The sequence below is a fragment of the Dermacentor variabilis genome, chromosome 9 (assembly GCF_050947875.1).
Source record: "Dermacentor variabilis isolate Ectoservices chromosome 9, ASM5094787v1, whole genome shotgun sequence".
In the NCBI taxonomy this organism is placed as follows: Eukaryota; Metazoa; Arthropoda; class Arachnida; order Ixodida; family Ixodidae; genus Dermacentor; species Dermacentor variabilis.
In genome coordinates, this window is record NC_134576.1 from 135,991,478 (window position 1) to 136,062,299 (window position 70,822).

Here is a 70,822-nt window from a genome sequence, read left to right on the forward strand (position 1 = left end):
TAACGTCACAATACGAGTAAATACGAGTTAGAGCGTGCCGAAAAATAAACAATAAAAAAAGTCTGCAGATTTCGGCGATTCCTCTCGCGCTCAACTCATTTACCGCGACAACAGCACAGTGGACGACGCCACATTCTCAAAAACAACTCAAAGGTGTTTACTACATCGTTCTCGGATGCCACAGGCACAACACTTGCCCTTCGGAGCATGTGGCAACGGAGAGCCAGCAAACTTCGAAGCGTCTGCGCTGCGAGAACACAATGTGGCGGCCACGAAACCAGCTCCCTCCCCCCAAAAATCTGCAATGGCGTAATGGCGGGAAACCTCTCTTACTACTTACAGTCTTCACTTCCGATATCGCGGCCGAGCGCGCCCTGCGCGCTTCGTTAAACGAACAAGATTTTTCTTCACTACAAGTCATCGAGAGTTTCAAAAATCAAGAAAAGCCACGATGCCACTCGGCTGCTTCTTTCTGAGATGCAAGCGCGCACGTAGCGACGCCAGAGTTCGGACAGACGATCGACAACAGTGATAACGGTTTTGTCCTTCAGTACTCACATTTAAGAGCCCTCCCGTACATGCACAGCAGATAGTCCTGGAACCAGTCATTTGTGGCATACCGACGCGTAATCCGCCAAGTTTGAAAACTGAGGCACAAACGTAATCAGAGTTTGCCAGTCCAGGTAACAAAGCGGCATAGAGCCTCGCAAATCGCACCGAAATCAGAAAGCTCACCGACCCACCGCGCCAGCACATGTTTCGGATGTCGGTTGGGTCAGCTTCGTTTATCGTCTGGCGATTCAGTCTGACCAATTAGAGCATACGGATGCACACGGCACCCGGGAGAAGCCGCTCGAATGGACCAATGGCCAACTATTGAGGTTCGTCCCTAGGCCTAGGGTTTCTGAAACCAACTTAGGGATTTGGTGTCCTTTTGGCAATGTCTAAGGATTTTCGAAAGGAGCAGAGCGTCTTTTTTAAAATGAAAAAAAAAAATGCGGGTTGCCTTACCGGCATAGTGTATTTAAATACATGCGAGCAGTTCTTCGTGAAGCTCGATAAGTGGCCTGTGGTACATATGTAGGGTGTCCCAATTAACTGTTACGTACCAAGATTTAAAAAAATGCAAATGCCACGTAGCTGGAAAGAACCAAGGTAGTTGTTTGCCGCCGCTTAGGGATACTCCGATTATTGTTTGCATTTCGCCTAATTGAATAATTAGTTATACTTAATGAACTTCTCAAATATTATAATTAGATGAGAAATGTCTACCGATACAGCTTTCTCTTGATCAATACGTGCTACACAAGTGTTTTTCAAGCGAGAAAGAAGCCCACCAATACACGCAAAATTGTCGCGCGATTGGCCCCTCGAGACACTTTAAAGTGAGCTTATCTTATTACTGATAAGCATGTCTTCTCCAACTGGACAAATTATTTGGAGGTTCATCAGAATGAAGCCCCCTAGGCAACATTATTCAATGTTCATCCCTGCTGATCCTACTGCCCACACCGATTATTATATGTTTCGTTTTATTCCCTAAAGATATTAATAAGTGGAATTTCCTCGCCTATCTTAATTGCTGTACTTGTACACGAGTCGATGCTTTCATAAACAACAATTAGTGCCAGTCCTGAATGAAACAATTAAATATCATTACAAATTATTGGTTGGTACACCTGTCCGTTTCTCCTGGTATTTGGTGTCCTAGTGTTACTTTCACTGCATTGCTTTGTTTTGTTTTTCTGACACAAACTATTTTGATTTGATCGTTGGCCCTGCTGTCATGCTAGTACAGTAAACTTTCGTTAGTTCGACTCTGGTTCATTCGAACCAGACCAAAGGTCCCGGCTGACGTTCATGCATTTCTATGGGCCCAAACTTTCATTATTTCTATCCTAAAATTGGCCTTCACCGGATAATTCGAACTTGGCCAGTCAGCAAGCACGCGCCTCACCCCTCTGGTCACTCCTTCCGTGGCAGTGTCCGTCTCGGCAGAGCTTAGGAGACAGTGAATGCGTTGCGTCATCACCCGTTGAAAACGCCCATTTTCAGCCAGCCGTAGGGTGATTTTCAAGCAATAACCGTAGCTCACAATGTCCGGTTATGGTATTTACTCTATTCTAATGCGTGGATGTCTTTATAATTAGAACATTTTGCCGGAAATTGCCTGCGCAGAGCAATCAGATACGAAACCAAAACCGCCTTCACGGCGTTTGTACGCTCTACTGCTTAACACAAGTGTGCTGCGGCGAAGCTGACTTTAAAAAACCAGCCGTCATCGCGCAACACGTATTTTGCTTGATAAAAACTCAGGTGCGCGTTAAATTTATACTTCTTTTAGGGGCTTTAATGTAACTTCTACGTGTTCTTTAATTTGTAAACACAGAAATTTGGCGAGCATGTTATTTGCAGGGCGCGTTACACTGGCAAATACTGCCAAATGGATCGGTGGTGTGTTTTAGAATTTTTTATACATCTTACTCAATTATACCCGCCGGATAATTCGATCAACTTCGTCGGTCCAGTCAGGGTCGAACAAACGTTATCAACAGTATACATGCATTCTTATGAACTCCGCTAAAAACCCTGTAAAGGGCCGACAGTATTAGTGAAGTAAGTAAACAGATAAATTCGCACAGTTGATTCACGCATGCAGAAAACCACTAGGCAAGAGCAAGTTGGCAAGTTTTATTGCACACCAAGAGCAAACATGAACTTGTCCTCTTAACATCTACAAGGTTGCTGACACGCAACCCGTACGCTAGCCCTCCTCGTGCTTTTGAGAGGAGCAGAGCGGGAACAAAGGAATAGTCACTGATTGTCACAACTCTTTTGTGGCTTGTCACACTGTACGCACACATGGCCCTTGTGTCGCATATAGGAAGTCGTTGAACCAGCAGGTTGGCTTGACTGGTAGCCTTCCTGTCAAACAAGTCGGCAGTGGCAGTTGGAGTAGCCAGTGGCCTCACAGGGCAACGTCAGTGCGCCGCAGAACGTAGATGGCCGCTGCCAAGCCGCCCACGTTGACACCGTGCACACGCAACTGCCTCCACAGCCGGCCCAGCCGCCCCACGGCCTGTACACATGCGCCATTGTGTGTGAACGAGGATGCAGGTGGACTAATAACACAGAATATCGCTTAACCCGTGGTAGGTTCTGTATTCTCATGCTCAACCTCTGTGTGATACAGAAAGTCAAGCACAGAGAATGCAGATACACTCACCAGACGGACTCTGCAGTAGCAACTCGATAACAAATGAACCTCATTATAGCAAAGCCTAATTCAACACCAAATTTCATCGTATTCGATATTCACTCTAAGCATATATTCCTTACACGTTGATGTTGACAAGAAGCATTTCTATAAGAGATAAGCATGGGTTGATGGCTATTCCAGCAATTCATTCTTCTACTCCCTCCTTCCTTTTTTTTTCCCTCCCAGTTGATCCTTCATCATCTGCTGTGCAGCGATTCTAGTCTTCTTGCGGTCACTTCACAATTTTACATTTACTTTGTTAAAACTATGTTCATTATATTGACATTTGACTGCACCACAAAGACTTGGGGCAGAGGACATGAAACCAACAGATAATGAAGACAAGGATAGCAGAGAGACAATGAACTGCTCCTTTTAGTTTAAATGCAGCCGTAATAAAGAAATTGGATGTGAGGACGGCTATTATTGTACCTTAATGCTGGAGCACTGCAAGCTAAAGCTGAAGTTGTGAGCTTGGCTCCTACTCATGGCAACTTGTTTTCTCATACACTTTAATTCATGTTTACCTTGCTACTGCTACACTTCAATCAAAAAGAACCGTTATAATTTACCCTGTCTTTCCTTGTCTGTTGGCTTCATGTGGCTGTGACTAACAATAATCGAGCCATTTGGTTCCCCTTAATCTTCCTGTTATTAGCCCAGCGGACACACTACCAGCGAATACAAGTTGGCCTGGAGAGGCTGCAGTTGCATTCAGCATGACTCTTATGCAAGGTCATGTTATGGAAGCTGACTGCACTGGGAAAATGAAGGTGGAGAACAGTTAAAAGAAGCAGGAAATGCCAGAACGGGGAAGAACAAAAGAGGGTATAAGGCCATAGGCCATTAAAAGAAAATGTATTCATGCAACCACATAAAAAACAAAAAAAAAATCAACACAGAAATGCTGCAACTTTTACCATGGCTGTGCTGTCTTGTGTGCTTGACGTGTGCAGCGTGTTGCATCCACCCATTGAAGGCACTTACATTCAATTTCGTACGCTTGTTACTCTACACATGGGGGTGAAGAGCACTTGTGAAACAAATGTGCTTGCAGACATACATGTCAACTAACAGTAGCAGCTATTACTCAGCGCAGCAAGTGAACTTGCCAAGCAGCTGTATCTCTACAAACTGAACATGGTCACCCGCACATGGGCTGAGAAACTGCTACCTCATAGTATAATTGATTGATTTGCACAATTTAAAATCCCATCACACATCTGGGGACCATGACAGACATGCATCGTGGCATGGTGGCGCCAACCTCTGGATTCACAAAGGATTTAAAAAAGAAATTATGGGGTTTTACGTGCCAAAACCACTTTCTGATTATCAGGCCCGCCGTAGTGAAGGACTTCGGAAATTTCAACCACCTGGGGTCCTTTAACGTGCACCTAAACCTAAGTACACAGGTGCTTTCGCATTTTGCCCCCACTGAAATGCGGCTGCCGTAGCCGGGATTCGATCCCGCGACCTCGTGCTTAGCAGTCCAACACCATAGCCACGTAGCAACCACAGCGGGTAACACAAAAGATTTCAAAACAATGCATGTTATGCTTTCACACTTACACTTCTGGCACTCATAAACGATGTGACATCACGATGATGCAGTGCCACTACTGTAGATTTAGTGCAAGCAAATGGGAGAGAAATTTCAAGCTTTATTCACTTGAATTTTCTTAGAAGGAGTTCAGCACAAGTGGCCAAGTTTACCTGAAAAGTTACCTTAGAGATTACTGTGGCAAAGCAAGCAGCAATGAAGAAGAGTGTCAATGTAGTCTTCTCTTTTTGCCTGCATTAGGCAGACTTCCTAACTTTGACAGTTGAAAATACTATGGTTGAAGCCAAGAAATGATAAAGCTTGGTGAAAAAATACTGAAAAGTGTTTAATTACTCAAGTTGTTGACTGCATATTTATAGAACTTGGAGATTGTTCAGTAGAGACGCTACGAACAGGCACCCTGCTCTACAGTCGCAAGAAGAACGGTCTACGCCACACACTAATGGAAATATTCATTACATTTATTCTTGAGACTTACTAAAAGCCATCAGAAAATCAGTTATCTTTGTGCATTGGTTCAATGGGTGAGTGGCACTGATGTGGGTAGGTCTGAATAATTCACGAGTTATGAAAAAACAGCTTGAGGAGTCAGTTGGGGACTGTGTTCTGTGGTCTTTCAAAAACAATTATACCCTAAACTGGACGCTAAAACGATAAAATCATAAATGCTCACAGGTATGGCTATACAGTGCCATGGTCTTTCATTTAAACACATGCAGGTAGTTTATATGCATGTTCACAACCGGAAATTTTGCGCCTGCAAGTTTACGTTCATATTGAGGCATGTATCCAGCGACTGAACTGACTGGGCATTTGTGCACCTAATAGCAGGAGCACGTGTACTTCTTGGAATGCTCATGGACACGCACAGAGCTTTGCTGGACACGTCGCACATTGGCAGTCTTGCTGAGGCACGAGTCTGTTATTGCTAAAAATGTTCTGTGCTTTTCGTGGGTCTCAAACGAACACCATCGGCATATTTTAGTCGCACACTCAGATTGCCGTAGCGCCACCTGGCCAGCGCCGATTCCCTTTACTGCAGTGAACCTATTGAACCTTCCAAGGACGCTCCCAATGCACTGCAGTGAGAAAGCACGCAGATGTTTACCAGGGACAGGCTCTTCTTGTCCTGAGTGAGCAGCACTGCTCGCCCAGTGCGAGGACGGGCAGCTCTAGCCAGCTCCTGCAGCAGCCTGGGGTACAGCATACGGTTGTCTGGTCGAGAGCCCATTCGCTTGCCGAAAGGCTGCACGAAAGACACAGGCAGGAATGCCCAGCAGGTCTAGCAATGTCCACTAGCAAAGCACAATAAAGAAAATGGAAGACCCCGATGATGATGCTGTGCTTGGGGCAGCGCTTGGTGATATCGGCATATACAACAATTGTAAGCAAGCTATAAATATTGGGCATTCTTACGATACAATCACAAAAACCCACAGGTATGGCTATGCATCGTCACACTTCCTCGCTCGCAATCGGTCTCCCAATCCCACCGTTGTTCAGTAACATGCCTGTCATTTGCTTTCTGCCCTTTCATTCTTCAACATTTGCAGCATTGCTATCACTGCAAAACATGTAGTAGTGGGAGTTAGCCAAGCCTTTTTTTGAGTAACGTCTCTTTGTCAACATCGCTGGTAGCTCAGAGTGTCATGGCACCTCATCTAACGTCTTTCATTCATCAGTAAAGCTTTTCAATGTTGTGCAAGCACCATCATCAGCAGTAACATCATCATTTGTCTCACTTTTGTTTTCTGCTCTCTCCCAATTTTATCGTGCCTACACATTACATGGCTGGCCTGTGCACATGCCCCTTCAAACAAGAACAGCACTAGTGAGTGTGGAGTTGCTAATAATGATGATGATGATGATGATGATGATGTTGATAAAACAGTGAATAGAAAACTGGGCCTGCAGAAGCCATGTGGGGGCTTGAGCAACCCTGCCTAACAGCTGGAAAAATGAGAGCAAAAATTACAGCAAATTGACAGAGGAGCACAGCATTACAAGGATGAGAGCATCAAATGGTTATTTTTCTTTAGGTTTTCTTTTGCTAGTTTTCTGGGCATTCCAAGTAAAAATACGGTCACGGAAGGCACAGAAAAGGTCTTGTCGCCAACGGTTGCAGTAAATGCCATACCACTGACTCCATAACTATCTCATTCGAAGCAAGTGGTCGAACAATCTTGTTTCAGAAAGGTAGCTGCCATTACTCGTTCCCAAGTGGTCTCCATCACAGGGACTGACCGTGTCAAATGCTGCTTCACTTCGATCATCTAACATGAAGCAGTGTATACAGCTTGACATGGCCAATGAGCAGCACACTGGAGAGCAATTGTGCCCATGTCTACTTCCATCAACACGAGATGAATCTTTTCTATCTTCTCAATCAAGGCTAAATCTTGCATGTACATCTCGCTTGTCCATAAAGTACACTGCTGTCGAATGTTGAAGGGAACACTCTGATGTGCAGCTTTTAACTTTGCTGGTGCTTTAACTACACAGGCTGGCTGAAGTTATGCCAGTTTGCTGCAAAGGGGTGCTGAAAAGTGCCAGCGCCAGAAATCACAAATCATCCGCTGCAAAGCTTGGCAACTGTAGACTTGCAAGAGAAAAAAATCTGCCCACGCTCTACACAGGAAGGGAGAATTCTCATCTGCCAGAGAGAAGCCACAGAAGAAATCCATATCAGTTTCAACTGCAAAGCTTTTTCTCAGAATGATATATTGTGTTTCCTCTGCAGCCTCGATGTTACTGTCAGCTGCATCACTGAGAAAATCTAGCCTTACAAAAAACCGCGACGATCTCATAAAGTAATGAGTGGCATAAAAAAGCACAGTGCTGTGCTATGACAAACAAAGCACGGATTTCAAGTACAAAGCTTTCTTTTCTTAAAAAGCTGTATTGGGTTTACTTAGCAGCTTTGTGCTACCCTCTGGTGGATGACAATTTTCCTTTTCATGCTACTGCCACCTTGTGTATTTCTGCGCAAGTGACCTGCCGTGCTCTACACTTGTGCATAACTCAAGACTTCACAGTACAAGGGTTGTCCAGAAAATAAATTCCAAAAAAATTTTAAATAACACTCACAAATAAAAAAAAAGTCTATATGTCAGACAGTGATGCACAGGCTGCTTTTCCTAGTATGAACCATAGTTTCGTTACAAAATTAGCTGTAGCATAGCACAAAGATATGTTTGACAATGTCATGCTGGCCTCCCGACAATGAGTGAAACCAGGATATCACTTCTGTGCCAACAGCAATCTGCTGTCAAAATGTTGCCCTGCCAGAAACTGTAACGATTTCGCACAGCAGGAAGTGGCACAAGAAGGCTCACTGCAGTGCTGTGACAATTTCCTAAGCAATGCTGCTTCACATGTCACTAAAGAGCCCACGCACTACTCAATCTGACATTATAAACACTGTTGTTTTTTCCCTCAATGTTTATGAGTATTGAAATACTAATTGGAAGTTATTTTCTCGAAGCTCCTCGTACTAAGTTTGGCCTTACAAGGCTTCCTTGTCTAAGCGAAACAATGAGGCCGAGAGTCATCGAGAGCCAATTACCAGGTCAGTAATGAAGACATCAACAGAAGCAGTCTTGAACGGCAGGGAGCACGCATCCCACTGGCACACGTCCAAGCACAGCTGGCCGCTGCAGCAACACCATGAGATAAACAGCCACCATCAGTAATTTTTGTAGCATTGTTACAGCACATAGAAACGTAAGGAAAACTGAGAAGGGACAACACAGAGTGCTGACCACAACTCAGAACTTGTCTAAGGTCCCCAAGAATTGTGGTCAGTACTTTGTCCTGTTCCTTCTTGGTTTTTTTTCTATGTTTATATGTGCTGTAACACTGCGACATAGAATGTGTCACCAACTAGCCTGAAAGCAAACATTACTGAAGTTTACCATCAGTAAAATGTTTCCAGCGCTTAGTGGAAAAGAGGAAGGCAAAAGGACAGAAAGCAACCAGAGCATTCTTTCTGTCCTGCTGCTTTCTATCGATACTTCTGCCTTCCTTTATTCCACTAAGTGGTGGAATTTTTTTATTAATGATGCAATTCCAACTAGCCCAGTTTTCTGTATTTATTACAGACACCATCAGGTACTGCAGCCAATACAGCTGCTATTTGCAAAAGGTGTGAGCCCATAATGTGTGGCATGTGCCTCTTGAAGTTCAAAGAGCAGATGCTGCCGTATGAGGACTGCAATATTTTAGAGTCAATTATGGAAAACATTACTTTCTACATAACAAAGTGGAAAGAAAAAATCATGTAGATTCCACACACTGTGGGAACGAATGTTAGGCATCAGTGATTGGGACACAGAGCCGTGCTATCCAACAGGTGACCATATCCTGCCACTTACCAAGCCCTGCTGCGAACTGTTTTGAGCATTGTAATGACATTCTGAGCGATCACTTTCGCGAGATTTCAAATGACTTGACACAGGGTGTGTTGGTGTTACAGCCGACAACATTCCTGGCACTATGACAAGTTAGCTATCTTCCAACATAGCCAAAAATGTGGTTTCCTGCATACTTCAAAGTACTATATGATGCTGAGTCGTGAAATCTCTCGAAGCTGATATAGTACCCAAAAGCTGATTGCTCAAGAATACTGCCAGTGGGCCATTAAAGGGAGCCAGGTGGCTAGGTTCAGTAAAGCAGGTGCGCCTACATATACAGTAGACTTCCGTTACTTTGACCCTGGTTAATTAGATTATTCAGTTGATTTGATTCCCACTCAAAGGTCCCAGACAGCACCAACGCATTTCTATGGGCCTAAACTTTCGTTGTTTCGATCCTAAAATTCGCCTTCACCGGATAATTTGAGCTTGACCAGTCAGTCAGCCCATTAGAGATTTCTTTGGTGGCAGCGTCTGCATTGCGCAGCTTGGGAGACAACGAACGCATTGAACACATGTCAACTTCCTGACAAAAACGGCTATTTTCAGCCTGTCCTAGGAAGATTTTTAAGCAATAACCATACCTCACTATGTCTGATTACATTATCCACCTGATTCTAACACGAGCCTTTTCTTTTGTTTATTTCAGGAGCACTGGGCCGAAAATCACCTACGAGGTACAATCGGACAGGATATCAAAACCACTTTCGCGGTGTTTGTATGCTTTATCACATAAAAGCTACCTCCATGGACTTTTGCAACGAATTTTGTGTGGCTGAAAATCCAACGCAAAGCACTGCTGTATATTCGTCACCCCACACTCCATGCAAGCAACAGCAAGCAAACGCCACCAAGTATGCCAACGACACAGCCCGCAAGGAGTCATCATCACCAGACGAGCTCGGCTTAGGCAACTGATGAGCCAATGACTGCTACGATCTCATTCGTCCACGCTCTATGCTGCACACGATTACTTCCGGTGGCAGTGTAAGCTGGGTGCCAAATACCTGGAGAAAGTTGGTAGGTGGCGAACAGCTAGTTTTTGGACGTCGGGTGGCGGACGCTGAAAATGTGCTGCTTTTTCACGAAATATATGTAATGCAGCAAAGCTGAGTTTATAAAACCATGTGGCGAAGCTCTAGTTAGGAAACCGGCCTCATTTGTGCAATGCACATTTGATACCTGCCCATTTTTCTAAATAAGAAACCGGGTGTGTGTTAGATTCTTACTTTGTTTAGGAGCTTTAATGTCGTTCTACGCTAGTTTTCTACTTTGTATACATAGGAAGTGGGTGCACATTTGATTTGGGGGTGTGTTAGAAATGTGAATATACTGCCAAATGAACCAATTTGGGTGTTTTTTCTGCACCTTGTTCCACCTTCTGGTTAATTCAATCAATTTTGTCGGTCTCAACAGGGTCGATTAACGGAAGTATATTATACCATGTTCATGACAGCTGTTGCTAGTAACGCCATATTATACATGTTACGGCAACCGTGATATCATAACCGCAAACTACATACAACACAGTGTGTCAGAGTGCATTGCAAGATCTGGCAGTGCCACTGAGCCACACTGGATTGCACAACCCATAGTCATCGCTGACAGTGCATCTGTTCGCCCTCCGGACTTGCTAGTAGTACAGGGAATCATGTTCCTTTCGATACTCTTCTGCGCATATCCAGCATGCTGTGTATTATGAGAAATGTAGAACTGCCTGGGTTTACAGTACCTCGTCAAGCTGTGAAAAATCCAGAAAATCTTCCTCTCTCAGGAAAGTGAAATTAACTTGAATTGAACTGAAAATGACTGGCATGAGTATACCATATTGCCCTCATTTGTGCAACTGAACAAATATGCAACTTTGCAACTGCACAAATAGAGTGTACCGTTAAATTCATTTATCACCTGATAAATGAACGTCTTGACAACAGCTAGGCTAGTGTTTTGATATTATGTGGTATCTGCAATCAGTATGTGTTACACAACGAACATTCAGGGGCAGCGCACTTTAGCAAGGCTAATAGCAGAAATTTGTGCATCAGTCAGAGCGTGCATTCAAAGATGCATAGCATTTCTCGATTGCTTACTCCCGAAAACAGAGGAGGCTGCGGACGAAAAATATCACCACCATGATAAGGCCAAGTAGTCTTGATAAAAATTGTTTTTTGCTGGTAGTCCTCAGATAATTCCATCGATGTTCCTTGCGAGGTTTGTGTTTATGTGTGAAGTCAATCATGCCAACAGAAATGTGCTAACCAGCTCACCAAGATGTCCTAGTGCAATACGCACCTGCCCTCGGGACTTGCCTTGGCCCGCTTTTCGTTGAGTGCAGATAGGTTGTCATATGTGCGCTGCACAGCTAAAGGGTGGTTGTCGCCGCACACAAAAACAGTCTGGGGCCAATTCACACAACCCTGCAAGAGTACACACAATGTGCTCATTACAAACAATAATTATGCAAAAAGACAGTGAACCCTAACGTTGAGACTGCGCGCAATGCTGTATGCAGGAATATATGCTAGAGAGCCTGGCGGCAACACTCCCAAATGTGTGTCACCTTGATACTTCTTGACTTGAATGAGACTCCAGTGCTGGCCCTTGACTGAACTAGGCACTCCACTTCCATAACAACTCCCATAAGCTTAATCCATGTTTGCCCTGTCCTTTATCTAAACTTTGAATTTCCACAATAGTGAGCAAAGAACTGGAATAGATCAGCCTGCTAAAAGAGCTGTATGTTAATACAGCTTTTGATACAGTTCCTGGAGAGTGCAATTATACGTCCAGTTGCCATTACTGGCTGATGCACAATGGTTGGCTAACGCTGTCCTCTGTAGCTCATCCATAAATTAGAACATAGGTGTTTCTAATTGAAATAAAGGCAGTGGTAAAATGTGGATAGGAAAGAGGAGGAAGAAGCTATGTTTTTGCCATTTCACCATTACTGAGAAGAGTCACTTCCACAAACTCAGACAACTCAGACAAATGTTTTCTTCTCAAAAGGAGATTGCTTGCGTGCATCTGAAAATTTTTACTATGACTGAAAAAGCACAGAACTATGCAAGATTAATACTGTACCAGCTATTACTTCACTGCTTTGTATTATTGGCAAAACAAACATTTTTGTTCCTATTATTCCACTGATATTGTTTACACTCATAATCCTGGGCCACAATTTTGTAGCGATGCCTTCCACTCAATTTTATGCCACTCTTATGCACCGTTTACTGCTGCTGATACCACTGGTAAAGTAGGCAGAGCATCTGACCACTGACAAAGTGCGAAAAAGAGTAAAAACAGAAGAGGCATCACTACAAAACTGCAATCCTGTACATCATTTTAGGCCATGGAAAGACCGAGTAAAAACTCATGGTGAAAGGAAATGACAGACTCAAGGTAGGCGGCCAAGTGAAACGCGGCTGCATTGAAAAGCTACAGTGAAAAGCAGCTACGGCGTTATAGAATTTTTTAATCTTTCATGCAAACTACAATGAAGTTGCACAGAGGTAGCACACACAGCCCTAGCTTCAATGTTATGAGAGTACTGATAAAAAGAGGCATCCATAATAGCTGAAGAAATGGCAAGTAAACTTTCCTGTTGTGAAAACGAAATTGGCAAGCAATAATCTGAGAGTGGCAAACACTCGCCTCCAGTGGAATGGACCCTCCGCCAACCATGGGGTCGCACACTATGTCACTCGGCTTCAGATCACATAACCTGCAGCGGGGCACACACAAGTGAAAGCACTGGAGTCCAAATGGCACTGAAAGGCACACCACGTGTAAGCAAACTTCTTTCACTTTGTCACAGGAAACATCTGCATTGGGCAGATGTGTATCGATGATAGTGAGTCAAGTTTTTTCATAGGTATCTGGTCTGTGCTGCACATGCTAAATATACCTCTGTCCCCCCCCACACACACAGGGTGTTTCACGTAACATGAACCAAGAGTTTAAAAAAAGTGGTCAACCGCATGGTTTGCCATCATGTGGGGTGCTCCTTACAGTATTTCTTATATTCTGCTTAATTAGTTAAGTAAGATAAATTATGCAAAATTATTAATATTTACTTCAGGGCAAAGTGCATTTTGTTACATTGTAGAGGGGATTCAGAAACGACCGCTCCAATTTTCTATGGAAACGTACATGCTGTGTGGTGATTTTTTTGCAGTGTTTAAAGAAAGCCTGTGAAATATAAAATAAAACCAAGTGATTGCGCTCATGCACTATCATATTGCAGCTCTCTCTGCAGTTCAGTTGATTCTCAGTTAAAAGACAGCACTTGTCTTTTTTATGCGCTTCGATTTATATTTTTGTCCCAAGTCATGCTGTTACAGTTTGGAACATGCACCATCACAAGCAACAGTTTAGAGACCATTGCAGCAGCCAAAAATTTTTAATTTTCTTTCTGGCATGGCCATGCAGCCTGTAGTTGTGACGTGCATTGATTGGACGCACACTTTCATTGCACTAACTAAATTTAAGGACACATGTTTAGGCTGGAAAACAATTTCTTTCACGGCATTTATGGTCTCTGAAATTTCACTTGCAACAATACAGTCCTTGACAAAAATTTTGAAGAGATTGTGTGCATGACCGAACCTGTTGTTAAACCATGTGCTGGGGCCCTTAAAAACTCTGGACCAGGAAATTCGAACTCTTTTCCGCTTAGGCAATGGTCGAAACGGCACTCTGCTTACATTAGCATGAGGATCAGCCAATCATGACGGATTAATGATAAGAAATCAACAGGGGCAAAACCAAGTAAAAAGGTATCCTTGTATTATAACAATCCTGATGTCCTCAGAGAATGCAAAGCATTCCTCAATCTTCTAAGCTTTTAAACACTGTTTGTACAATACAAGACCCCTCCTACACAACCCAACAATACACATGTGTTGTGGCATGCAAGGTGTCTTCAGTGTATCTAACAAAGGGCCCTAGCAAAGACTGTATAGAGTTAGGCTAAATGTATACTACTTGTGTCAAGGGAATTACCTATCAGCTTTAACAACACTTGAAGACAACTGCCGATTTCAATGCTGAATGCAATGTTAAAGAGACTGATTTTCATGTTGGATGAGACGTTTTTAAATAAATTTTACTGTATAAACAAGCACTGATGTTCCACTTTGCTGGTTTGACACAGTCACGGTTTAACAGCACAAATTAGACAACAAGGGACTTGTGCCCTTCCTGTCCATTCTTTTCTTGTTTACACTACAAAGCTTGTGACCCACAATTAAGCTACAATTTATTACATGACAGACAATTGTTATGGCTAACATTTCTTAAAGCAGATAGATAAAGTGTAGAACCTTTAATAGGCACATTTTCTACAGTAAGGTGGGCATTAATAAGAGCATGTCTATATTACCCATGTACAAGCACCCACATTTTCATTCTAACAAGTTAAAAAAAAAGGTATGGGACTTTACAATGCTTCTATTTTTTTGCAGGGAGGTTGTATTTTCCGGTCTGCATCATGCATCACATGGTGTGTCTGATCAAATGCCCTGCATCAATTTGCCTGATTGGCCTGAGCTTTTGTTGCTGAGAACTAGTAAAGCTAATTCATGTTTTGCAGCAGCCCGCTCTTATGATAACAAGGTACACATACAATTGTGGTTTTTAAGCATGGAATGCTTTTTAGCTACTGTTGTACGCGACCTCCAAGAGACCTTCAGCCAATATCCTGAGCCGTTATCCAGGCACTTAAGACGAGAATGGGGGCAAGAATGAAACGAGAACATTTGGGCATCATTGCAAAAGCAAAACGAGATCATCTGGGCAACCAGTCAAAACTTAAGAAAATGCAGTCTCTGGCCCTCAACCCCTTGTACAGGACTGCATTAGATATGCTAGTTACTGTCCAAACAAGTCGGAAAAGAAAAAAATAAGAAAGCAGATTTCTTTTTATTGTTTGTTCACAATATCACTTAAGCTGTAACCTCTTGTATGCTGAAGTTTAGTTCGTCATTTCCAATAGCGACATTCAAAAGGCTGATACACTGTACCATACACTTGATTGTAATCTTTTGGTGCTTAGACAGGGTTGTCTGTGCTCTTTTCAATACCAGCAGTCCGCGAATTCCGCGGTGAAGGATTTTGCGTCGCCTCCTTCGAGAGATGGCGCCATGCTGCAACCAGTTCGATAGCGTCCCGTGCACTGTAGATGGCTGAGAGATGGTTATGTGTAATATGCGTAATTACTCCAGCCAATCTGGTTTGCCAATAGCCATTTCATGCTTACATCTACTCTTGATTACAGGAGGGCCAGCATTTTTGTCATTTTGTTTCCTTCAAGAGAAACTGGGCAAGCGAAAAATGCCAAGTATATTACTGGACAATGCTTACCAAAAAGTGATATCATGTTGCAAAATTTAAGCAACAACTTTGCAGCAAGAAGCCCAAAATCATATCGCAAAGCTGTTGGAATAAGTTATTGAATCACAGGGTTTAGTCCCAAAGCAACACTGGAACTATGAGAAGGGCTGTAGAGGTTGGCTCTGGATTAATTTTGACCAACATGGCGTACTATAATGGGCATCTATCTTTATGTGTGTCAGCTGCAGTGAGAAACACGCTGAAGACACAGTGGGTGTGCCCGTTGCCTGCCGTTTGCTCGATCACCATGTTTAGCGGTGATGGACTACAAGCGGCTACTGACGAGTTTTCATTAAGTGATGCACACCCGTGAACAAGATTATACTGAGTACAGGATTGGCAAAAAAAAAAATATTTATAATTAACACGCGTAAACTGAAATTGATAAGTGCACTAGAAAGTTTGCAATGCCAAGTTTGGACTGCAGTCCTCAATTTCAAGTTGCATTTACAGGCAGAGGAGAAAATCTGCTTTATCTCACAATCCCTGGTCTGTATAGTTTTTGCTCACAGCCGTAAATTTTTGAAAATATATTTTATTTATGCATGGTGACGAAATTCATTGCTCCATTCTCTACAGTACATTTGACTGATTTGTGCTGCCCTCTGACTTGGTTTGCAACGATGCGAAGTCATCTCAAGATTGGAGCCAGAGAAAGCCTGCTTGACGCAAACGTTCAGCAGCTCCCAGAGCAATCGGAGGAACCACATGACCGGAATTCTGTTTTGGTCATGCTCTCAGCTCACAAGGTGAGAGCACATCTGTGTGCTTTGAGCTGGAGTGCAGTGCTCGGAATGAACCATGGACACGTGTCCCGAGAACACGATTTCCACCCGCCAAATGTAAACTGTGCCATCAAAGCCATCTAGAGCCTTGAAAAGCAACCAGTCAAGTGTACCATATGTATACGAGTGCTTTTACATTTTGTCTTCATAAAAACTTAGCCCTCTTGGTCAGGAACTGAACCCCCCAACCTCGTGCTCAGTGGCAGAATGCCGTTGTCACACTGAGCTACCACAACGGGTCTGTTAGAATAAATATGCAGGTTGCTGTAGTACTATGCATTTGAATAGCAAAGCTTGAGTTGGGTCCAAGGTAAGTAAAGCTACTTCTAAAAAGTGAAAGCATGACAAGCACAACACTTGCCTGAGCATGTTGTACGCAATAGTGCAGCGAAGGCTGGTGGGTCCAAAGTGCTCCAAGTGCCGGTGGTGCAGACTGGCCTGGGTCAATGTCAGACAGACGTACACGCAGCCAGGGTCCACGTGCAGTACCACTTCCAGATCATAGTTGCGCATGTCCACGCCCCAGCCGAAGAAGTCATTCACCGCACCCCCGAACACGGCCGCCGCCTCCATCGAGGTGAACTTGTGATTCTCGCCCGACCGATGGCAGGTCACCCGAAACTTGGGGCCTTCTTTCTTGTCAGTCTCTTTCTGTTTCAATAGCAAAGTGACATGGCGGATTCAAGTGTGAGAAATGGTGCATCTGCAGTCTGTGAGCCGTTGAACTGGATACATACGACGAACTGAAGTATGATTTGAGCTTATGGATTGCACATCACGGGATTATTTATCACACATTCCCACACTGCTCACTTGGTTCATACAAGGAGACTCACAATATATAGCAGCAAGCCAAATCACCTTTGAAATTTTCAGCTAGAAATGCCAAAATACCCAATTCTAGAAACAACTATTTTCAATCCCATTCAAGTAACTCGTTTAATTGAAATGTGCTAAACAGAAATGTGTGGCTGTGGTTGCTCGCTCGATGACTGCAAGTGAGAGAGCACGGCACACTTGCACTTGCATTCATTCGTGCCTTTGCCTTAAGGAGCAAGACTACAGTTAGTTTGCAGTCTCTGTGGTGTGTGTCCCATTCTGTATTGAAGTACTAATTCTTGGCTTTGCACAAAACAGAATGTCTATTATGAAATGAAAAGGATTAGGTAGTTCATTGGTGTAATCACCAGTTTTTCTCCTCTGTCATGTGAATGCTAGGTGCAAAGTGATCTGGCATATGTCGTGTCATGTGATTATTTTCATCCACAATAACATCTGGCATGTGAATCCAGCTTTACACGAGGGCAGAGCAATAAATTTCACTTGTTGCTTGGCTAGTTGTTTATTTTTGACTTGATACATGTTAGTGCAATAAAAGACAACAGACATGTAAAAAGACAGACCATTCACTTTTCTTTCTCACGACTGCTGGCAAACCTTGTAGCATGGCCGCTTCTGTTCTTTGCCTCACTGAAAACAGCATTGCCGAGAACCTTGTATTCAATGCCTGAATGTCATAGGTTCTCAGCTACCTCCTAATTGCTAATGAATGGTACTGTTGCATTACTGGCCCAACAAATTCGCGTTGAGTTAAAGGCTGTTCTTCTGATCAGGAAGAGGGGGTTGGGTAGCAAATGAAAGTATAACTCAAAGTAACAGGGGTGCAGCGCAGCAATGCTGAAACAGCAAGTTAACTGCAGCAATCAATAGTGATGTGATCAGAGCCATTACGAGATGTTTCAGATGATGAGTGCATTTTAGTTTAAATAACAACTGGATGTACCTTTGCAGCTGTCATTTACACTTTCACTATTGACCAGTACAAATTCACAATGGCATGCACAGTGACAAGTGATCAACAGAGAACAAAATAAGGGAAACCTCAGGCTGGAGCCATCATTCCGACAATGGGACTTTTCATTAAGGCCACATCGTTTCTTGGCAGCATTGGTGTATGTATTGCATACCTGCTAACTCTCCTGCTTTGTTTGGGAGCATTTTTGATTTTGCCCAATTGAACAGACAAGGCCATAAATCCTCTAAAAAACTGCCCCAACTTCACCACAACAAAAGGAAGGAAGAAGAGTAAACACGTTGCACAGCACAGTTGGCATCGTAACTGCCTTTATGCGCTATATAGCTAGCTGAAGCCAGATTTAAATCCAAACCATGTGTATAGGCAGTGCAGGCATACCTCTGTTTGCTTCAGATCAAGACATGCATTGAGGAGTGTGTGCGAGGCAAAGCTCTAATATGCGTAGCATAACGGTCCGTACTCTCAAGTTTGCGTCACCGGTATATCACCGTGTCATGCGGTGAAGCATATTAAGTGTTCAAAGGGGCCATTGTTAAGGAACATAATATGCGTTCCTTAGTTATACATGTGCATATGTGCACTCTCTGATCACAGTACGAGCACTGCGATGTCTAATAAATGCACTGGAAGCCATTCAGAGCTGTTAGATGTTTCTAATATTGCCTTCACAAAAAAGAACAATGTTTTTTGTTTGCTTTTTTCATCTCCCTTTGGACAAGCATGCATACACTGATATGCCATAGGAAAATGATAAGCTTTCATGCAAAAAAGAGTATGGAAGCATTCCACACAAGAAATCCAGGGATGATTGTGTACATGCGCCTTCTCTGGAAGAAGAAGAGATAGCCTTTGTGCATGAAAACTGCTAATTATTGTGCTGCACCAGTGTACCCATGCTTCATCTAGGCAGACTACAAAAGGCTGGCAATATTCTGTGTAACCTCATTTCGGCTGCACTGTTTCAGCTTATGTTGAAAGTGGCATCAATGCACAGAGACATATCCTGAATTCATTAGTATACTTGGTCTCAAACCTCTCCTTTAACCCATCAGTAGACTGGCTTCAATGCTTGCCATAATTAGAACACAACCAATCTAAATGTAGAAATGGCAAAACTTTGTCACCTCATCACCAGCACCACTGTCAGGCTCTTTCTGGCGTTGGTGGAAGAAATCGGCCAGTTCAAACTTGGCATTTGGGTGCATCCGCCTCCAGACCTCCAAGCCTGTCTCCCAGCGCATCTTCTCCACTAGTGGAACAAGTGCTGCCTCCATTTCCTCCTTGGATGAGGGCACCTCCATGCTCGAAAAGGTTGCGATCACCACATAGAGGTTGTCCACGCCTTGAAGGTGCCACACCTGTCAATTTACCACCACCACCACTCTGTCAAGCGACAAATAAAAGATGATTAAAGGTACACTGAATTACTTTAAAAGCATTAGTTTGGACCAGAGATGTATGCTTTCAAGATCGGTTTCCTTTCAAGACTGGACTTTCATTTGTAGAGTTGATGCATAGCCCAAATAATCCAACAGTGGTCGTTTTTATGGCACACACAGTTTATCACTTGTTTGAACATCACCTTCAATATTGTTACACATGATGAATTTATATCTATTTATCTATTATTATGATGTCTATTTCATACTAGAGTCGAACCCGGATATATCGAACCCACATATAACAAATTACTGTATACATCGTACATCTGTAAAATACCCTTGAAAATTTTTGTATAAAATTTTTATTTGATATAATGAATTACCTATATGTCGAGCTCTTTTGTGATCCCTTTCAGATTCACTATATCCGGGTTCGACTGTACAGTGAACCTGCACAAAGTACAAACCGTACACATTTCTTTTTGTGTTGACAAAGAGCTCATGTTGTTATGACAGATTTCTTAGCCCTGTTTTACATGAAGGGATTCAGAGCCCGCCAAGCTCATTGAGACCGTTAGCCTCAACGTCCTCATTCTTCCAATAAAGAATAAATCTTCAAAAAGAGTAATTTAGAAATGCAGCAAAGTTCATATTTCTCTTCAAAGGCTGCTTAATGAAGCGATTCTAGGCAAGCTATTTACAGATTACGTGATGCAATGGCAGAAAAGTGGTACAGTCTATTTTACCTTTGTTGAGTTCCTGTATCTACAAGCATAGTTTCCTGATCAATGTACTTTCTACTTCATTAGACTGTGTTGATACTGGAATCACAAAATGCCTTTTGTTTTGTTTCACTGCTACTGAATGAGAATTTGTACTGTTAGAATAAGGACACTCTACAATAAATACCCTCCAGGCAAATAAAGCAGTGTACCTATATGCATAAATATACGCACAGATATCTGCTGTAGTGGTTCAGTGATGGTAATCAGCTGCTGAGTACAAGGCCGCAGATTTCAATTTCTGGCTGTGGTGGCTGCATACTGACGGGGCCAAAATGCAAAAACACTCGTATCCTTAGATTTAGGCACAGGTTAAAGAACCCCATATGGTCAAAACTGATCCGGAGCTATTCACTAAAGCATCTTTCATGGCCCCAGAGTTGCTTTGGGACATTAAAATCCGTGAATGAATGAATCAACCTATCAATACCCATTACAAAACTGACAAGCACTTTAGGCAGACTATGATCATTTTAATGTGATTAGCATTTTCAGGATACATACTTTCCAGCAGCCATCTATCGATGTCTCTATTACCAACTTGGGTCTCTAGGTGCTCTATCGTCTAATGAGTAAAGCATCGGGCTCCTGTGCTGAGGGAACCAAATTCGAAACCAATTGTTGAACCAACTTGGGTCAGTGGGTATGTGCCACTTTTCTATGACAAAAAGATCCTACAGAACTTCTCCAGTCGTGGGCAGAATGGAATGTGCATCATATATATTCGGACAATCTTGTCTGACTATACATTCGGCATTGCTTTAAGGCTAATTGCATTAACGTCGACATTCAACGTGAGATAGGTTATGCCAGAATTTTTTATTATTTCGCCATAACCGCAGTCATTGCATATTTATAATTCTTTGATGCGGCTTAACCAAGGAGGCTAAAAAAATTGCTGGAGGGGAGAGCAAAAATGAAGCCGGACACAGTGAAGTGCTGGCGGACCAACTCAGGGCTGTCCAGAGGGCCCGTGTGCTGGCAGAGGGGCTCGGCCTCTCTGTACCGACGTGGGAGCGGCCCGCATCAGTCCCAGACTGATCCCTCAGGACCTAAATAAAGTTCTTCATACCATACCATACCAACATCTTACCACCACAGCCACGAAAAAAATGTTAGCAAACAGTGGAAAATATAGGAAGCGCTTTCTTCCGTGTAGGTTTAAGATTGCCTTGTAAGTACTGCTCGAGGTCAGTTCTAGAAGGAAGTCTAAATGTCTTGGCAAATTTCGTGGCATATCATGGTACCAGTACACAGATAAAAGCAATATTTTAGCCAGAAACAGCAAGGCTATACTTTCCATTAACCTAGCATTTACACTGGTATAGCAAAAGCACTTGAACTGTGAGTGCACTCCCGGTGTCCTGGCCCCCTGTCAGTTTAGTATGGGCAAGCTCTGGCTCTACCTCTGCTGGTAACAAGTTGTGTAGACTGCCACTCTAGTACTCTCATATATTTTTTTAAACCTCTATTAATTTAACGCCCAAAAAGAACTATGGGGCTATTAGAACTGCCATAATGGAGGACCTCGGGCAAGTTTTGACAAGAGATTCTTTAATGTGCACCCAAAGCTGTTGCAGGACTCCGCCTCCATTGGAACGAGAACGCTGTGGACTGAACCTCCGACCTAGTGCTCAACAGGAGGACGCCACACCAAAGACATTAGACGACTTTGGTCATATCTACTGGGCCAATGAGGCCTCTAAGATATCGAATAGGAATTGAGTAAAAATGCTTAATTTTCAGATATCTGCACAACCTGAGAGGGACTACACCGCGTCCGCACTTGCATAACTTCATTTTAGTAAGAATAAAATCGTTTGCGTCACACCAAAGTGACAGCCTGGTTTGCTTCTTATATCCAAAGGAGAAATCAGCACTTCCAAAAGTTGTTTTGATTAGCACCGCATTTTTCCCGTACTAAACACCACAATTCTGAATCCTTCGAAGGCGTATGGAGTTGCGTTCAAAATTGTCGTAGCTGCCGTAAATGACGCGCCGAATGCAGAACGCCATCAAGCGCTGTTGGCGTCCGTCCCTCTTCCGACAGACGAATTTTAATAAGCATAACGTTAAGGATAATCGTACGCAACAAAGAAAGTTCCTTGAAATCAACGTATACCCTCCTTCAAATTATTTTTACGTTTCTCTTCTTTTGGGTTCACAGTGACGCCGAACGCGTCCCACTGAATGGTCAACAAGCGGGTACGCGTGTTGTTTCCAAACGCGCACGCGACCATAGAATAGACGTGCTCCTTATTTCGTACGCGCCCACTTCTCTGCAAATCTACAGGCCACACCGTGACGATAAGACCGGCGTTGTTCTACGCTAGTTAAACCCACCTCAGTGACTCGGTCGACAGGCAGGTCGAAGAATACACGGCCGCGCGCCGTCTCTGGACGGACGCCTAGCTTGTCGGTACATTCGTCGCGTGCAATGTGCTCCAGCCCTGTAACCACGGTCGCCTCGATCCGGCAGACTGCGTCGAACGCGTGCTCGCCCGCCGGCGCGGTCGACGCACCGTCGCAGCTGGTTTCGCATACTTCGGTTTCCATGCCGTCGGGAACTTTGCTATCCAAGTTGCTGTCAGACGTGGCGGCCATTTTCAAACCAATGCGGTTTCGAATCTCTGGATTGACCTCGGCCTGGCACATGCTGGCACGACAACGGTTTGAGATGCTAACATGATCGATGGTAATGATGCTCGCGGGAAGAAGTTAAGAATCTGAGTAAATGTCAACGCATATGCTTATAACCAACCAAATAATTTAACAGCTAGCACATTAATATGTACTGCAACGTGAACGAATCCGAGCCCATTTATCTGAGCGCTTTGCTGAACGTGTTCGAAGCAAGTATGCACTATATAATGTTTTTAAAAGCAAGAAGGTATAACCCCCATAACAGTATAGCAAGTTTGTGTAGGTGTTCTGCGGTATAGCCCCCTTGATTCAGTCAGCTGTCCACAAAAACATATTTTTTTTAATGTTTAGGAAGTTAGGCACCGCGTCACAAAGGCAGCGCCATGGATATTTCTGTGGCTACTCGCGTTCGCTTGTTCTACGCATCCTCCTTGGTTCTACGTAGGTCGTGGTTCTACGGTTCTACCTGTGGTTCTACCATTTACGATCATGACCGCGGATCGTGACGAATACGGTCGATTCCAATGTCGTTTGGTGAGCATGGTAGTAATAGTAGCATGTTGGTACGTTCTTGTGCGCACAGGTGCGCGGGCTCGATTTGAATAACTAGTTGTATGCGAAAGTCGTTTCGTTTATTGAACATGTGTCCTTAATATGTGTGCCCGAAGCAGCGCTGTGGATATAAAACTTGGACCTGTCATTTAATGCAAAGCCACTGCAGTGAGGCTGTTAAGTATGAATCCTTCAGTATCAACCTCTCCCTCATCCGTGCTAAGAACGTCGCGTAATGTTGTCATTTCGCAGTGAGCTTTGTTTAGTACCGCGTTTGGACGCAATACTTGCTTTTTTATGTCTGAGGAAACCATAAATACGCGTCGTCTATGGAGATGCGAAGCCGCAATATCAACTGTCTCAGGAAAGCCCACAGCTTTGCAAACGATGAGCATTTATTTTCGACGAAGCAGGCAAGTACTTCACCAGGATGTTGTGTTAGAAATGGGGTGAAAACAAATTTACAGTGAAGAGAATTAATTGCACGTGAAGAGAATATGATGAATTTTCTCGGCCGAGAAAAAATCACTAGTAGAGCTCGCAAAACGTTTTTGCCCGTGCAGAATACGATGGTAAAGCTGCCGCTTTCATGACGGGATGGTCCACAGCTTGTTTGTTAATGTGGTTATGAGGAGTCGTTATTGGCTTTCAGGATCAACATCACACATGTAGTGATAAATGCATTATTACTCATTGAGCTACCTTGCATTGTAATGTGGTTTGGCAGTGGAGCCTTTTATTAGTGAACTCGTATTTAGGGTTTCGTTAGCTGTTGTTGCTAAATTATTTTCCTGCATAAGAAGGAAGAATAGGAACAACATGAATAGGAAGCAGGAAAGACCTAAGCAGGACAAACATTAATTGAAACATTGATTGCTAACAGCAGTGGTAAAGTATCGAATGGTTAAGAGAAATGAAGTGAACTAACAAAGCTTCCACTGTGAATACTCTTGTGTCGCAATTACTTCTTTACAGGATCGAGGATAGAAGACAACTGGCAGGAACACTGTTGGACAGTTGCTTCTGTGACAGACAAGTTGCTTGGGACTGGGGTTCTAGAAGACCTTCACTGTCACATTGCTTTACATTTATTTTACACAGCTCAGCTTGGTAAGGCCTGGAGTGGCATTCTCGGTCAATCACTTTCAGTGATATGATCACCTCCACAAGATTTCGTGTGGCTCGGTACTGGATGTGCTTATGACTGCTTGTGAAACCATTCCCGACACTGCATCAAGACAGTGTGTTTGACACTGTTTGTGGAATTCTGTTGTCCATGACCTGTGCCTAGTCACGCAAGATATCTTGTAACTGATTTTATCCCTGAAAGTGCCCGAATGAGAATACATTCCCTGGATGCCAGCTTGGCATACAGGATTGATGCATGTAGATCGTGTATATGACGCATAACATGTAGGGACCCAGCCTCTGCCCTTGCTCCACACAGAGTCATGTGGCAGAACAGGGTGCTGATGTTACACTGCCAGGTAAGGCATCATAAAAGCCTTCGCGAAATATTTTCGGGGCCCCTTCAACAACTCCTAAGCAGCAGTCCCACTGTTGAAATTGTGTATGCACTTAGGGCAGGCTGATAGGGTCTTGTGTTTTTGTTGATGTACTAATAGTTGCTATGGTTACAGGATGTAAGTTAGTGCAGCCGTTTTAGTGCGTGTGCATATTCTCACAAGTCTTACCGTGCTTTTAAAGCACTACGTACACATTTTGCATACCTCTTGCTACTAAGTTGTACCAAAGCAACCACTCTTAAGGTGTTGTAACACATATTCGTGCACTCATATCTATGCCTACAGCTCATGCTTTTTCTTTTTTATTATTATTTTCTTTTGCTCTTCCCACTGTTCCCACACTAGATAGGGTCACGTGTCACTAGTGTAAATATGTGTGGCGTAGTTTAGTGTATGCAGCATTGGTAATGAATGTACTGCATGACTTCTGCAGCAAGAGAGAATTAACACCTTCAGTTAATACTTGTTCTGGAGCCTTATAGATTGGGTGATGCTGATATGGGACGTCAAGGAAGGTTTCAGTGGGGGCACGAGAGGGAGTGAGCCAACTCCGTAGAGATGTAGGGCAATAGCTGCAAGGTACTTTTTTCAAAGAAACTTTAATAAAGGGAACCCATGTTACTTTCCTCTGTAGCTTGGATGACAACTTTTTCTATCTTCAAGTTTCCTCCTCCTTGGTTCATTTCTACGAACTCATTTTCATGGTAACGCGCTATGTACAGTCAGATGCCCTTGTGATGAAGTGCTTTGGACCTCTGAATTCCATCATTGTGCAGGTCACTTTGTTGTCAAGATTGCACACCATACTGGTTGCAGTTTAGCGGGCTAAGCCTGTTCAGCAAAACAACGCCATTATTTACCATGAATTCTGTATTTACTTAGTGAAAGAAGCCGCTAATTTTCTTGTGCCCACTTTATCCAACAAAATGTGTGACTATAGCCGATCTTATGACATTGAGGTTCACAAATTGCTAGTGCCACTTCATCAAAGTGTTCAGTTCGTTAAGACAGCTACCACTGCTACTGTGGAATTCGGACTCAACCGATTCGTTTTGGCTATGGTGTCAACTAGTGCTCCTTAGGCACGCTCCAGCTCAGTCGTGTCTGTGAACTGCAGTGACAGTGCTGCTATTTGTGTTCTCTCTAAGGCAACAAATAAGCCACCAGGGGTGCGTAAATTTCTTCATTGCATGGACAGATTCATCGTGGCGTTCTTAGCTATAGAATCATTCACAATACATATGAAAGACAGGAATTTGGCTTGGGCATGTGGGATCCTTCGTTAGATTGGTCATTTCATTGAAGAGGCTTTATTGGCTGAGGCATTCTAGCGTACATCTGAAAATGTACCCTTTTCATTTTCATTTGCACCCGTCCCAGTGGCTCAGTGGCAATGTTGTTTCGCTGCTGATCATGGTTCCAGGTTTAACTCCTGGGCCTGGCGGCCACATTTTGATGGAGGCATATTGCAAGGACACTTGTGTAATTAGATGGTGCACACTAAAGAACCCCATGTGGTGAAAATTATTCCAGAGCCCCCCACTGTGGCATCTCTCATAGACCCGCTGTTGCTTTGAGATGTTAAGCCCTGTGATTCCATTCGTAAATTATTTTCTTATTTACTCGCATCCTGTCTGGTCCTAAAGGCATTACAGAGAGGAATGATTAACAGGCGATAGTTTAAGCCCTGTGTGTGCATATCATCTTCCTCATCTGTACATACTCATCATCACAACACTGGGTTGTAATAGTGGGTGGCTTGCTCACTGAAATAAAAGGACGACCTGCGGCCTAACCGTTGTCTCGCAAGTGATGGAGGTGCTGGGTACGTAGCGATGATGTCGGCTACAGTAGTGGGGTTCTTCACAAGGGCATTAAATGCAACAGACCGAATTCCTTTGAGTAAATGACGCACACAGTCATTATCTGGCATGGAGCTGTTGACAAGGAGGCAAAGGGTGAGTACGTCTTCTATACACGAAGTGTACGATGCGCCGGTGTGCTGAACATGCTCGGCAAGCTTCTTTTTTGCAACCTCTGAACAAACAGGCACTGGGGATAGCAAAAATCTGTCGCAGCTGCTGTTAAAAGAGGCCCAGTCTATGAAGTCACATTCATGGTTGAGAAACCAAGTCTTCTCAACGTTGGTTAGATAGAAGGCTACATTAGTGAGCTTTGCGAAATCATCCCAATGATTAAATGCACTCACAGTCTTAATTTTCCAACCAATCCTCGACATCATCGCCGTTGAGACCAGTAAACATCTGTGAGTCCTTCTGGGTGCTATTAATGGTCCAAGAAGCTGTCCCCGCAGGAGCAGGCATAGTGGAAGCTGCCGTGTTGGGCTGCTGACCTTGTTACTTGGCCGGGGATAGTGGATAGGAGTGGCAATCCAAGCGGAGCTCCAGGGATGTACCCGAGGGGAAGCTCTGCAGAGGAGAGGACTGCAGGACTGGAGAGCAAACCTCCCCTGCAGACTACTGTGTCACTCCTGTTAGAAGTTCCTTCTGACCGTCATTGCCGTGGTTCTGACATTGTTCACGTTTCATGTCTTAAACTATTCGATGTTTCTTTCCAGCCTAAGTTGTGACCGGTCTGCCCGCTTCAGCACGCAGGTAAAATTAATGTGAGCGCTGCATGTGCATTTAATCTTCCTCATCTGTACACACTCATCATCACCGCTTGAGGCCACATAGTGGATGGCTTGCTCGCTGAAATAATAGAAAGACCAGCTGCCGTTTTCTCACAATATCACGGCGAAGCTGTTTAGGGCTAGCCAATTCATCTGTCCATCTGCTTGTCGCCTGTACGTCAAAAACTCCTCCGGTGCAACCCCACGCACGTGCATGAAAAAAAAAGGGGGGGAAGAGGCACGCGATTGGCTATGCCAGTAGTGATGTCGTTGCTCTCCATCATAGCTGAGCGTGCACGCAGCGGTTTCTTTCCAGCTCTGAAATAGGTAGTAGGTAGGCCATGCCTCATACGTACTCTTGAGGAGCAGGCAGCTTTGAATCAGCAACGCCGCGAGCAGAACCGGCAACGAGCCTGTCTACGCCATGCCGATGCTGCAGCCCGAGCAGAAGAGCAGGCTCATGCAGCTGAGTGCAAGCAGCAACCGCGTACCAAGGATCTAGCAGCCTACCAAGCCATTGTTAAATGAACCATCAGGATTAACCCAGTGATAAGCACCAGGACTGCACGTTTCAACTTCGCTGGTTAACAATCTGTACGGAGTGCTTGGGCGCTGATTTTTTACTTCTTGAATGTGGCAGAGACCTAGGCTTGCAGTGACAGAGACCAAAAGGTGGTTCCATTTGCTCTAGTTCGTGGCAAAAAAATAAAAATAAATAAACGTGGTTGATGTTAGATAGGGACATTTTAGTTTGTCTGGCAACTTCTTACCATTTGCAGATAACCAGGTTACTGAAGGCGTAAACTTGAGTGGCCATGTTGACAAAGCTCTCTGGCAGTGCACTGCTCACCCAGACGAAAAGAGCTATTGCAGTAATCAAGTGTAGCCTACTTCACTGCTTGTGTAAATTTGTGAATGCATTGCCTTTTCAAATGTCTTTTTGACACGAACACTCATGGACCACAAAAACGTGTCCATAAGGCATTGTGGCTAGATGAGACATCACAAGGTGTCAGAAGCAGCATTGTTGCTGCCATGCACCTTTCTGGTAACACTGCAAGCCGTTAATGGCAAGAAATTTGCAGACAAGCTAAAGCTCTCCATTAATGTGGCATGATGGAATATAAATCTTTACATGAATTGTTCAGTGATAGCGGGGCTGGTGGGAAAGACAAGTTCATATATAAGGGTTCTTTTTTTTTTTTTTTTTTTTGTATGGGAAATCTTGTGGATGAGGCTTGAGTACAAGCATTCGCAGTGCAGTCATCGTGTTGGCAGATCTAAGTTGAATTTGATTGACTATGTGCTGGTGTAATTGCAATATATAGAAATTATTCAAGAAGCAGTGGCATATTGAACCAATTAAAGAACATTAGTTAATGCTATTCTGAAAGAATCCCAGATAGATGAAGCACATAACATCTTTGATATTACTGAAGATTTGCACGTCAAATTGGGAACGGCGAAAGAAAGTTTTAGAACTGATGTGCAAGTGTGCGATTAGCATTGTTGGATTGATGTTCAAAATGTATATTTCATCAGAGGTTGCGAGTTGCATGTAATTCCAAAGTGCCTGTGTGAAGTGACAGGGATTATAGTAAAGTTGTTATGGATCTGAAGCAGCAGAAGTTTGATGTGGGGGAGCTGGTTTAACATACTTGAAGAAAAGAAAAGAGCGCTACGAAGACGTGAACTAAAACAGGAGCATGTACGACGGACAAGGCGCTACTTCCAACTCAATGTTTTTTTTTAAAGAAACATGATTTTAAATAGATACAACCTATAATGGCCCATTGTGACATCACATCCTCCCTATCTCATTAGAAAAGCAATCTCTTTTTCGATAAGTGCCACTGGCGGACAGCTAATGCACGTGCCCTCGGCCTTTGCAATGTAGAAAGCTTCTAATATCTCTCGTTCCAGTCTATCTCTAGAATGTGCCACAAACCTGCTGTCACGAAGATACGGACAGCATTTGTGACATTTACAATGTTCAGCCAGATAGCCCCCCGCATTGTTATTTACAGCCCAATTGTGCTCACGCGCCCTTTCATTGTAACATCGTCTGGTTTGACCGATACAAACCTGGTTGCAGCTTAAGGCTATCTCATATACGACATTTCTAGTGCATTCCATATACTGCGCTGCATGTTTCTTAGAGCATAGTTCGGGTTTTGCCTTTGTCAGCATAGGACATATCTTGGCCAATTTACATGGTGCGCTGAACAGAAGATTAACATTGTGCCTTTGTGTAACTTTCTTGAGGTTGTGGGACACCCTGTGCCAATGTGGAATCGCAATAACAATGGGGGAGGGGGGGTCAATCTGGCTGAACATTCTAAACGTCACAAATGCCGTCCGTATCTTCGTGCGACAGGATACTGGTACGTTCTCGAGATCGACTAGAACGAGAGATATTAGACGCTTTCTACATTGCAAAGGCCGAGGGAACATGCATTAGGTACCCATCAGTCGCACTCACCAAAAAAGAGGTTGCTTTTCTGATGCAATAGAGAGGTCGTGAAGTCACAGTGGTGCTATTCTTGTTTCTATCTATATGAATCCTCTTTCTTGAAATAAACATTTTGTTGGAAGTTAGCGCCTGTCCGTCGTACATGTTCTTCTTTTAGTGTCTTTGTAGCGCTCTTTTCTTTACTTTAAGTATGTTATGGATCTGTTTGTGGTGCTTCAAGCAGTTGAGAGTTACATACACTACTCACCACAGCTTTATTTGTGTGACTATCTTGTGAGTTCTACAAGCTATTTGGAGGAGCTTCATATTCAAATTTTTTGTTTCTTTGCCTTCCCATTTTTCTTAATTGGCGTTAGCATAAAATTGATTAAGATTTCTGTTTATCATTGAAAGAAATACTATATCTGTCAATTCTAATTTTCATCATTCTCATTTTTTTCAGGATCTTGCTTCAAGGCCATATGCAATCCTCAAGAATCAAGAATATCTTCAGCTGACTGTCAGCTTGTGCAGTAGTTGTGAAACTTCATGTGACATCACCATAGCATCATTCTCAAAATTGTACCTTTATGTTATATCCACATTGTACAGTCGACATCAAATGTTTAGGAGCCATGTGATCAGAAAAAAATTTAGGATTTCCTATTGGTTTGGGACCAGAGCCAGTAAAACCATACAACACTATATGTTGCTCGCATATGCATATATGGGCTGAAAAGCAAAATACCAGGCTGTGGAAATAATGAGCTTTTTCCCAGATCATTGTTGAGTAAGTTTTCTATGTCAACAGAGCATGTGTTTAAAAGGTGCCCCTGCTAATGTCAACCAAGTTTTTGTTGAAAAATTATTAAAGGAACATGGCGCAAGATAGTATTTTAAGGCCTACTGTGTTTAGTGGTATCTTGCCCAGTATTTTTTAAATCTTCTTTTTTTTCGAACAGCTTCGCTAATGTTAGTTGAGATACACAGTTCTATGTGCAACTTTGCATAGATGTTTTTAGCTGGTAACCATTCCTACCAGAGCAGCAGCTGTAGGACATTTTATGTGGCACCATAGAGAATGTTATCTTGAATACCCATGACTGATAGACTGTCAGATTTCAGGGTATGACAATATAAATACCGAGATAAATTGGGCAACGCAAGAATGCAAGTATGTTTCTAACCTATACCCGAGGTTTGAAAGCTTGTAGAGTGTGGCAGAGATAGGACTGTCAGGTGTACATGATTGTTCTTTCTAAACCACTGGCTGATGTCAGCTCGTGGCAGAGATAGGACTGTCAGGTGTACATGATTGTTCTTTCTAAACCACTGGCTGATGTCAGCTCAAATTTCACACAAAGGTATCACTTTGCATGAAGTTTAATACCATGTTTTCAATTCAAAGTGGCTGTCATCTGCAGCAGTGCCACTAAAAAGTTTTCTGTCCTGCTGCAATGAAATAGTGGCACCATCTGCCATGGCCAGTCAAGGCTACCATGAAAACTTAATGTTCAACGTAGCCATGTCTAAGGGTGCCACCATTACGTTGTGGTTAGGGTGCCTGAATGTCAGAGATGTTGTATTGGTAGTATTGAGGCAATCTAGTTGCAGTGGAATTGATGTGCTTTGAGTGCCGCCACCATGCTTGGCACCCACTTTGGATTTGTTGTGCATGAAACTGGCAAGTAATCCCCCAAAACATTGTAATAAACTGAACTTCATGCAAAGTAGTACCTGAATAAGGCAAATCAGTTCTCCCAAAGCCTGCAAGGTGGGGGAAGCGCGGATTACAATTTTTTCCTTTTACAAAGTGGTAGGTTTTTGTGAAATTTGAGCAGACATCAGCCAATGGTTTAGCAGAAAGAGTCATGTATACCACACTCAGTACAAGCTGCATTTGTTCTGCAAATTGAGTGTGCTAGCAAGTGCTGCTCAATTCTAAAGTAGTTATACATGGCCATTGGTAATGAACAATATAGGAATTCACTAAAAAGCCATATTTTTTGTTGTGCCATATATTCAATACGGTGAAAATGTGGTTATGATAGCTTGCCATGTAAATTTCTTTTGTTCCAGCTTGCTTATAAAGCTACATTTGATCCTCCAATCCACTGACCAAAGTGTGGACTTTGAGAATGTATTGCATATGTCAGAGTTTGAGTGGCTAGCTTAAGGTCATTCAGGTAGAGGTTTTCAATAAATGTGTTCATTACTGAAAATTAAAGCAGCAGTGGATTACTGGCTGCTTTAGTCCAGGTATATGAATTGTGTGCCTTATCAATATCTTTGTGGTGTTTGTGTACTGTCCGAACTGTTTGATGAAAAATGTGTTCTGCTACACACAAGGCATTATAGCTTATTACCTTGAGTAAATTTCTATTTACATATACCTTATCAATCTTTGTACAGGTTGCGCCTTCTCTACTATTGTCTACCTACACATCTATTCTGGCTGCTGAAAGTATAATTCTCGTATAGTACATACATTAAAATGGCTCTTGTCTTAGGTTTCTGTATCTGTTCAAAGCTATTATATTGTACCAAGTACAACAATGCCACTGTATGTATTATATCTCTGTTTATCTGAACTGTGCTTAAACCATAACATTAACCATTGTTCTGCATCATTGCAGCGCTGTCTGACAAGCATGGACCTCTGCCCACAAGAACAACACCGCAGGTGTTTCTTCTCGAACCTGGTCCTCACCAGCCTGCAGAATCATCGCTCAGTTGTAGCGTCCTTCCATCTGGAGACATTTACGTCAGCCTCCTGCGTGATGACAGCGATCCGCTGGCTAAATTACTGGCTTCCGGCGGAGCCATCATAGAGGAGCGCAGCGCAGACAGTCTTGCCATAGTTCCAAGCATGTCTGCACTGTCTTGCAAGGTAACTTCAGGTTTGCCAGCTAAAGGTCATCATGCAGCCGCAGGTGCAGAATCATGCATTGCTGACAACTTGGATGTTAAACCATGCGCTGAGAACAACGGCAAAGACAAAGAACAGTCACACAGTGTCGTACCACCTAGAGACATTTACCTCTACCTCCAAGGCGATGGCAACAACCCGCTGGCTAAATTACTAGCTTCTGGTGGGGCCCTAACAGAAGACTGCAACATAGACAGTCTCACCGCGGTGTCTCGTGCGTCTGCAATTCCTTGTGAGGCAACTTCAATTTTGGCGATTGGAGCAGTTCATTCTGCAGCCACAGACACATCATCGCACATTGCTGACAACTCTGGTGTTGAATTGTGCACTGATAAGAGTGAGAAATTCAGTGAGCATTCGTACAGTGGTTGGCGAGGCACTTTGCTTCAGAGGCAGGAGAAGTACGCTTGCCACCTGTGCCCATACACAACCAGGTATCCAAGCATCATAGAGCGTCACCGGCTGCTGCACACAGGCGAGAAACCACACAAGTGTCAGGTCTGCAGCCGCGGTTTCCGGCTGCGCACTACAATGTTGCAGCACCTACGCATACACACGGACGAGCGCCCGTACCAATGCAAGACGTGCTTGCGCTCATTTCGCCATGGTTCGTCCTTGCAAAAGCACGAACGCGTGCATACGGGAGAGCGACCCTATCAGTGTGAAACATGCGACCAGGCATTCAGCGCCCTCACTGTACTAAAGCGCCACAGACGCACCCATACAGGCGAGAAGCCCTTTGTGTGCCCAGTCTGTGACATGCTATTTGGAGATGCAGGTGCCAAGAAACGCCACATGCGTCGCAAGCATGCGATTGACAAGTGACCCTTCAACTTGGCATGCTTGACTACTGTCTCTTAAGGCAAGAGACATTGTCTTGTGTTTCTTTTTACTTGGAAATCCTTTGATCCTTTTGTGACTTACGAGTTGTCGTTTTCCAAAGGCCAACTCACCTGACAAGGTGCTACGGTATCGGACCACTCACGAAGATCATTTGCTCAATGAGCACACATTCCGTGGTTTTGTGGTCTCCACCTATTGTCTGTGCCTGTGTAATGACAGTGTGATGTGGGTGACGGAGTGCTGCAAGGGGAACTTGTCACTGTCCTGTGTTTTTCCAATGGAGTTCTGTGCCACTAGACATAGGAATGAGCTGCAATTCCAGCTTTCTGTGCATTGATACAAGCATTGTACCTTGCATGTGTGTGACAGTGTCGACTATTTATTCACAAAATTTCCCATTTCATGTTAATTCTAGTATATTTCCATGTCCATCGTGCCTGTAGCACATCCATTCGAAGGTCATTTTGCACTTGTATCATTATGTTATGTGTTCCGAGTTGGGACATGAATGTTGTAGCTTGTGCTGCATTGCTCACCGTTCGCACTAATGCCGAGTGTAATTTAAGCCGCATATCAGTGTTTCTTTTGCTGCCGTTGTCTTTCTTTAGCAATAAACATGTATTACAGTCAACATTTGTGCTGTGCCATTGAAGTCCTTTGGCAAGTTTAGTCTTGTACGTGCTTATGCATTAGCCAGTTCACCTACAGGAAGCTCACAGCAGCCCTTTTACGCGAGGTCATTGATTTCCTTTGTTTTGCAATTCCTGACTTTGAGGAAAGACTGGCGTAGAGCAACAGCAGTTCTTGCTTGGGTGAATAGGAATGCAGAATTGTCTCTGTTTTTCCAGCATTGCAATGATATCCATAAACACCAGGGAGCAATCGCTGCCAACAAGAGAGGAATTCTTCCTCCTTGATTGCGGACCTCAGCAGTTGACATAGACAGTTTCCACTCAGCACATACCATCTGGAGACATTTGTGTCCGCTTCCAGCCCAAGAAAGTAATTTCGCTGAAGGAATCAGCCTATGGTTGTAACATAGCAGAGTCTAAGGTAGTCAGTTCTGTTGGAGTTTCACAAGTCACCATGCTTGCAAATGTAGAGCTTGACAGAAAGTTTGAGGGGAATCAGTACAGCAGATGGCAAGGCATGTCGCCACAGTTCCTTAAAATCCATGTCTGCCACTTGTGCCTGTCATACATGACTACGAGCACTACTACTACGAGAATACAGGAGCGTCATTGCATAGCACTTGTGGCTTTAGTGCATAAGCACAAAGCAGCTGGAGCGCAAGATGTGCTTGAAAACATTTGCCTCTGATGCCCGACTGAAGCTGCCTGAACACTGGCTGTTTTAACAGCAGCAGTCATTGTTGTAGCTTGTGCAGAGTGACCTTCGTGTCCTGTTACATCTTGAGGCACCGCATGTGCAAGCACACACAAAAGTCGAGAAGCTGTATGTATGTATGCGACATCTGCAGAATGTGGTGTTTGAACAGAGCCATCATGAAGCTCTATGTGCAAAGGTTGCATGCTGCTAGAGAGTGTGATAGACTACTGTGCTTGGCCTGATTTTAGTGCACACCCAGTATTTATGAGCAGAAAGCGGAAAAACAATGTGTGTCGATTTGTAAATCACATAGAGCTTTCATTGCTGGAAGCTAAAGTAATGCCAGCACCCTGCTTTGCGGATGTGTGTTCTACTGTTTGTTTTCTGTTTGCTAGCTCCTGACAAAAATTATGCTTTACCTGTTGTAGTGATGCATTGGTAGCTTGTGACTGCAGAGATAGCATTAAAACTGCATGAAAAGAGCGGTATAGAGGATACAGGGGATTGGAAATTGTCCTATGTTTTCTGCAACCATGTTTTTGCAAGATTTCATGCCATTGTATTATTTAGCAAATTTTTTTGTGCCGTACGAATTGATAGGAGCATGCAAATATTTCAAACATTTTAATAACGAATTGAATAATGTTCTATGTGATTTGGTCTTCGAATTGAATATTCACTATTCATAAATGTGAATATTTTTTTAATACCTTTCAAATATTTCACTACGTCAACTGCGTCCAAATAAATATAAAGTTGAAGTGAAGGTATGGTAAATTTTCACCCCCGCAGACATAGTACAGACATAAAACATTAGAACTTGCATAGTGGAGCAGGCTACATCGATTACGTAGCCATACCATAGCCTGTAGAGCAATCATTCCCGCTGTGAAGAGTCCTGTTCATGTGAAGAGACTACTTGCTTGCTCCTAATGCTTCATTTGTGCTTTTAACAACACTTCAAAATGTACTATGCAATGACAAAAGCCTGCTAACTTTAAGAATACTGGGATGCAAACATTGTTCTATATTAACTGCGATAACAGCTGTTCATTATATCAAATCTATTCAAAAAGTATTTGATATTTGATTCCATTTGCTTCTGGAATTATTCGATTCATATTCCATTCGGTCTCAAAAATTGCTATTCACTCGCCCCCAACTTGTTAGATTTGGTTTCAAATCCACATATAATCTCACATACTGAATTATTAACAATGGCTTTAAAGCTAGTGCAGCATTACTGTTGTGCTCTTGTGCCTCACTTGCTGTAAATAGCATGATATGTGGCGTGGGCTTGTGAACATCAAACAGCATGTTGGTGTACTGCCCACTGATCTTTGCATTTAGCACTAGGATAACTTGTTACATGCAAAAATTTGTGTAGTGTGCTGGTCGTGCATTTTATTTCAGTGTTCTGGATGACACTGTTTTAGATCAATTTCTAACTGAAGTAATCTGGGAGCATGTAATAAGCACATTGACAGTGCTACCGTATGCTTGGTCTTTTGTGGTCACTGTTGCAATTCGAATAATGTCTTTGTTCTGGGACAAAATGTTTTTTGTGCCGTTTATGTTAACTGCATCTAGTGCCTTTCCGTCATGCCTATCTTCATTCGTGATGTTTGCCTCTGCTTTAGTGCTTGAAGGGCAACGAGGCTGTATTGAATTTTATTTTTTTTGGTTACACATATTTTGCACCTTGTAGACATCACAAATTATGATTAACTATAGAAAAAGAACAGGCTTATGCTAGTTGTCTTGACAAAAACTTTATGGTAAATATCATTGCAGTGCTGAAGGCAGTTGTGTGCTTAATGCATATTCACATAGTAGGAGTCCTGTCATGCTGTGAGATTTTCAAGAGCATGTCTCTAATTTCTTAATGTTTCAAACATTATGTGGAAAATAAGAAAGCTGAATATAGTATAGGTGCACTAATGGCACACACACTCATAAAATATTTTCGAGTAGTAGTATTTGTATTCTAGTTGCTATATCACCTTGGCAGTTCACAGCACAATTTTGATTTCAGTTCAGTGTTTTTTGGTGTAATTTAAAATATCTTGTGTGGTATATCACAATGTAAGTTAGCCTACTGAAAGGAGTGAGTTATGCAAGGAATATAATAACCGTTAGCTTTGAGTGTTCCAATATATTTCTTTGTAGCCATTACTTTGCTTATTGATGTTTCGTAACATTGCAGTCTTGATTGGAGAGCCCAGCCTTGGATTCCTGCCCACGCTAAATCAAGAGGTCACCTCTCTCAGGTCTGGTTCTCGGCAGTCTCCTGAAGCATCACCCATATGTGGTGCTCCTCTCTCCGAAGATTTTTACATCTGTTTGCAGCACGATGATGATGACCCTTTGGCTGAATTGCTTGTCCCTGATGTGGGTGCTGTCGAAGAGTGCAGTGCAGATGGTGATACAGCAGCTTTGAAGGTCTCCGCAGCTCTGTGCCAGGATGTAGTGGATTCTCAAGGTGGCAGCCATTGCGGAGCTCTGGAGGCAACGGTCTACTCTACCAATGTCAGTGCTGAATTGGGCGCTGAACCATACAGGAAAGTAGCAAGTGTGCTGAAGGAGCGTGTCTACTCCCTCGGGAAGAAGGGCATCTTGCTAGAGAGGCAAGCAAAGTATGCATGTCACCTTTGCCCATACATGACGAGGAACAAGAGCAGCATGATCACCCACAGGTTTCAGCACAAAGGCATCCAAAAGCACAAGTGCAACGTCTGCGAACGCAGCTTCCAGCGGCGCTCAACATTGCTGTACCACCTGCGCACGCACACGGGAGAGCGTCCATACTGCTGCAGCATGTGCCCGCGCGCGTATTCCTGCAAGTTCTCCCTGACCGTACACGAGCGCAAGCATACGGGTGAGCGGCCATACCGTTGCGACATGTGCGACCAGGCCTTTGCAGCGATGTCTTCCCTGAAGTGCCACAGGCGCAAGCATGCAGGTGGGGGGGAGCCCTACGTGTGTCCAATGTGTGCAGCGGCATTTCCAAAGCAAAGCATGCTGAATGATCACATAAGTGGGCAACACACAGCAACTGGGTGACCTGCCCGTTTGGTACGCTCGGCTGTCGGCAACGTCACCAGCCGACCTAGTGCACAGGGCCAGCCTTGGTGGTCACAGCGATGTGTCAGTGCACAAAATTGGTATACTATGTGGAAGATGCAGCACAGAAGCACTCCACTTCTGTACTGTTGTGCCATGCAAAACTTCAGATTTATTGTTTTTCTGATTTTTGAACTGTAGTATGTGTTTTTGTACTGTGTTTTGAACTACCTGTGGCTGGTTTTCAAGGAAGCATTAGGAGCTGCGTTTCTCCGTGTGTGCCATGCTGGTAAGTGTGCTGTCATTTTGCAATTCCCACCTCTAATTGACCAGTTCAGATGGATCGGTATGTTGGGCCTATTTGACTTTTATAAATATGTTCTGTCATTCCTGTCGGATTACACATGTGTCAGCATCTCATGTGCCATGCCGACAATGGAGACATTGAACTTTTGTTTTTTAATAATGCAGAATGTGCGGCCTCGTATAGAGTTCAAAGTTTGCATCAGTGCTTAATTTTTTCTTGTACTGTTCTGACTCCAGGGCCACATATTGTAGCACTTAATTTAAATCCACAAATTCTGCTGTGTCCTTTTGTGTGTTCTACAGGAAAATAGTTGTTACCCCAGTTTTGTATGATGTCGGCTAATTTCCTGCTTTAGCAGTTTCCCAAGTCTATTCTCTCTAGTCTGAGAGTTTCAAGTCCTGTCTTTTTGTGTTGTAATGTGAAATCGAAATTGCCTGCAAAAAAAGGGCTAGCTGTGGGTGAATGTTTCTTTTTAGCATATAAAGTGAGCTACACATGCTGTTCAAGTGCCTTCTCTGATGTGGGTAGTTATTGAGGATAAATCAAGACAGTTTCTTTTTTTTTAGGTATAGCCTACTTTATCTTGAATGTTAAAAGGAGCTTAGTTTGTTTCCTTTGAACAACCTTTTCAATTGAACATTGGGCACCAATGGGAAACAGAATACAGTTAGGTGATGCAGCTACCATTGTGTCAAGTTGCGACATCATTTGCTTGGGTGTGTTCAAGTGCTATAATGTCCCAAGTAGTGTCACGAAAAGTATCATTACAGTGCAAACATTCGTAACATTTATCTCTTTGAAATGCAATTGTCAGGCATTCCATTGTGCTGACTGGTTGTGTACTGTATTTCACATGAAAAAGGTGTGGTATATATGATTAGAACAAGCTGCTTGATTAGCAGCAATATGAGTGGTTCTCAATTCGTTTCAAGCTTGCAAGTGGAGGCTGGGAGGAGAACGTGTATGGCTCACAACAATAATGGGCCCAAGTTTTGCTTTGTTTTGCTCATTTGTTGGAACACTTGGAATTTTTCAACTTTGTTTGCACACTTGAAGTCTGTAGTGATTGTTTCTGTTAATGTCTGATGAAGCAGATGTTTGTTGTGTTGTTTTCAGAACAGTTTCACTAAACTTTTAATTGCATTATTTGAGCAAAAAACACTCGTATTTTCTACCAGTTTTGTGTCATTATAGCATTGCATTTCACTTTGTGTATTTTGATACTTGCATTAAATAAAGGTTAAGCTTGGTAGCTACAATGCCAGAGCTACTATTAATATTGGGATGGGATGCAGTACTACTGTGTCAACGTGCAAGCTCTGTATTTTTGGCTGTTATCTATACTCAACAGGATTGTTCACATCACTATTCCACATAAAAAGGCAACTCTTTTCTTTTTGTCCCATTTCCAAGTGCTAGAAATTAGTTTGCAAAGAATGAGAGGTATGTGTGTATGTGTACATACAAAACTCCCGCAAAGTTGATCTGCGAAACTTTGTTAATTTCACTTTGGTCAATTATGCATATTTATTATTTTTTTTGCAGTAACGTCCACCTCTTCCAATGAGTTGATTCGGGCTACATGCCTCAGACAATTTGAAAGGAAGTTATGTTTGAAAAATCCCTGCTATATACATGCATATAGGCACAATTATTGCCTAAGGTCTAAGTCTTGCGTAGCAGTGATATTGCAGTATTTTCTTTTTATTGAACTGAACAAGGCAGTCCAATGTAAGTGCCTCTACTGACTGTTCTTAAGGCCAATAGAGTATGTTTGGAACCGGATACACTTTGAAATAGGTTGTACTCCCAGGAATCATATTAAGTGAATGTACAACGAATACCAACCGGTCCAATTACGTGATTTTGCAGTTAGTTGAAAACATTTAATGTTGACCAAGTGGGTGCGCAGGCTATAGTTGAACCTGCATATAACAATCTGTCAGGTACAACGCCCATATAAAGAGCTTACACTACAAATTTGAGGCCCCGACCAATTGAAAGTACAGTTATATGGGCCCTTTCTTTTTCTCTCTTTGTTTTTTAAGATCACAATTTTTCACCGAATGACTCGGACTTGCTGTAGGCTTATGAAATGCAACTCAAGCAGTTAAAGGGGCACAAGTCCTTCCCTCAAGCCCCTCTAAGTTGAGCATGCTACTGAAAGTGCACTGAAAGAAGCCATAATGGGGATGCAAAGGAAGAGAAAAATGATCTCTTTTGTGTTATGCCATTCTGCGTGTGACATGAGGAATAGTCATTGGTCCTTCCGCTTCCTGCTAAACATAAGAAGGTACATCACCTTCTGCCACAAATGAGCTGGTTATGTGTTCATGCACATTTGCGTGACTGCATAGAAGTTAGTTCATTGATCGAGTGCACTTTTGCCCCCCTGCCCCTTTTGTACATTTGTATGTACTCTCTCTGCCAACCTGAAAGGAAACACCTTATTTGTGTGCAAAACCGATAAATTTCCATGTGCTTTTCTTGAAACAGCAGTACTGCGGTGAAGCCTGGGCACTGCATGTGAGTGAGCATAAGGTTGAAAATGATAGTGGCACCATTTGAGAGCATGTTGGTGGTTGGGTGGCTCGGCACATGTGTGCCCACTATCACTATAGGGTTCGTGCGCGCCAGCTCCAAAAGTGCCATGTCCTGATGAAATTGTCTTTGCGAAGAGCCATGTCGGCTCACTCTTTGAATGCAGAGTTGTGCACGTGCTCATGCCTTCTCGCATTTTTTGCGGCTGCATATTGCAGTGGGGACCATATTTCCCAAGTGCACATTTCATTTTTTTAGTGGTTCATCCCAACTGTAGAGACTGCATCCGAACTGATGACATACGGTGAAAAAATGTGAAAATTGATCTTGACAAATTGTGTGGCTCAGTGTACGTGCCCATGATGGAAGGGTGAGAGGAATGAAATACATATTCTTGTTTAAAGAGCTTGGTGAGGAGTATGGGAACTACCTGGAAAATGCTACCCGAGGTGTACAGCCCTGGTGTAAGCAGCTTTTATAGAGTTCTTGTATAGTGAAGGGGTAGCTTATATGGGAACTAACGTAACGGCTTCATCTTGCAGATGTATCACATTGTTTGTAAGTGTGTTTGACGGCACACATTATCGCAATGTTCGTTATTTGGGCCCCTTTTATGGAGGCTAAGGAATTGTTGTGAGTGCCCTTACACAGAACTCTCATCCCATTGTTATCGGATACGACGCCTGCAGTGTTCGGTGCCCTTTGTCATTTAATTTTTTTCACGGGGTACAGTTTTGTTTCTGCATGTTTTCTCGCTGTTTTTTGACCTCCTATTTGATTCCTCTCCTTGGACGTTCGCTTAATTTGGTCTGCATGGTGAGTTGAACTTGTGCTATAGTCACCGGACACCCCTCAGGACCTTGCTGAATGATATCTCTTAAATTCGCAGTGCCTGCCAAACGTCGTCGTCGATGGCGCAGAGTGACACCACGGGAGTCTTTTGAGACATCGGCCAATTGTCGCTTCGTTTCATCTGGCAACGTCTATCTCTACACCAAGCCTGGAAAACAAAAAATGCCAACCATATCAAAAACTGCACCAGTAGAGTGCACTGCTGACGACGTTACAGGGAAAGCGAAAACCTGTGTACTCGTTGCTGATGCTGCACACCAGGGCGCAGTGAATAGCTCGGCGAGTGGTGGCGAGTCAACCACAGCTCTGACTGCTTTCGACGAGTACAACATTGCTGGGGCAGTGGGACCAGAACAAGCTTATGTTCTAGCCAGCGGCTTTTCACCGTTGGATCTGGCAACTGGTTCGGACACAAGTGCTGAGTTAACCACAGCTTTGACCGACTGTGCTGAATACAACATAGCTGGCACTATGGGTGATGTGCAAACTTATGTTTTAGTCACTGACGCAGCCCCCAAGGGTGCAGTGACAGGTTTAGCGACCGAGGCCGAATCAACGACAGCTGCAACTGGCTCTGCTGCTTGGAATGTAGTCGGCACTAAAGGCGCAGAGCAAGCATACATACTAGTAGCTGAATCTTTGCTCAAGAAATCATCCGCTGGCTTAGCAACCAGCCTTGAGTCAACCACATCTTCGGCTGTTTTTGCCCACTGCAATGAGGGCAGCGCTACTGAAGCAGAGCAAACCTATGTACTAGTAACTGAGCCCACGCCTCGCAGTGCATTGCCTTGCATCGAAGCAACAGCAAACTTGCCGACCGTTGACAAGTCCAACTTGCTCGACGCTACGAGTGGAGAGCAAGCCTGCGTCCATGAATCTGTGCCCGGTTGTGAAGCAGCTCGCTCGGTGAGAAATGCCGAATCAGTGGCGTCCTCGACTGCTAGTCCTGACGCATTATTCGACGCTGCGGAAGTGGAAGAAGCGCTTGCAGCAGTTGTTAAGCGCGCGTCTGAACGTTGCAAAGCCGATCCAGGAACTAGTGGCGAATCGTCGGGGCCGGCAGAGACGCTGCCCGCAAACAGTGGCGACCGAGTCACGGTGTCGCGCCTTGAGCCCGTCGACATGACCGAGGAGCACTCGTACAGTTGCCGGACCGGCATCTTCGCTGTCAAGCAGCCGGTCTACGTCTGCCCGTTCTGCCCGTTCCAGACACGGCACCGGAGCGCCTTCGGGCCGCACCAGCTGATGCACACGGGTGAAAAGCCGCACAAGTGCGAGGTGTGCGGCCGCGGCTTCCGACTGCGCCTCACCCTGCGGACACACATGCGCACGCATACGGGCGAACGCCCGTACCACTGCGACGTGTGTGAGCGCAGCTTCTCCCTGAACAGCTCCTATCGGCTCCACATGCGCGTGCACACCGGCGAGCGACCGTACCTCTGCACGACGTGCGACAAGGCGTTCGCGTCGCGCGCTACGCTCAATCGCCACACGTTGCTACACAGCGGGGAGAAGCCATTCAAGTGCGACGGCTGCGGCAAGGCGTTTCCCCTTTCGAGCTCGTTGAGGAATCACAAGTTCCACAAGTGCCGCCCTCGGTCCAACGGTGGCGAGAACGACAGCCGCACCGTTGAGGAACCATTGGTTGAATGTTCAGACGCTGCCAACGTTGGCGACAGGCCGTTGCCAGACCATACCCAAAGCTCGGAAGGTTCAAGCAGGGATCACGGGATTATGTAACAATCTTCAAGCGAATTTCGAAGAGTAGCATGCGCGCAGACTGGTTCGAAGCAAGCACTTTAACACATATACTGGCGAGTGTCTACAGATTGATTCATGTGTATTGCTGCAGCCTGTTTGTTTCGTATGTAATAAACGTTCCAGCGTAAACACAGTAATTTTGTTGTTGCTTCGGTCACATGCGCTGTTCGAAGCCATCATATATCCCGCATTAAACCGAAAAAGTTATGTTAACCATTTGGAGATGTTTGTGTAAATAAAAGTCACAGTTTTGCACGACAGGCGAAGCATCGATTGCGATAGCAAATTAGTAGACAGCTGTAAGAAGTAATAATAGTAGTTTTATCGGCCGTATAAACTCGTAAACACAGGCATACTAACTAAATCAAGCATGGTGTCACGCGCGCACAAGCAAACATGAACATGTCACTCGATGACCGCGGAAACTCGCTGTCAAAAGGTTGGAGCCAGAAAGCGCGGCAGCAGCAGCGAGCGGATTGACCTTCGTGCTGCGCCTCGCGTAAACGCGAACTAAGTTGCGCAAACACAGCGCGGCGGACTCTGTCCCCGTTGGCTTTCAAGATATAGCGGCCCGGGCGGTCGCGCGCGGCTGCCCGGGCCGCCTGGAGTGGAACGCCCCTCCGCCCTAGCTCCCCCCAGTCTCGTGCGGCTGAGGACTGCGCGCTTACTCCCCGCTTTCCTACCTTCCGTGCGCACGCTTTTACTCGCACAGTATGCGGCGACGGTATCGCCGTTGGTCTTTGTACGCAACCTCACGGCGACGGCAGAAATCACCTGCAGTGTCCATATATTTGCTATCGCAATAAAACATAACGCAGCTCTGTAAGCGGCATCTGTTGAGCATCTAAAGCAGAGAAATACACGAATTTACCTTAAGTGAATTTGTTACAATGTTTACAAGGTTTTTTTTTCTTCCAAAGTTGCTCTCGCATATTAGTGGTGTATTTGAACGCCATGCACAATACATCATTTTTGTCCACTTTAGATTCACCTACTATTGTGATACCCTTTCACAGCGGAGCTGTATATGGCTAGCCGATTCGTCCGTCCGTCTGACGGTCGCCTGTACGCTGAAAACTCCTCCGGCGCAACCCCATGCGCATGCGCGAAAAAAATATCTAAGTTCCGCCCGAAAGGCGAAGCACCGATTAGATGTGCGAAGTAAGGATAGTAGTTTTATCGGCCATATAAATTTGTAAACATTCTTCTACTAACTAAATTAACAATGATAGAATGTGTAAGCGTGACTCAATGAGGACGTATAAAGAAACAGACAACAGAGACAACGCTGTATTTGTGTCTGCTTCTTTCTACGTCCTTGTTCAGTCGCGCTTACGCATTCTATCACGCATTCAAACCAACTAGGCCGCCATCGTGCTTTAACTAAATTAACCAGCATGGTGTCACGCGCGCACAGGTAAACATGAACACATCCCGCCGCGGAAACTCGCTCTCAGAATTCTGGAGTGAGGAATCGCGGCTGCAGCAAGGCGAATTGACCTTCACGCATCTCTCGCTTCAACGCGAATGAAACGTCGAAAGCACAGCGCATACGAAGCCACCGGCACTACGCGCACTCTGCAAACATCGCAGATCGCTTTGAAGATGAGGCGGGCTCGCACTTTGGCCACGTCGCAGATCGCTGTCCAGACACGAGCGCCGGCAATGCGTCCGTACGGCGTCCCCGATTCGCGTGGCTAACGCCATAGAGAAGCCGGGGCAGCCAGCGTCCGAGCGTAGCCGGCACGCCTAGAGACAAACGCCTACAGGACGCGCTAAGAATTCTCCGTAGTGCCTAGGCAGAGTCGTATGTTCAAGGAGCAAAATCCCCCAGATTTTCTCTCTCACGCCCACTCTTACTCGCAGCTGCGCACAAACGGCTGGCGATCCCTCAAATGATCGGCTCGTCAACCGACCACCCAGAGGCGTACGCGCATCGATGTGACATTCTCATAGAATGTGACTGCAGTTGCGAATGAAATAATGACCACCGATCAAGACAATAAACGAGTTCGTACCTTTGTTCAAAATTATGTGTCACCTCCCTGTCGTGCGCCAAACAGCTGAGCTGGTCAACCACCTTCACAGAGTGGAATGGCTCATTGTTTTCTTCGCGCAACATACACTTTTAAAGTTTCGTTCTCCTATCAACGAGATGACGTGTTACTTGTCAAAGCGGGCGGGCGAAATCAGATTGTTTGTGAAAAGCAGGTCCTACCAGCTTTGCGGAGGATTCAGAAGTAGAGCTTATGGAGTAGGTAGCGTAAACTTTGGTTTCAAAGCAGTTAGGAATAACCAAGGTCGACTAGAAAGAATGCATACTGGTTTACAGATGAAGTTTCGAGAACTGCAAGATGAGCGCTGACTGAGAGACGAAAGTCACTCGGCTGATAAACATTGCTAGGCAGATATTTTGCTTTATGGAGATTTCACACACGACAAAATTCATGTGGGGGATTAGCAGTGTTATAGGCACGAATGTTGGAGGAATAAGGTGCAACAGTCAAGGGCGTGGACCTTATGCACTTGTGGCACTGCTTAAAAATAATAAACGTCTTGGATCGTAGGAGCTGTACGTTCACTAGTAATCACCGCATGAGTTGAAGAAAAAGGGCGATATCAGTGCGAAGCGCTAATGCATCGTGTAGCATTATAGTATGCTCTCGTTAAAATTACTTTTGCGCATAATTCGTCAAGCCGTGCCTGTTCATACTTATGTCGTCGCAGTTGGTGTGATGCTCTCATCGCTACCAAAAGTGGTTTGTACGAACTATGAATGTAAGAAAAAATTTTGGGCAAGCATCGGGGCGTCCGTCATCAGGTCGTTGTCGCAGTTGCATGGCAGCTTGCAAGGAAAGTTCAGCTCGTGCGTCACGCCGAAATGACAGTCTTCTCTTGCACCGTAAGACACTATGTTTGACAGCTGTACATTAACGCGAACAACTTTTTCTACACGCTCATATCTGAACAGGCAACCAACCGAAAGAAGTACGGAGCACAAGTTCACGGCGTCCATGTGTCAAAGTGAAAGGAACTCGAAGCCAGGCCGTTTCCACTAGGAGACGGCCACCGCATTAGCGACTCAAGTATGACACAATCACTTCGTCAAAAAAAAAAAAAAAAAAAATAATCGGATGGCTGTCCGTCTTTTCGGGAGACTGCGCAATTTAAAACGTTTTAGCTTTCGCCACTTTGTTCAACCCTATCATGAACACTTCGCGGAAGCCAGCACGTATAAATGCACCTTATGCATTCCAGAACACATTCGATGAAATAGTACGCTGAACGCGTGCCGCGTTCATACCGTCTGTGTTGCCGGGTGACATATAGTCGGCGTAAAAACAGTAGAGTGGGAAGAAGCTGTTGAACTGATAAAACGAGGACGCCATATACGGTGTGAGCGCTGTAGCGGGCATCGCTGCACATTCAAGACAAAGGGGAAAATATTGAATTATTGCGGTCGCCCCCCAAAAAGAAAAGACAGGGAAAAAAAAAGGTGGCCGGTTGTGTTTCTATTTCTGCACAAGAAACAACGAGATCATGAGATCACAAGTTTGTGAACTCAGAAGTGGCTGCCAGGTATGTCGACGTCATCGTTCTTCTGTTCTTATGTTTCCGGATGAACTACTGCTGCTTGCGAAGTGCACATCGCTTTTTGAAAGGCGATATCGCGAGGACGATGAGCAACTGTGTGGTGAGCTTTCCGAAGACCGGCTTTAGTTTCCAAGCATCCGGCGGGTGAAGAAATTCGCTCGCAAGGCTTTTTCCGGCGTCGCAAGCTTCACTCGTGTCTGAAGAGCGTAAGAAGCAGAACGGGGAGCAGTGTCGTATGGCCATCACCTATTGCCAACTCGATCTGCAACTGGTTCCTCGCAGCTAAGGAAACATTATTTATTTATTTATTTATTTATTTATTTATTTATTTATTTATTTATTTATTTATTTATTTATTATACCCCTCAGGGCCAAACGGCAGTACCGAAGGGAGCGGTTACAGTCACTACGAGAAGCAACGGAAAATGGCGAGCTTGCACGATCTAAAGAGGCGTTCGGACGTACGAGCCGATGATACCTTTAACTATCAATCTCGCAAATGCATGATTGACGCCTTAAAATGACAGACTATCTCCAAGATTGATGACGGTTGCTGTTATAGTCCTATTACGCAGCTGCTTCTTTTTCCTTGCTTCTTTGTGCTGTGTTTTCTGCCTGCTCTTTTTCTCCTGAATTTCGTAGGACACGCTTTTTTTTTTGTTTGTGCGTACGAGCATACGCTACCGGCTTAAATAAGAAGTGTTTTTCTTGATAGGGTATCGCTAACTGCAGTGTGCACCCAAAGAGCTGGTTCACGAGCGTCCTTGCATTCCGCTCGACTGATAATGTGGACGTCGCTGCAACCGAATTGGAACTCGTTATCTTGCGCTCACCAACAGGAAAGCCATTGCCACTGAGCCATGCACATTGGCGGGTGACACAGATTTTCATAGGTCATCCTACTTGATTGCTGAAAATTTAGGTTTCTTTCTTTCTTTCTTTTTTTCTTTCTTTCTTTCTTTCTATCTTTCTGCTCAAGGAGGCGTTTGCCAAGCGTCACAACGCGCTCGCTTGCCTGCGAGGTGTTCATAACTCCAAGGACCGCTTAGTGGCCTTCTATTGGACATTGCTGTTTTCGTATTCACAACTCGTAAAAAGTGGTTAGGTGCCCTCACATTTTTTTCTCTCTTTCTTTACTTCTTTTTTTGATGGAGTGCGTAAAATGCGTCCTTTGCCATCAACGGCTCAAGTCAGAATGCTCAAAATACACTACTGCATTCGAGCCATGCGTTCACACAGATCGACTCAGATGCCAATTCTCCCTTGATTTGGCGAAAATGCCTTGAAATTTTGGACCCATTTTCTTTTACATATGTTTTTTGCATCTAAAAATTTATTTGTGTTCCTAGCAAAAAAGAAAAAAAAGGCGTATAAGGGAGAGTTATTCAGAAGGGAAGTAAAATATATCTACATAACATTTCGTGAGCTCTGTCCATACGAACATATTTTGCCATGCACGGAAATTGGTGACAGTGCCGAGATACTGGGTTGGTGCATACGATCATGCAGTTTTATTTTTTTGAAGGCAAGATCTTAGCTAACTTCATGCAGGTTGGCGTATGTTGGATCCGGGTATTTTGTAACGGCGTCCAGAAATAAAAACGACTCTTCAGCGCAGCTAATGTGTCGTAGCGACTCGCAACAGGAATCAAGATCTTGGTCTCAACGAGACAAGTTGCGCAAACTAGTCGCAGTGTAGGTAAAATTTACAGTACGGGCTTAATTGGTGTCAATATAGTCGAGCATTAACCACATTGCCTTTTACCCCTGTAAAGAGTGCACCACCGTATATATAGACATGCTGGGACAAAGCGGCCGTACGGCACACTATTGGGGAAAATTCAGCGAGTTTGCTTGGACTAAACAGGGTTCGCACGAGGCAGTGCAATCGCCCTCCTCTGTATGTGATACAGAAATTCAGTAGCATAACGTTTTGCCAACAAATACTAGGCTTAACTGGTCGTCGCCACTTAACCGCTACGTCCTCATTAAAGTCCAACGCGACCAATGTGACAACTGGCGTACTACACAGGGAGTGTTTGATGGTATATGCTGTCGCGCAACCAGCAGTCATAACTGGCCTTTATAGTGTAGACGAAGCCGGCATGTGGAAGAAGCCGGAATCGCTCTGATTGTGTGCCTGGGGATCTCCATATTAAGTGACGAACATCTGCATCCGACACCGAAATGTTTAAGAAAAAACAAAAACAAATTAGGAGTATTACAGCACTAAGTTCTAGTGCTGGCTTGCTTTGTGCCATAGGTTGCGATTTTTTTGTGTATGTTCTTGCAGTATATTTTGCAAAATATAGAAGTGGGCGGGGGGGGGGGGGGAGGCTCCTCCCTACGTGGGGCGTATGGGGAAACGACGAAAGCGGACGGGCACGTAGAATGTATTGCGCCGGCGCGCCTATTGTTATCGTGGGAAATGGGTCGGGTGTCACTGTACTCCGCATAGCAGCTATCAACCGCACACACAATGCGCTTAAATTGCACATTCTCGCCCTGTACTGGAAAAGTGGTCTTCTGGCACCACATGAAATTTTCCCACCGATTCGCCATATAATGCCATGCGTTAGTAGGGTGAAACATACTGGAAGTAGGTCAAAATTGCAGAATTTAGGGGCACCATGTATACGTAAACATTTTCATACTTGCGTTTCTCGGGGCTAGCAGGATACTAACGAACTTTTCACGAACAACGTGGCATATTGGGACCAAACTCTGTAACAATAAAGTGTGTCTTGAGGTGAAAAAAAAATATAACACATTTTCAACATCGCAGGTATGTCGGAGGCGCCACAGGAAATTCAAGTTAGCGGTAGGTCTCGAACAAGGATGTGCAAGTTTTACAGACGACTAACTTGCGTCGTAGCACTTTCTCTAAATCTAGAGTTCACTTGCGTTAGCCAGCAGCAAGTCGATGTGCATACGGCATGGATATTTGTTGAGAGTATTGTGGCTTCGGTAATTTATTTTGAAAGGGACAAGGGGACAAGTGCCCTTGTCGAAACGTTGGTTTCAGCTACATTGCTTGTTCGACTACTTCTCGTGATCGGTGATTATTATTGTTAGTGCTAATAAAATATTGGCATCAGGAAGTTTTACTCCTTGCAAGAACAACAAAAAAAGCAAGAAAAGATAAGCGTCGCAGGGCTTATCGAGATTTCTTGTGCGCTTTGCCGTTTGGTCTCTTTGTATTCTCCTTGTAGCTTCTCATCTCCGGGCACATCTTCCAATCGTAGATCATGTGGCGAGTGTCTTGAGCGGTAAGCTGGTACGTGAGCGTGCACAAGTAAGGCATTTGTTCTTCTTTGAGTAGGTGGTCGAGCTTAACCCATAGCATGGCACCTTTCAGAAAGAGCGCGAGATTAGGACAAATGAGCATGAACGATAAAAACGAGTTTGCTTGTTATCACTATCTTATCCTTCCATGAAACCACACTTTTACGTTACTAATTACATGCAATTACTTATTTGTAGTAGGCTACCTTCTCGTAATTTTGTACTTGGTTAATTAATGGCTGTACGCAGTAACTTTCACTATAACTCAATTAGGTTTTTCATTAGCCAATTACACGTAAAGCCGTATTTAGCGATTCAGCTTTGAGCACTTGAATTTGAGCCTGAACAACGAAGTACACGAGGACCCAGACGTGAGCAACGCGGCATTGCGTAATACGAACCGGTGCCCAACGTGGTCGAACGTTACGCCAACGCCCTATCGCACGGCGCGTGCGCTGGGAGAGCTTACAGTGTCGCTGTTGATGTCTTCACACAAAATCGAGGAAGAACTGTTAGGGCTGCTGCGGATATTCTTAATGATTCGAATGGCACGTACTGCCGCACTGCTTTATTTTGTTCTTCTAGAAAGTAATGATGGCTCGGAAATCAGCCTCTTGAATTAAAGCAGAGATCAATCAGGCTCGGACGAAAATAGAGGAGCTAACGCACGCAAATGTGCCTTTGATGGTGCTCTATATAGGCTGTATGAGTCACCGTTTAGCAGCTCTAAAATAATTTTCATCACCGATCCCGAATTATTTTTTTCCGCTCATTAACCCCTGGCAGGTCTCATTCACCGCAAGTTACATTTGTTCAAACATTACTTGAGCCACTAAACGCTGAAATCCGCGATTTATTTCCCGTGAAGATGTATTCAAACTCCCGGGAAAGTTCAGCTAATAACATTTTCCCAAACCACACTAAACTAATACCGTACGGCATCTTAAACGGATTATTACAAAAACATTAAATGCACTAGCAAGAAAGTTTGTCATTGCGATAAATCAATCGCAATGCGAGGAAAGGTCAGGCAGTAAAATATTTTGTCCTGCACTCGAATGGTCTTATTCTTTAAGATCTGATTTTTGCTTATTTATCCGGATGAGTTTATGGGACTGGTTCGAGCTCTACGTAAATTATGCCATTCAACTGCAATAGCTGCTACTGATGCCTGCTCACTATCTGCGTGCTCTTCTCTTTCCACGTCTAGTGATTCGGCCATGACTAAACTATTTCACTTGCTAGTTCCTTTCTATATGCAATCTGTTGATTTCATTTGAGTATTTGGTCATAAAGGTTTGTCGTCGCTTTGCAGCCCAGTCCTTCCTGATCTACCCCTGACAGTAGAAATCACTGCGGCTTCGTTTCAGATGCGTTCGATTATGAAAGCATTGTCAGACACAGTACCGAATGACTTCTCCAGATTGTAAGCACCTGGAATTGTCCTGGCATAGCGAATTCTGCAACATAAGGATGCTTTAAGTCTGTCTTAAAAAATTAAGTTGGCACATTCTCTCCCTGAACTTCTACTTACACAGGTCAGGTTTGCTGTTCTTCCCATGCTATCTTTTTTTTTTTTAATGCGGAAGGAAGAATTCATCATTTTTCTATCTTGTTGCCGTTTTACTGCGGCAAGAAAGAGAATATTGGAACTAGTTCTTGGAAAAAAAGACTTGGCCTAGATTTAACAGAACCTGTTATTGTTTCATGCGGATCCTCCACTCACGAATTCAGCCACAGGGATGTTTGCTTCGCTATCCAGAAAATTCTTATGGAATGCATCCGAACGCCCTGTTCAAATTGTAAATTGCCCTTTTTTGTACATTTTAATGAATGGTAAACATTCCTTCTTTTATTGATTTGATTTTACCAGATGATTTCACATTCTACATCATTTAGCTCGTACCAATCGTAAAATCTTATTTTTAATTATAACTTGGGATAATCCACCCGTTTCGTGGCCAATCCCCTATAATCGCTAGGAGCCACATTTTAGATATTTCTTGCATTTCCATTAATTACGATTGTAAAATCGTAATTAATGAAGCGGCTACATAATAAGAGCGCATCTGTTACATCCGTGCATTTGAGAAGGAAAAATTTGAGTTGAACTCGACATGGAACTTTCTCTTAGCCATGAAAGAAGTAAAACACTGGAAAGCGAGGAAAGGAGACCGAAACTGAGCTATCTACAATTCTAAATCAAACAGGTATTTCTCAATAAATCGGCTTGTCTGCTTCAGTGGCCAACTCTTGACTAGGCAACTCACCCAGGAGTGTCGAGTTAAGCACCGCACAGCTGTGATAATCTGTGAATAGGATCCTGATTGTTTCTCTGTAAAGGTCGAAATCTGGAAAAATAAATAGGGAGGTAATTTTAATGCTAACAGATAGAGCTGTGCGAATACCGAATGGTAGATTTCGAATCGAATAGGTAATTTAATCAAAAAAGAAAAAGCCGTATATCGAATCGAATATCGGGACATTTATCACGAAGTTTAGTGCTAACACATTTTTGGCAAGAAGAAACACGGTGATGAGCATATTTGGGAGTCCCCTAGCATTGCATAACAAGAACGTAGTTAAGCTAGGTATCAGTAATTTGCGCTCATAGAAATCAAGATAACCAGTAGGGTCTACTTTTATTAAAGGAAACTCCTAATTAGTATACCAGCATTGATTACAGCTCAATACTGGTATGAAGGTCTCGAAATATTTTTTAAAGCGAAGCTTTCTTTGCCTTTTCCTTCGACTTTCTCACTGCTGCTGCAGCTGTGGCTTCTTCTGCCAGGCACAACGAGTCGGGGGGTGGTTTAGAGCATAGCGTGCACATACATAGAAGGAGCGTAGCAGAGAAAAAAAAAAGACGCGAGGAACTCGTTTGGACCGCACCGTGTCGAATGTGCACAATACCTTCTGGACCTCCCGGGTCGTTGGTTTTTCTTCAGCCATAAATTGATTAAATTGATGAAAATATAATTTTTAGGTGAAGAAAAACTAGACAGACGGTGGCAGCTGGCGTCCACAAGCTATATTTTTAGCCGAGCCCGCTCAATCATGTGGAAGCCTTATTCCACCGATTCCACTGTTCGCGCACCGTCAGCGTGCTAATCGTGTTGTCGTCGTCTTTTGTTACCAGGCCACTGTGGCACGTAGTCGTGCGCCACACGCTTGGTACAGTGGCACGCGATCATCGATCACAGAGTGCGTTCAATGCGGCCCGAAGGGACATGCGAAAACTTCCCCCATTGTGAGGTGCAGTTGAACATCGAATATGAAGCTGTGGAAATTATTCACACCGGTGCCAAGCAAACATTTTTGCGCATATGTGTTTGCGGCACGATTATATAGATGTATAATAAGAAATTTGCGAATGTATCGTACTATCTTAAGATACAGATGGAAAGTATCGCGTGGGGTAGAATAATTGCGGTAGTATCTTGTATCTGTATCTCGAATACTTGTTGCCCGAGTATCTTGTGTCGTATCATGATACAATTGCAAGGTATCTTCGCCCAGCCTTGCTTCCACAGTACGTGGGATCCACATTGTATTTTAATGGATGCAAATTCTCCAAAACTCAGGATTCACTAATTCGTCACGTGGTCTAACAACAGTCCGTGCGGTGTAGCAACGGCACACACAAAAGCATCTGTTTTGGGTAAACGTGGGAAGAATTGCTGGTCTTGCAGGCGAACATAGATAACATTAACGACAAAAATAAACTGCATGATAGTAAATACGTACCCTTAACGTACTTAATAACGATTTCATTATCTTTTAAGAAAGCTTTATCTGTTCTGTTCGTTTGCACTTGTGTTACTCCAGTGTATCTGAAAATGAAACACATATTTTGAGAGGCATTTTCAGTGCTCACGCTTCATACTTGGGAGCCTAGAGATAAAAAAAAAGTAAATTTTCTTCAGTGCAAAGTTAGTACTTCCAATCTTTCTACTCTCCTTACACGAATTATACTGCTACTTCATCTAGTTTCCACTATCTCACTTGTGGAAATAACCAGCCTTCTAAAATTGTGTCCACTGTGGCACGAAACGCCAGAACAATTTCCGGAAAATTCAAAAAATCATCTATTTGCACAGCGTGTCCGTCACAAGCACGTAAGTCGTACATGCATTCGCATAATCGTTGCCAGTACTGCAGAAACTATCCAATTCAGTGGGGAAACAAATTTGCAAGACTGAAAATTTCATGCTGCCAATGTACAAATGCATATTTAAAATTGAAAACAGGGACGTTTCGATTGGGGAGTGTTAAGGTTGGTTCATTCAAGCAGGTCGCTCAGTCGAAGTCAGCTGATGTGGCACTTTGATGCATTACGCACACGCTTATAGCGGTTTCACAAATGGCAGTGCCAGCGGATTAGTGTAATGGTTGCGACTACGGACATAGCCGTATTTCTGTAGCATGCACAACGTTCGCATTTCGGATTGCACGTAAGTACGTCCCTCGCAAGTATGGAGCAATACTTACAGGTGTGTTTTGTTGGGTGAGTATTGGTACAAGAAAGTGAGGCTTTCTCCAGAATTCCCAATGAACGACACACGGGCGCATAGGCAGGGCATTTTCTTTCTGAAGTTTCTGTCTGTGGAATGGTACACCAAACAGTAGAACGATTCCGCGTGATCGATCAACTGTAAAGAAACCGCATGAAGTGGCGTCGGTTAAAGTTTTCGGGCGCACAATATTTGTTTCAGTGTAGCTATACAAGCTCGTGCACAAATTGTGTGCTCAAACAAAATGCTGCGTCGTAGGGGCATACGTATACAACTAATTCTAAATGCAAAGTAGCGTGCTGGCATACGTTGCCAGAACCATGTTCTGGAAATAAAGCGCAGTTACTTAGCCGACACTGCCGCTACAGATTTGACAGATTTCTGTCGCGTAACACAATGATCGCTTTATACAACGGCAAAGAGCCGTCTTGCAGTGCACCCACGTGACAGCGCCACATTTTCGTACACCGTCTAGCTATGCGATAGCTGACATCGCCTCCAGAAGCGAATGGCTTCAGTGTCGCATTGTGCTGTCATATTATTGTTTATTGTTTCAAGATTGTGTTTACTGTTTCGACATTACTGTTTCGAGTTTTGTGGTCGGTATCGTAAATCTTCTTTAATCTCTTTGCACTAGGGAGTTTTTATTTCGATGCCGGGCTTTCCAGAACTCGCTTTCGCCACGCCGGTCGCTGCACCCCTCTCGCTACGGCTTCTCACTGTCTCGTGCCACGATGTCACCTTACCCCCTTTCACAACGCCTGTCAATCATCGGCGCACTTTTTGACAGGCCGCCATCGACAGCCGTTTTAGCGAGTCTGCCTATACCCCAGATACAAAACAAATCAATGCAGGACAGAAAGCGTAAAATTAAACCGCCCCGCATATCACCTCAAAATGAAACCGCGTGTTCATGAAAAAAATGTTCTTAGACGCTACACACAAAACATTTTTTTACAGATAATGGCAGACAGATTGTTGCAGATTACTGGAGCGCCGCGATATGTGATGTTCATTTTATGCTGTGAACGTTGATACGGTTTATATCGAAGTACTGAGATGCTCCGCTTACATTTGTCCCTCTGAGCAGGCTCTTATTCTTTCATTCAAAAAGTACGTGAACGTCGAGAAACGAAGATAACAGCGTAGTAAGTAAACGTACATGCAACGATAAAGCTGCAGTACAAGCGCAGCTGCAAAAGCAAACATTTAACAGCTTATTGGGACCACAGTAAACTTCTATTTCCGTCTCAGTGTCGATGCGAAATACAGGGGTCTGCTTCCACAGTTGGGTGCAAGTGAATACAGATGTTAAGCGAAGCAAAACCTGGCGTTGCTATGAGGCGGTCGACCTATATAAAACGACGAGTCGCAAAGGTGGCTGCTTGGACTCTTGAAATATTGCAGGAGAGCAGACAGTGGGGCTAGTTGGTATGTATTGATGGCATTGATGTCCGTAAACCGGCGCAGAAAACCAAAAGGAGCGCTTACAAGCGCTTGGGACACTTTGGAGTCCGTTGAAAAATTGTCAAATGCGGTTGTTGGTACGTGTACGTTGATTGGCATGGCTTTTAAACACATTTGTTTCGCGTCTTTAAGACATTTTGTGGACCCATAGTTCACTCTTACGTGCAGCTTGAGCAATAAACTGAGAGTCCTATATAGGGCCACATTGTACATTTTTTTTTCATTCGATTCTATTCACTGCTAATCGACCGTTATACGATTGGTCGGCACTAGCGATAACGAAGACCTGGGGTCACGCCTGGCAATGGCGAAGGGCAAGAAATAATGGAAAGTGAAAATAATTCCTATAAGCCGTATTTTGTATACAAGCTCCATACTAAATACTGCCGGATATGGCGTCATCGCGAACCATCACTGCCCTTGTCGCATTCGGCAATGCATCCTTAGGAGGAAGCCTATTTCTAGCTCTAGGGCTATGTTGACGAAGCGTAGATAATAAAAAACTTACTTTTCTAGCATCAGGATATTGCTGAAAATGGCTGGCAATGCTGGAAAGACTCTCTTCTGAGCTGCAGGTGTCGATGGCGACGCCACAAGCGAGCGGAAACCAAGCAATAAACGCACCCAGCGAAAAAAACATCTTGAAAATTCGTTTCGTCTATTGTGTGCGAACATTAATAACGAACTTGCTCCGGTCTGCTGCGCGCAACTCCGGGCTGTGGCATTTGTCGCTAAATGTCGCGGGTACAAGATTTATGACCTTATTGCACGTTGATGTGTCTGCTGGCTTGTGTTGAAACAAGTCGCGGTCAGCGCCCAGAGCTCTGCTGCGAGGTGTCGATCCTTCTTAAAGGTGTCATGAAACAGTTGCTTAGACGAACGTGACCTCATCGCATCGGATCAACAACTTTGCGCATTGGATCAACTTGACTTTAACTGGGATCATACAGAGATGCTATCGTTTCTACTTTTGCGCAAATGAAAGAAAGTGCGAATGATTGAGTTTTTTAGACTCCCAGGTACCGCCTGTGATAAGCATATACCTTTGAAGAGGCTTCCAGGCGTTTCTTGCAATAAATATTGGTAGTCTGCGTTCTGTCCTATCTTTCTTGTCTTATATTCCGCACGTTTTGAAAGACGTTTTGCGTATTTCGACTTGTCAAGTTTTGCTTCCATAAAAGTCACTGGCGCGCAATTTTTACGGTTCAACACTAAATTTTATGCGTCTAATACATTTTTTTGTCTCTAATTCTCTTTTTCTTTCGGTTTCATCAAAATCAACGCCTCATTTGAAATTCGTAAGTTACCTTGGATAAAATTTGTTGGCAGTTGCATGGATGAACGTTCAGGCTGTGCATTTAACCAAAATTAATAAGCCTAAATTGCTTCATTTACGTCATGCTCAGGTATACCATAGCAGGTGATCTTCCTGGTGCCGATCATGCCTATAGGTATAGAATTGAGCCGCATAGAAAGCCAAAACTTGTGGTAGGCACAAAATTTACCAAAAAAGTCTAAATTGCGCTGGCTCCACGAGGAAACTGATGCGCTCTGAAAGTTTGGCAGACGCACTGCTGTACAGTCCCAGAAAGCCAATGATTCTGCTGAATATTGAAATTTTATATATATTCTGCTGAATATTGAAATTTTGTATCAGAACGCGAGTCGTCAGAACTTCACTGTCTGTAGAGCAATGCATCTAGAGCATGTTCTTCGTAGCCAGTGTTTGAGTGAAGGACAAATATTTGCCACTTCCAAATCAAATTACCAAACTTTGTATAGTTGTGGCGTTGGCCATGGAATCATATGTGGCTACATTTGTAGCCTTTGAACCTCGTCGAAATAGGACAAAGGTGAAACGAACGCAAGGCTGCTGAATTTTTCAGGGCTTAAATTTTATTTGAGGGAAAAGCTTTTGTTCGTGTAAAGCGCATGAATTGCCATTAACAAATTTATTTATGGGCAGGATGCTGTAGTTTTGTAAACTCATTTGTATTAAGTCTTCGAAGAACCCGAACTAACACTGCTACACACCACTGCTTTAGAAAATTGTCTGGTTTGACTTGCACGAATGATAAAAAGTGTGTAAATAGAACAGTGTGCATACGTAATTCATTACTCTGTTGAAATGCTAATGGTTGCTCAAACAAAGAAAAAAAAGCTATAAACATCACCCAGTTGTTGGAGAACACGACGTTCTTGCTCAATGTGCAGATGTTTATTGATATTTCGCATTTTTGAAAAGCATGCCGACATTTATTTGTTTGATAACGTTGAACTTGGCAATTGGAAGAGCGTATAATCTTTACAGAATAAAAAAAATAAAAGTATGTAGGAAGCTAAATATTGAATTGTACACTCATGTTGGGGGAGGCAGTGCAGCCATGACTAAAGGCAATAGTCTCGACATTTATGATTCCCACACACTTGGGCTGCGTTATATTGTACACCAGTAAATCAACACTAAGACCGTACTTCTGAGATTCTTGGCACCATAAACAAGAAATAATCTACAAAACCAGAGACGATTGGAGTAAGGACATGTACTAAAGACAACCACACATTAGTTTGTCCCACGATGGGCGTTATTGACAGAATTTATCAGTCCTTCTGGGGTCAAAACTCTGACAGGTGAGATGACTCAGTAACACGTGGAAGCGGGCTGCGGTTACACCACGACAATGAATATATGTGTGTGGAACGTGCGTTTAAGGGGGACACAGTGTGTGGAAGTCTTGAAATCTAGACGACCGCGTGCGACAAAAGTGTCACGTTCTTCGGCGGCGCGTCTTCCTGCGCGCCATCCTCTTCAGCACGTCAGTGGTGACCGGCGGTAATGGGTCTGTCTCGTTTGCGGCTAAAACTGGAAAACAGAAACGTGTTCACTCTGGGTACGAGGTTTATAAACTGGAAATAATGCGGTACGATGACATTGATATTGCCAACACGCAATTCGAGCTATCACATTCACGAACACTGTAACAATTCCTGTGTAAGCATAAAAGAAGGACCTTTAATTTCCCGAATCGTATCAGCGCTTCCCTTTTTTTGGCATACTACAGTGTGATGTCAAAGTAAGTCGATAACGTAAATCTGTATCACTTATCTTTAAATTGGTCCTACTTCCCTGTCATGTAAAGAAAATCTGCACTAATGATTACTCGGCGTAAGGGTCAAGACGTCGGGGGGCAATATTACATTTCATTATGTCTCTTGGGAAAAGAGCCGAAATAAAGCACTTGTCGCACTCTCTAAGTTTATTATTCGCAGATTGACTTCAAGAATTAGTTATTGGAAAATTAAGCTCTTTAGCGCATCCATTCAACAGCCAGTGCTGATGGTAACGAGCAGTGATAAGAACGCACCTGTGGTCGTTCCCACGGCGACTGCGTGCTGCCTGGAGCCTCCGGCATCACGTGGCATTCCAAGGAATACGTTCTCTGCGAAAGCCATCAAGTACTTCAGTTAGCCGCTTCCTAAACTATGGGCTCTAATATTAGAATTTTAATGTGTCTCTGAATTACAGCGTCACTCTTACAGATGAGACAATTAAAAAATATTTTGGCAAGTGCAGACAAAGCAAACTGCGAATTTCATTCCCACGTGCAACGATAAAAGTCGTTGTTAGTGCTTATTAAATATGAGGTAAGAAAAGCACCGCCCATCCGCGGACGCTGTAAGAGTATTGGTCAAGGTGGACAATTTAACCTATTCCGCAGCAGGAGGAGAAGGCCGCAATCGATGTCAAGTCGTACACCGCACATCTCATTTACATGCTCAGGCGTACCTCTCGCACATCATTACACATCATAAGTCATAGCACTTACCAGTCCCGCTCAAAAGCATCATTGCTTTGGCGGGCTGACGAAATATTTGATTTCTACATCTTATGTTCTAATAAAGAAAGAAAGAAAGAAAGAAAAAGAAAGAAAGAAGACGAGCTACAAGTGTACAAAATTGATCCCCACCCCTCATCCTTTTTTGTGGGGATGGGGTCAAGAGGGAAGGGAGAGGATTGGCGAGCACTCTGCGATGGTGGTGGAAAAAACATTTATTCAAAAGTGGACTCAGGCCCGGCTTTCAACTCTCTTTTATAGCTAACACTGAATCCATGCGAGACTCTGATGCTGTGCTAAGGAGTATCGACCTCCATCGTTCGACCTCCATCCGACCTCCATCTCTACCACCATTAATCAAAGCTAGCTGTCATTCAGGAGCCCTGAACCATGTTTCGCTCATCAATGGCTGCAGCAAGGCATACCCGCTTACACTTAGGAACATTAACTTACATATTACCATTGAACGGCAGTGAATACATTTGCACCTATCTCTGACACAAAACGCGTCTTTGCACCTTGCACCTGCTTATCTGGCACAAAACAATCAATTTGGTTACAGAATAGTGTTTGCGTGAGCTCGTTGGCTGTACATAGCGCAACTGTTTTCGAGCAGCGTGTGTCGTTGTCCCTTTCTGTCCGTGTCAGCACGTTCTGCTGGAAACCAATTGTGCTATGTTGGTTACAGAAGCCTGGTTGAGCGCCAGATTTCGCAAACAGTGCCCGTTACTGACACGTGACGAAAGACCCGCGTCTCACAGAAGCCTTTCTTCTTCACGTAGCTTAACGAATAAAGCGAAATTCAATTCAGGGCAATTCACCTGGCATGAACATTATCGCGTAGATGGAAAAAACGGTAAGAACCAGGGCAGCGACGAAGACCACGTACGACACGGGCGACAGCTCCAGGCGGCGATCCTTCGGGGCTCTGCAGGCAAGAACGAGCTCAAATAATCAGCGTTGGTCCAGGCATCCTCTATCCTATAATGGTCAAATTACGACTACCAATTTTGTCATTTCAGCAATTTTTTTGTTACAGCTAGCGGATTTCACTCTTGCATAGCGACGAGAGTGCGCCTTTATAGCGAATATAGTATTTGTCTGGCGAAGTTCGAATTATAATTCTTTTTCCGGGTGTTTTGTGGATTCGCAGATATTCTTGGCGAGATGATAGCTCACCCTGCATCTCGTTTTATTCAACTGTCTACGAAAAAAAATATGCATGGCAATACTGATTTATAATATCTACCTACATTTATCTACATATGTCACGAAGAAATGAATGCTTGCAAATTATTCCGGTACATTATAAACAAGTGTCACAGTGTGTAAATCTAAGTTTCAGATATATCTTTCCAGCATTTGTGGCGTCATTATAGGGGCACTTAATTTGAATGCTAAAACGGATTGATAGACTGCCTTCTGGAACCTTTTGGAATACTAGAAGCGTCAGTTTTGCGACGGTCAAATTATTCGTCAGTAAGGAAAAAAAAAGAACGATGTAATTGAAGCTCCCGCACTATCTCTTAGTTACCTCATGCCATTTTTACTGCGTCTGCGCTGAATTAATAGCTGACGAATATGCAACAAAATTGTTGCATTACAAGTGAACCAAAGATTCATACTGATAAAAAAAAAAGACAACGAAGCCGGAGAAATACTCGTCGTAGTCGCTTTTGACATCTGTTTCTGAACAATAAACGGCCGAAATGTGTTGAAATACCGCGCCGTATGGAGCATTGTGGTGACGTACCCCCCTGCACAGAGTTTCTTATAACCCAGAGGAAACACTGGCTGCTGCGTTTTTGGATGTGTAGTGCTGCCGGGAAGGGAGGGGGGGGGAGGGTTCGGATTTGCGTTTTCTCGGAGAGCCAGCTCACCACACAGACATATATGGCCCCGTGTGACGAACAGCATTCAGTGATCGTATCGCTACGGAATCGATGTCTAATATGATTTTTTTCTGTATTATTATGTAAAAATCTTTCACTTAAACAGGAGAAATCGTTTTTGTCTGTACAAATATGTCAAACATCACCAGTACTAGCGCGGGCGGCTGAAGTTGGAAGAAAGGCTGCGACGACGTCGGCGTTCACTGAGCATCAGTTTTAAATCTTCTAACCGTTTGTTTTATTGTGATAGCAGTTATGACACTCCAGGCGCATTTCTGTCGTCGGCGTTGCCGTCGCCGTGGTGTTCAGTATAAAGTTCAAGGGCGATAACATCGCCGCCGCGCGCCGTATGCTGTATGTGCGAGTGAAAGCGTGAGAGGTCCACGCGCGAGGGATGAAAGCGGGCAGAAAGCGCGTCGTCTTCCGTCGCGCGCAAGGCACCTGGCGGAGGGCAGGGACGTGGGGAGGGGGGGAGGCGTTCTACTTCGGCAGCGGCTGCGTATGGTGCGGCCGCCAGGGCCCTATCTTGAAAGCGATCTGCGGTGTGTAAATTGTCTAGGTGGACAGAGGGCTAATAGCTCTGTGTGTGCTCTGTTATTGCCGCTTAGTTCGCGTTGAAGTGAGAGGCAGCACGAAGGTCAGTTCGCTCGCTACTGCTGCCTCGCTTCCTCTGTTCAGCGTCTTGACAGCGAGGTTGCGCGGTCATCGAGTGAGTTGTATTCATGTGTGCTTGTGCGAGCGTGACTCCATGCTGGGTAATTTAGTTAATAAGCGAATATTTACAAGTTTATTCGTCCCATAAAACTACTATCTTACGTCATATAGCAGTCTACTAATTTACTATCACAATCGATGCTTCGCCCTTCGAGCGAAACTGCGACTTTTTTTTTTGTTTTATGCGCTTACTTATGCGATGTACGAGTAAACGTTATTTGAAGATGTGGTTGGGGTGAATGAAAACTGTGTATGGAAACTCCGTTCTAAGAAATAAACCTCATCGCAGTCATCGCTATGTTTTATGCCAAGCCACGCTCGAGACATGCCTCCCGCACTCATATCCTATAGCGGCATATTGCCAATAAGGGAACTCGCAAAGGTGGTGGCGACAGGTTTTCCTCTAGGTAACATTGTAAGAAACTCTGTTCCCTGAGGTTCAGGCGCAAAATCTAAAAAGGCAATCGAGGCCCTTCAATTTCTTCGTTGATAATCAACGTTCCCTTCAAGAACGATATGCAAATTAAGTCCTGAATGAATACTGCACCAAGCTCAACTTAGTTGGGCTCTTTATTGCCACTTTTAATAAAAATAACGAAGCCACAGTTTCATCTTGTTTTTTAATAAAGTTTTCTTGCGTTATGCGAATACCCAAGCCTTAATTCTAATGTTTAGAGCAAACCATGTCGCAGAGGGAACACTGCCAAGCATCAGCGCGAGCTAAACAACTTACTATAATATTTGTTTCAACGAACCAAACATGGTTTTGGTAAGCAGCAGGTGGTTGCATTATGAAGTCATGATATACCGGCACGTTCGTTCCGTTCCTGTTATTGCCGCGACTGCCGCACGCAAGTGCATTCAGAAGACACGCGCGCAGCGCTTTTGCTCATTCTTTTTAATGAGCAACGTCGTCGTACCTAGCCTTATTTCTACACTATACGCCACTGGATTTCTTGCTCAGGTGTCCTCACGTCACGATGTAATATAGACTGCTTCAGGTCCAGCATTTCGAGATAGACTTTCGTATTTAACTAAAATGTCTTATGGTTGCCCAACCTTCATAATTGCTGAGTACCGCCTTTTTACGCGTGATAAACTTACGGTAGAGTTTCTAGAATATCAAAAATATGTATCAGTGTGTCCTAAAAGGGGCAGGGTATACATAGGCGGTTAACTGCCCCTCCGTTCTCCTGGATGATTGTGCTGCCATCCACATGGCAGGAGCGGGGAACGCGCCAGTCCGGTCCTTCGAACGCCCCACTCCCATTTGCCGTGCATCTTGTACTACCCAGCTACGTAGCCCGTGAAATCAAAGCTTTCGAGAAAAAAAAAACTGCGCACTCGATGAGCCGGTTCTGGTCCATCGCTGAGAAGCGCGTTCCTCGAGGTCTGCCGTCCGTCTCTGGGCTGCCTTCCCTTGCATGGTTCGATCTCATGCTGCCGCCGCTGCGACGCTCAGAGCCGGAAGTAGCTTCACCCGACACCCGGCTTTCCTGCAATAGTTGATTGATTGCTTGCTTGATTGAAGCTTATTAATTTATCTTACGGTAGAAAGGAGGGAAGAACTAAAAACATTCCATGATTAAAAATGTGTGCGAAGGAAACGTAGCACTCTCACTAGATAAAAGCAAGCTTAATCCAGCGAAAAGAGCCATCGTGATGTGCAAGGAATGTACTGTATACTTGGTTTGTCATGGTTGCACAAACTGCGGCGTATACGGTCCAGGATTTCAAAGATTGCATCTGCCAAAAAGAAGGTACTGCTATTAGTACCTTCTTATGTAGATAGACGCTGCCACTACGCGAAGACGTCCCACATACCACTAAAATTAACACCTGCGAGGATAACGAGGCTACCTTTGATAAAGACAGGCCCCCCTATCTAAACATCGGGTCACCCTAGCAGATGCACTTCCTTGATAGTTAATCTATTTTTTTTTTAACTTTTAATTCACAGTGCAATTTCACTTGTTTGCTTTGACTCTTGATTTCTGTTTACATGTCTGTTGATGCCGGTTTGAGAAGGTAATTGCTCTTCTTTTCTTTCATTAAAACTTTCATTAACTCCACAGTTACCGAAGTCACTGCAGCCACTTCACACTATTTTGTCGCCGATATTTCCGGAAAGCGCGAGAGGCCTGACCATCTATGATTTTATCTGTAACAAAGTTCTCGTTCGTATAAAATGTTGCAATTTTTGAATATGAGCTAGAAATGTAGATTGATTCTATGTTTCTCTTTCATGTATGCGATGCGTTTTAAGTGGTAATAAAGAGGAATCAATCAATCAAATGAATAATTTATACGTTTATTGGCCACTCATAGACTGGATGATCAGCTGGCGCTAAAATTAATCCGCGACTGCAGCTTGACTCTGTCCAAAGCAATTTCCACTTAATTATTAATTAAATTAAATTATGGGGATTTAAGTATGATAACCACGCTTCACTACAAGGCGCCCCCTTCCCCCCCAGAATTGCTTCTTTCTGGTATATATATATATATATATATATATATATATATACACGACTGTACAGTGGTCATATTGCAACAAACAAGTTTCTAGACATCTCTACAGTTATCGTACACATACTCCACGTTATATACATAATCTTAAACAAGCAGTTTCAGTAGCAAGGTAGCAGAAATACGACAGTGAAACTGCCGTTTAGTAAAGCCGCTTGTGTTTAAATGTTTGTTACATCTAACAGGAACATTATAAGCCATGACTTAGTTACTATAGTACGTACGAGAATTAGTTATACTAACTAGATATTGGGAGTTTCTTGTGTGTGCACTTATATTGCGGCGTTCTAACATCGACAAATGCACAACAAATTGGAGGTATCGCACAACGAAAAGAAAGTTGAATTAAGTAGACCAAATAAATAAAGTTGAAGCAAAGTAATAAAGGAAATAGGTTATGAAAAAGTTAGCTGAAATTGAATTTGTAAACTACACTCCAGAAATATGAAAAACAACAGGCTTCAAGTTTAAATTCGGGCAGTGACTTAGCGGGACCATATTACAGTCTAATAATTAAAAGAAGGTTGACAGTGCATTCTAAACGAACCAAAAACCCTAATTTATGGGTTTTCGTAATATTTTCTGAACAAACATGGCGCAGGCATTCGAAAACTTATGACATAATAAGATATCACTGCGGCGACTCGCTTGCAAAACTTCAAACTATGTCCTTCATTTTATCCGCCAGTAATCAAAGAGGGTCCCACCAATAAACGTAAATCAAGTCCTAAAGAGATACTTTACCCGACTGAACTAACCTTTGTTATTTCCTGCCAAGTAAAACGTTATTTAGTGCTTTGAGGTCTTGAGCGCTAGTGCTTGTTTGGCGTAAGCTTAACGTTTACATTTGTGGACCAAACGCGTTCAGGGGTAATCGTACCCGTGATCGACGTCGCGGGGCGCCGCAGTTCTTCTGCGAGCGGCTGCGCACGCTGTCTTGGCAATGGCGGGGGCCTCCAGGCCGTGAACGCGTGTTGGCACGAGACCGTTGGCTGTCTTCGCGCTGCAGTTTCGGCGATGCGGGACCCTCGGTTCTGGCGCCGGCGGAGCCCGTTTGGTGCGGAGGAGGCGCGCCCACCGGTGCAGGAGGCATCGCAAAAGGCGGCCGGACCCAGAAGCCGCCGGAGTCCAGGACCTGGGATTCGTGGCCAGCAGTGCCCGGCCCGGCAAAGATCTCCGGCTCCATGGTGGTGCCTACCGTACTGTGAGGAGACCAGATAGAGAGCATCAGCAGCATTGTCATCATGAGATGCCGCGGTAACGCTGGCGATAATTAGATATCCTATAGCCGCTATAGAGTTGCCTAGCGCCGCGAACCGCACAGTGTTTTGACAGGACTGACAGGCGTGCGGAGTGCAACGACCAGGACAAAAAAATAAAGCAAACGTTCAAGAGGGAAGTAAAATACATGGACAGGACGTGTACAGGTCAGGAAAATAGAGAATTTGTGTAAAAATGATGTCATGACACTTTCTGTTGAATTCGTCGCGTTCTTATTCACGGTGTTCTGATTAACATCCAGAGTTGTAATTCCAGCGCTTGACCTGGCATCTTCTTCGCCTTTGCCCTTCCTCTTTTTTTACGCTGATTTTGTGTCTTTAAACATTGCTTACGAACAGGCCCATAAGGGCACTCTCCTAAACTACTTAATTCTCATCAACCTTCAAATTGACCAAACTGATAGCATCAGAAGCACTGCTCAGTCTGATCCCATAAAGCTAAAATAAACATCTTGACGTAGAAAATAAGTGGAAATATTCGAATAGGCAAATCAGTTTTGTGGAATCTCACAAGGTGAAGGAAGGTTCATGAAAGGAAAAACAAATTTCATCTACCCGAGTGCAGCTCGAACCTACAAAAAAATCCCAGGCGGTTTTCTAAGACAAAAATCTTCGCAGTTGAAGAAAAATTCGTCCTGGTCCAGGGATCGAAACCGGAACTATCATTCCTGGTGGTCGCTCTACCATCTGAGCTAACGAGGATGCTAGAAGATCGCAGAGCGAAGGCAAATTATTTCACAACTCGAAGTAAAGAGACACTGACAATGACAAACCGATTCTGTGCAATCCCGCAAGAACATTCCCTCAGCGTAGCATGGAGCTACAAAGAAAGCCCAAGTGGGTTTCTCAGAAAGAGATATGCGTTTGGGTTTCCTTTGTAACTTCGTGTTACACCATGGTGAATGCCAATTTTTAATTTCATAAATATTTGCATTATGTCTCAGTACAGCTGTACCAAGTAGCCCAACGTCACGTCAAGTTGTTGCTCCGTCTCTAGCACCCGTTACCTGGTGGTGGGAACTGCGTCGGTCGAAGTCCCCCTCGAGATCCGGGAACCGATGGATTCTCTGCACCGGACACAACCGCGTGTCCTGCTAGGCCAAATCAGCTGAGGTGCCGCATTTGGCAGCCCGGGACGACGAAACTGAGGACGCCGAGACAGCGCCAGTGCCCGCGGCGACCTGCAGCGGTAGCGCGTTGGAGCTGCGCGAGCGGCTCGCCTTGGCGCAGCATGTGGCCAGCCCGTGGGTACAGGCGCCCGCAAGCCGCAAGGCGGCGGTGGCAACGGAGGTCGATTCGGACTGTTCGGGCATCCGGAAGGCACGATCGGATGCTGAGAGAGGAAGGTGGCGATACAAAATTATAGTGACGTTTCACTTCGTAGACGCGGGCTACGCGCAAGCGTGTGAGTGCTGTTCCGGAGTTTCTAAGCCAAGCCATCTTGCCTGACATGCCCGCATTCTTGCAAGCACGTTCGTCGGGAGTCTCCCGGGCACGCCTAGCCCACGACTTTTGTCGGTATTGTTCAGCTCGTGCCCAGCACTTGCCGACAACTTCGGTGTCGGTCGAGTAAAGCTCAGCCTGCCGCCGCTTGCGTCTTTCCTCCATCCTTCTCGCTCTGCGCTTGGCCTCTCGATTTCCAGATGAACCCGGTACATCCATAGCGCACATAGAGACCGTAGTACCTGCCAGAAGAGGTGAACCCAGCGCGCCTCCACCTGCGACACCTTCGCGACGCTCCACCTTCTGCCTGCTCCCCCTCCGCCTCACGCTCCTCCATACCTTCCCCGGCGCTCTCTCCTCCTCTCCACCTCCAGGCGCCCTCCTCCTCCGGCGCTCTCTTCACTCTCCCAGCTCGGTGGCCTAATATCGCCAATTTCAGACAGGGCTTGTATGCTTGCGCGTAAAAGGCTCGTCACGCGAGGAGGCAACGGGCGAAGTTAAAAAAAAATTATGGGGTTTTACGTGCCGAAACCACTTTCTGATTATGAGGCACGCCGAAGTGGGGGACTTCGAAAATTCGGACCACCTGCGGTTCTTTAACGGGCACCTAAATCTAAGTACACGGGTGTTTTCGCCCCCATCGAAATGCGGTTGCCGTGGCCGGGATTCAATCCCGCGACCTCGGGCTTAGCAGCTCAACACCATAGCCTCTAAGCAACCACGGTGGGTCTTGCGGGCGAAGTAACAGGCATTCAGCAGGAAATATGTACTGGTGTGGCCAGCATACAGGGACGACATAACTAATGGTCCCTCTGTAACCTTATGCTGGCCGGAACAGTTTATATGCACCAACTATCCATATTGAAACATAACCGTAAAACCCGTACCTATATGATGATAAGGGTTTATATGATAACATACAAGTTGGTTTTCATGCATGATGGTATATGATTACAGATACAGGGCATATGGGTCAACACGGTCAAAATATTTGCACAAGTTATAATTCGCAATGAAACGCGTTAAGTAACTGTTGCGGTAGCTAATATATTGGCCGAGCTTAAAGGGACGCTAAAGAGAAAAATTAAATTCAGCTTTAATAATAAATTATCTTTCTACAATATCGAAAATGTCGCTCTTTACAGTTACAGGTCGCTTTGTAATCAGAGAGTTGCGCTTTAACGCAGGACGGGTGGCGGCGTTCGAGTTACCACGCCAGTTCGCCGTGACGTCACAAATTTGGACGACGCGCGCTCGGGCCCACTTAACAAGTTACCGATGAAGATTCACTACATTTTACCCTTACGAGCCAAACGCTGAACTTGGCACGTTTGAAGAACTATTGATCCACGATGACCTAAATATGAGAAAATAGTCTGTAATCCGTGACGTCACACTGACGCACCAGTACAATTTCGTAGCAAAATTAAAAAAAGAAAAGCTAGAACTATGGCCTACATCTTCTTTTGTAATAGTCAACCACTCAGTCCTGATTACACGGGAACTGATGACAGTAAGAGTTTTGAAAGCATACTTTGATGAGCTCCTTCTATTTAGTGCCCCTTTAACTTCACTCACGATGCATGTCGTAAAGGCCCGATCCCCTAAGGTTATCTCCAAGGACGTACCCTGAAGAACACAATGCCGAGCAGACCCTTGATTATCTTTTTGGTCAGTAGGGTGTCACGCTGGGCTGAGTTTGACCGTGGTGCGCCCTCTTTCTGATCTTCTTTTTCGGGTGGGTCATCCTTCTTGTCTTCATCAGCTGCACACGCGACTTACACATGTACAGAAAATACTGACAGCACAGAAATGTCGGTATACAGCGAATAATAGCCACTATGCAACATCTCTGGTTTATTCAGATGCAGGGGTTGAAAAGTGTAAGACTGGTGAATTTACCTGTGTGGAAATTTCTTGATTGACGACGTGTCTTCTCAAACTGTAGTTTACGAAATCGAAGGGGTCTTCCAGAGAGTTCTAAATAGTTTCGCGAAAATCACGTTCCTAGGCGCCGTAGGCAACCACCGTCTATGGCGCGTGTCAAGAACTCTTGCAAGACACTTGTGTAGGCGTTCATGTGCGAATATTAACTATTTTAGAGTAAATAGCTTTCTTTTGGCTTTTTCGGCCGTTTTCGTGATTGTTCGGTGGTCGGCCGTTGGTTGGTGGTCGGACGCGTCAAGGAAAACGTTCGATCGCTCTTTCTCTTGCTCTTTCTCTCTCTCGTTCGTTCGTTCGTTCGGACCATTCGCTTGAATGGAGAATCATTGTTGATGGCTTCAGCAAAATTTTTTACTTTTATTCGGGTGAAACTCATAACACGGAAAAGATCATATTACTGGACAGTGCCAGTAACATCTACAATTTCTGCTGCTTTCAATGCAAATTGAAGTCAGCAGCACTCTGACCTCCGGCTGGCATCACCTTTTTCTGGTATCGCAGACA

The 70,822-nt window shown here is 44.1% G+C and overlaps 3 protein-coding genes across 3 annotated transcripts; 1 reads left to right on the forward strand and 2 right to left on the reverse strand.

The window, feature by feature from the left end:
• Positions 1-2,676: 2,676 nt before the first annotated feature.
• On the reverse strand, positions 2,677-23,065 carry LOC142557616 (tRNA (guanine(6)-N(2))-methyltransferase THUMP3-like). Its single transcript, XM_075669580.1, has 8 exons — positions 22,734-23,065; positions 19,351-19,584; positions 16,772-17,061; positions 12,887-12,956; positions 11,528-11,652; positions 8,389-8,476; positions 5,932-6,069; positions 2,677-3,079 (listed from the first exon to the last, which is right to left on the reverse strand). Exons 1-8 carry the CDS (start codon positions 23,043-23,045, stop codon positions 2,969-2,971), a joined length of 1,368 nt encoding a protein of 455 aa, XP_075525695.1. The 5' UTR covers positions 23,046-23,065; the 3' UTR covers positions 2,677-2,968.
• A 345-nt stretch (positions 23,066-23,410) lies between these two features.
• Positions 23,411-44,009, forward strand: LOC142558555 (uncharacterized). The gene is made up of 5 exons (XM_075670688.1): positions 23,411-23,567; positions 32,832-33,945; positions 36,710-36,764; positions 37,466-38,356; positions 42,087-44,009. The coding sequence occupies exons 1-5, from the start codon at positions 23,558-23,560 to the stop codon at positions 43,797-43,799; spliced, it is 3,783 nt and encodes a 1,260-aa protein (XP_075526803.1). The 5' UTR covers positions 23,411-23,557; the 3' UTR covers positions 43,800-44,009.
• A 6,491-nt stretch (positions 44,010-50,500) lies between these two features.
• On the reverse strand, positions 50,501-57,398 carry LOC142558208 (uncharacterized). The gene is made up of 5 exons (XM_075670366.1): positions 57,189-57,398; positions 55,191-55,351; positions 54,447-54,532; positions 52,970-53,050; positions 50,501-50,765 (listed from the first exon to the last, which is right to left on the reverse strand). The coding sequence occupies exons 1-5, from the start codon at positions 57,318-57,320 to the stop codon at positions 50,572-50,574; spliced, it is 654 nt and encodes a 217-aa protein (XP_075526481.1). The 5' UTR covers positions 57,321-57,398; the 3' UTR covers positions 50,501-50,571.
• Between the last annotated feature and the right edge of the window lie 13,424 nt (positions 57,399-70,822).

Coding starts and splice junctions, on each gene's coding strand:
- LOC142558555 (XM_075670688.1), top strand. Junction 33,946..36,709: donor CGCAAGCATGCGATTGACAA/GTGACCCTTCAA, acceptor ATTTTATTTCAG/TGTTCTGGATGACACTGTTT. Junction 36,765..37,465: donor CTGAAGTAATCTGGGAGCAT/GTAATAAGCACA, acceptor ATTTCTTTGTAG/CCATTACTTTGCTTATTGAT.
- LOC142558208 (XM_075670366.1), bottom strand. CDS start 57,320: ATGTTTTTTTCGCTGGGTGCGTTTATTGCTTGGTTTCCGCTCGCTTGT. Junction 55,352..57,188: donor AATATCCTGATGCTAGAAAA/GTAAGTTTTTTA, acceptor GTTTCTTTACAG/TTGATCGATCACGCGGAATC. Junction 54,533..55,190: donor TCACCCAACAAAACACACCT/GTAAGTATTGCT, acceptor TTTCATTTTCAG/ATACACTGGAGTAACACAAG.
- LOC142557616 (XM_075669580.1), bottom strand. CDS start 23,045: ATGTGCCAGGCCGAGGTCAATCCAGAGATTCGAAACCGCATTGGTTTG. Junction 17,062..19,350: donor ACAGTGGTGCTGGTGATGAG/GTGACAAAGTTT, acceptor CTATTGAAACAG/AAAGAGACTGACAAGAAAGA. Junction 12,957..16,771: donor ATTGCGTACAACATGCTCAG/GCAAGTGTTGTG, acceptor GCCCCGCTGCAG/GTTATGTGATCTGAAGCCGA.